This window comes from Salmo salar, chromosome ssa14 (assembly GCF_905237065.1).
Source record: "Salmo salar chromosome ssa14, Ssal_v3.1, whole genome shotgun sequence".
Taxonomy (NCBI): domain Eukaryota; kingdom Metazoa; phylum Chordata; class Actinopteri; order Salmoniformes; family Salmonidae; genus Salmo; species Salmo salar.
In genome coordinates this window covers 35,061,684-35,133,772 of record NC_059455.1, presented here as the reverse complement: position 1 = coordinate 35,133,772, position 72,089 = coordinate 35,061,684, and the positions used below count along the sequence as shown (strand labels likewise).

Genomic DNA, 72,089 nt, shown 5'->3' with positions numbered 1-72,089 from the left:
GTGCACTCAACAGTGTGTGTTATGTTAGTGCACTCAACAGTGTGTGTTATGTTAGTGCACTCAACAGTGTGTGTTATGTTAGTGCACTCAACAGTGTGTTGATGTTAGTGCACTCAACAGTGTGTGTTATGTTAGTGCACTCAACAGTGTGTGTTATGTTAGTGCACTCAACAGTGTGTTATGTTAGTGCACTCAACAGTGTGTTATGTTAGTGCACTCAACAGTGTGTGTTATGTTAGTGCACTCAACAGTGTGTGTTATGTTAGTGCACTCAACAGTGTGTGTTATGTTAGTGCACTCAACAGTGTGTTTATGTTAGTGCACTCAACAGTGTGTGTTATGTTAGTGCACTCAACAGTGTGTGTTATGTTAGTGCACTCAACAGTGTGTGTTATGTTAGTGCACTCAACAGTGTGTTATGTTAGTGCACTCAACAGTGTGTTATGTTAGTGCACTCAACAGTGTGTTATGTTAGTGCACTCAACAGTGTGTTTATGTTAGTGCACTCAACAGTGTGTTTATGTTAGTGCACTCAACAGTGTGTTTATGTTAGTGCACTCAACAGTGTGTGTTATGTTAGTGCACTCAACAGTGTGTTGATGTTAGTGCACTCAACAGTGTGTGTTATGTTAGTGCACTCAACAGTGTGTTTATGTTAGTGCACTCAACAGTGTGTTATGTTAGTGCACTCAACAGTGTGTGTTATGTTAGTGCACTCAACAGTGTGTGTTATGTTAGTGCACTCAACAGTGTGTTATGTTAGTGCACTCAACAGTGTGTGTTATGTTAGTGCACTCAACAGTGTGTTATGTTAGTGCACTCAACAGTGTGTGTTATGTTAGTGCACTCAACAGTGTGTGTTATGTTAGTGCACTCAACAGTGTGTGTTATGTTAGTGCACTCAACAGTGTGTGTTATGTTAGTGCACTCAACAGTGTGTTGATGTTAGTGCACTCAACAGTGTGTGTTATGTTAGTGCACTCAACAGTGTGTGTTATGTTAGTGCACTCAACAGTGTGTTGATGTTAGTGCACTCAACAGTGTGTTATGTTAGTGCACTCAACAGTGTGTGTTATGTTAGTGCACTCAACAGTGTGTTGATGTTAGTGCACTCAACAGTGTGTGTTATGTTAGTGCACTCAACAGTGTGTTATGTTAGTGCACTCAACAGTGTGTGTTATGTTAGTGCACTCAACAGTGTGTTATGTTAGTGCACTCAACAGTGTGTGTTATGTTAGTGCACTCAACAGTGTGTTATGTTAGTGCACTCAACAGTGTGTGTTATGTTAGTGCACTCAACAGTGTGTTTATGTTAGTGCACTCAACAGTGTGTGTTATGTTAGTGCACTCAACAGTGTGTTATGTTAGTGCACTCAACAGTGTGTGTTATGTTAGTGCACTCAACAGTGTGTTATGTTAGTGCACTCAACAGTGTGTGTTATGTTAGTGCACTCAACAGTGTGTTATGTTAGTGCACTCAACAGTGTGTGTTATGTTAGTGCACTCAACAGTGTGTTGATGTTAGTGCACTCAACAATGTGTGTTAAGTTAGTGCACTCAACAGTGTGTGTTATGTTAGTGCACTCAACAGTGTGTTATGTTAGTGCACTCAACAGTGTGTTATGTTAGTGCACTCAACAGTGTGTGTTATGTTAGTGCACTCAACAGTGTGTTATGTTAGTGCACTCAACAGTGTGTGTTATGTTAGTGCACTCAACAGTGTGTTATGTTAGTGCACTCAACAGTGTGTGTTATGTTAGTGCACTCAACAGTGTGTTGATGTTAGTGCACTCAACAGTGTGTGTTATGTTAGTGCACTCAACAGTGTGTGTTATGTTAGTGCACTCAACAGTGTGTGTTATGTTAGTGCACTCAACAGTGTGTGTTATGTTAGTGCACTCAACAGTGTGTTGATGTTAGTGCACTCAACAATGTGTGTTATGTTAGTGCACTCAACAATGTGTTATGTTAGTGCACTCAACAGTGTGTGTTATGTTAGTGCACTCAACAGTGTGTTGATGTTAGTGCACTCAACAATGTGTGTTAAGTTAGTGCACTCAACAGTGTGTGTTATGTTAGTGCACTCAACAGTGTGTTGATGTTAGTGCACTCAACAATGTGTGTTATGTTAGTGCACTCAACAGTGTGTGTTATGTTAGTGCACTCAACAGTGTGTTATGTTAGTGCACTCAACAGTGTGTGTTATGTTAGTGCACTCAACAGTGTGTTATGTTAGTGCACTCAACAGTGTGTGTTATGTTAGTGCACTCAACAGTGTGTTATGTTAGTGCACTCAACAGTGTGTGTTATGTTAGTGCACTCAACAGTGTGTGTTATGTTAGTGCACTCAACAGTGTGTTGATGTTAGTGCACTCAACAATGTGTGTTAAGTTAGTGCACTCAACAGTGTGTGTTATGTTAGTGCACTCAACAGTGTGTTATGTTAGTGCACTCAACAGTGTGTTATGTTAGTGCACTCAACAGTGTGTTATGTTAGTGCACTCAACAGTGTGTGTTATGTTAGTGCACTCAACAGTGTGTTATGTTAGTGCACTCAACAGTGTGTGTTATGTTAGTGCACTCAACAGTGTGTGTTATGTTAGTGCACTCAACAGTGTGTGTTATGTTAGTGCACTCAACAGTGTGTGTTATGTTAGTGCACTCAACAGTGTGTTATGTTAGTGCACTCAACAGTGTGTGTTATGTTAGTGCACTCAACAGTGTGTGTTATGTTAGTGCACTCAACAGTGTGTGTTATGTTAGTGCACTCAACAGTGTGTTTATGTTAGTGCACTCAACAGTGTGTGTTATGTTAGTGCACTCAACAGTGTGTTATGTTAGTGCACTCAACAGTGTGTGTTATGTTAGTGCACTCAACAGTGTGTGTTATGTTAGTGCACTCAACAGTGTGTGTTATGTTAGTGCACTCAACAGTGTGTGTTATGTTAGTGCACTCAACAGTGTGTGTTATGTTAGTGCACTCAACAGTGTGTGTTATGTTAGTGCACTCAACAGTGTGTGTTATGTTAGTGCACTCAACAGTGTGTGTTATGTTAGTGCACTCAACAGTGTGTGTTATGTTAGTGCACTCAACAGTGTGTTATGTTAGTGCACTCAACAGTGTGTTATGTTAGTGCACTCAACAGTGTGTGTTATGTTAGTGCACTCAACAGTGTGTTATGTTAGTGCACTCAACAGTGTGTGTTATGTTAGTGCACTCAACAGTGTGTTATGTTAGTGCACTCAACAGTGTGTGTTATGTTAGTGCACTCAACAGTGTGTTATGTTAGTGCACTCAACAGTGTGTGTTATGTTAGTGCACTCAACAGTGTGTGTTATGTTAGTGCACTCAACAGTGTGTTGATGTTAGTGCACTCAACAATGTGTGTTAAGTTAGTGCACTCAACAGTGTGTGTTATGTTAGTGCACTCAACAGTGTGTTATGTTAGTGCACTCAACAGTGTGTTATGTTAGTGCACTCAACAGTGTGTGTTATGTTAGTGCACTCAACAGTGTGTTATGTTAGTGCACTCAACAGTGTGTGTTATGTTAGTGCACTCAACAGTGTGTGTTATGTTAGTGCACTCAACAGTGTGTGTTATGTTAGTGCACTCAACAGTGTGTTATGTTAGTGCACTCAACAGTGTGTGTTATGTTAGTGCACTCAACAGTGTGTTATGTTAGTGCACTCAACAGTGTGTTATGTTAGTGCACTCAACAGTGTGTTATGTTAGTGCACTCAACAGTGTGTTATGTTAGTGCACTCAACAGTGTGTTTATGTTAGTGCACTCAACAGTGTGTGTTATGTTAGTGCACTCAACAGTGTGTGTTATGTTAGTGCACTCAACAGTGTGTGTTATGTTAGTGCACTCAACAGTGTGTGTTATGTTAGTGCACTCAACAGTGTGTTGATGTTAGTGCACTCAACAGTGTGTGTTATGTTAGTGCACTCAACAGTGTGTGTTATGTTAGTGCACTCAACAGTGTGTTATGTTAGTGCACTCAACAGTGTGTTATGTTAGTGCACTCAACAGTGTGTGTTATGTTAGTGCACTCAACAGTGTGTGTTATGTTAGTGCACTCAACAATGTGTGTTATGTTAGTGCACTCAACAGTGTGTGTTATGTTAGTGCACTCAACAGTGTGTTATGTTAGTGCACTCAACAGTGTGTGTTATGTTAGTGCACTCAACAGTGTGTGTTATGTTAGTGCACTCAACAGTGTGTTATGTTAGTGCACTCAACAGTGTGTGTTATGTTAGTGCACTCAACAGTGTGTTGATGTTAGTGCACTCAACAGTGTGTGTTATGTTAGTGCACTCAACAGTGTGTTGATGTTAGTGCACTCAACAGTGTGTGTTATGTTAGTGCACTCAACAGTGTGTGTTATGTTAGTGCACTCAACAGTGTGTGTTGATGTTAGTGCACTCAACAGTGTGTGTTGATGTTAGTGCACTCAACAGTGTGTGTTGATGTTAGTGCACTCAACAATGTGTTATGTTAGTGCACTCAACAGTGTGTGTTATGTTAGTGCACTCAACAGTGTGTTGATGTTAGTGCACTCAACAGTGTGTGTTATGTTAGTGCACTCAACAGTGTGTTATGTTAGTGCACTCAACAGTGTGTGTTATGTTAGTGCACTCAACAGTGTGTTATGTTAGTGCACTCAACAGTGTGTGTTATGTTAGTGCACTCAACAATGTGTTATGTTAGTGCACTCAACAGTGTGTTATGTTAGTGCACTCAACAGTGTGTTGATGTTAGTGCACTCAACAGTGTGTGTTATGTTAGTGCACTCAACAGTGTGTGTTATGTTAGTGCACTCAACAGTGTGTGTTATGTTAGTGCACTCAACAGTGTGTTATGTTAGTGCACTCAACAGTGTGTGTTATGTTAGTGCACTCAACAGTGTGTTATGTTAGTGCACTCAACAGTGTGTGTTATGTTAGTGCACTCAACAGTGTGTGTTATGTTAGTGCACTCAACAGTGTGTTGATGTTAGTGCACTCAACAATGTGTGTTAAGTTAGTGCACTCAACAGTGTGTGTTATGTTAGTGCACTCAACAGTGTGTTAAGTTAGTGCACTCAACAGTGTGTGTTATGTTAGTGCACTCAACAGTGTGTGTTATGTTAGTGCACTCAACAGTGTGTGTTATGTTAGTGCACTCAACAGTGTGTGTTATGTTAGTGCACTCAACAGTGTGTGTTATGTTAGTGCACTCAACAGTGTGTGTTATGTTAGTGCACTCAACAGTGTGTGTTATGTTAGTGCACTCAACAGTGTGTTATGTTAGTGCACTCAACAGTGTGTGTTATGTTAGTGCACTCAACAGTGTGTGTTATGTTAGTGCACTCAACAGTGTGTTATGTTAGTGCACTCAACAGTGTGTGTTATGTTAGTGCACTCAACAGTGTGTTATGTTAGTGCACTCAACAATGTGTGTTATGTTAGTGCACTCAACAGTGTGTGTTATGTTAGTGCACTCAACAGTGTGTTATGTTAGTGCACTCAACAGTGTGTGTTATGTTAGTGCACTCAACAGTGTGTGTTATGTTAGTGCACTCAACAGTGTGTTATGTTAGTGCACTCAACAGTGTGTGTTATGTTAGTGCACTCAACAGTGTGTTGATGTTAGTGCACTCAACAGTGTGTTGATGTTAGTGCACTCAACAGTGTGTTGATGTTAGTGCACTCAACAGTGTGTGTTATGTTAGTGCACTCAACAGTGTGTGTTATGTTAGTGCACTCAACAGTGTGTTGATGTTAGTGCACTCAACAGTGTGTGTTATGTTAGTGCACTCAACAGTGTGTTGATGTTAGTGCACTCAACAGTGTGTTATGTTAGTGCACTCAACAGTGTGTGTTATGTTAGTGCACTCAACAGTGTGTTGATGTTAGTGCACTCAACAGTGTGTGTTATGTTAGTGCACTCAACAGTGTGTTATGTTAGTGCACTCAACAGTGTGTGTTATGTTAGTGCACTCAACAGTGTGTTATGTTAGTGCACTCAACAGTGTGTGTTATGTTAGTGCACTCAACAGTGTGTTATGTTAGTGCACTCAACAGTGTGTTATGTTAGTGCACTCAACAGTGTGTTATGTTAGTGCACTCAACAGTGTGTGTTATGTTAGTGCACTCAACAGTGTGTTATGTTAGTGCACTCAACAGTGTGTGTTATGTTAGTGCACTCAACAGTGTGTTAAGTTAGTGCATTCAACAGTGTGTGTTATGTTAGTGCACTCAACAGTGTGTTATGTTAGTGCACTCAACAGTGTGTGTTAAGTTAGTGCACTCAACAGTGTGTGTTATGTTAGTCCACTCAACAGTGTGTTGATGTTAGTGCACTCAACAATGTGTGTTAAGTTAGTGCACTCAACAGTGTGTGTTATGTTAGTGCACTCAACAGTGTGTTATGTTAGTGCACTCAACAGTGTGTTATGTTAGTGCACTCAACAGTGTGTGTTATGTTAGTGCACTCAACAGTGTGTTATGTTAGTGCACTCAACAGTGTGTGTTATGTTAGTGCACTCAACAGTGTGTTATGTTAGTGCACTCAACAGTGTGTGTTATGTTAGTGCACTCAACAGTGTGTGTTATGTTAGTGCACTCAACAGTGTGTGTTATGTTAGTGCACTCAACAGTGTGTTATGTTAGTGCACTCAACAGTGTGTGTTATGTTAGTGCACTCAACAGTGTGTGTTATGTTAGTGCACTCAACAGTGTGTTATGTTAGTGCACTCAACAGTGTGTGTTATGTTAGTGCACTCAACAGTGTGTTATGTTAGTGCACTCAACAGTGTGTGTTATGTTAGTGCACTCAACAGTGTGTGTTATGTTAGTGCACTCAACAGTGTGTGTTATGTTAGTGCACTCAACAGTGTGTGTTATGTTAGTGCACTCAACAGTGTGTGTTATGTTAGTGCACTCAACAGTGTGTGTTATGTTAGTGCACTCAACAGTGTGTGTTATGTTAGTGCACTCAACAGTGTGTGTTATGTTAGTGCACTCAACAGTGTGTTATGTTAGTGCACTCAACAGTGTGTTGATGTTAGTGCACTCAACAGTGTGTGTTATGTTAGTGCACTCAACAGTGTGTTATGTTAGTGCACTCAACAGTGTGTTATGTTAGTGCACTCAACAGTGTGTTATGTTAGTGCACTCAACAGTGTGTTATGTTAGTGCACTCAACAGTGTGTGTTATGTTAGTGCACTCAACAGTGTGTGTTATGTTAGTGCACTCAACAGTGTGTGTTATGTTAGTGCACTCAACAGTGTGTTGATGTTAGTGCACTCAACAGTGTGTGTTATGTTAGTGCACTCAACAGTGTGTGTTATGTTAGTGCACTCAACAGTGTGTTGATGTTAGTGCACTCAACAGTGTGTGTTATGTTAGTGCACTCAACAGTGTGTGTTATGTTAGTGCACTCAACAATGTGTTATGTTAGTGCACTCAACAGTGTGTTTATGTTAGTGCACTCAACAGTGTGTTATGTTAGTGCACTCAACAGTGTGTTATGTTAGTGCACTCAACAGTGTGTGTTATGTTAGTGCACTCAACAGTGTGTTGATGTTAGTGCACTCAACAGTGTGTTATGTTAGTGCACTCAACAGTGTGTGTTATGTTAGTGCACTCAACAGTGTGTTGATGTTAGTGCACTCAACAGTGTGTGTTATGTTAGTGCACTCAACAGTGTGTTATGTTAGTGCACTCAACAGTGTGTGTTATGTTAGTGCACTCAACAGTGTGTGTTATGTTAGTGCACTCAACAGTGTGTGTTATGTTAGTGCACTCAACAATGTGTTATGTTAGTGCACTCAACAGTGTGTTATGTTAGTGCACTCAACAGTGTGTTATGTTAGTGCACTCAACAGTGTGTGTTATGTTAGTGCACTCAACAGTGTGTTATGTTAGTGCACTCAACAGTGTGTGTTATGTTAGTGCACTCAACAGTGTGTTATGTTAGTGCACTCAACAGTGTGTGTTATGTTAGTGCACTCAACAGTGTGTTATGTTAGTGCACTCAACAGTGTGTGTTATGTTAGTGCACTCAACAGTGTGTGTTATGTTAGTGCACTCAACAGTGTGTTGATGTTAGTGCACTCAACAATGTGTGTTAAGTTAGTGCACTCAACAGTGTGTGTTATGTTAGTGCACTCAACAGTGTGTTATGTTAGTGCACTCAACAGTGTGTTATGTTAGTGCACTCAACAGTGTGTGTTATGTTAGTGCACTCAACAGTGTGTTATGTTAGTGCACTCAACAGTGTGTGTTATGTTAGTGCACTCAACAATGTGTTATGTTAGTGCACTCAACAGTGTGTGTTATGTTAGTGCACTCAACAGTGTGTGTTATGTTAGTGCACTCAACAGTGTGTGTTATGTTAGTGCACTCAACAGTGTGTTATGTTAGTGCACTCAACAGTGTGTTATGTTAGTGCACTCAACAGTGTGTGTTATGTTAGTGCACTCAACAGTGTGTTATGTTAGTGCACTCAACAGTGTGTGTTATGTTAGTGCACTCAACAGTGTGTAATGTTAGTGCACTCAACAGTGTGTGTTATGTTAGTGCACTCACAAGTGTGTGTTATGTTAGTGCACTCAACAGTGTGTAATGTTAGTGCACTCAACAGTGTGTGTTATGTTAGTGCACTCACAAGTGTGTGTTATGTTAGTGCACTCAACAGTGTGTGTTATGTTAGTGCACTCAACAGTGTGTGTTATGTTAGTGCACTCAACAGTGTGTGTTATGTTAGTGCACTCAACAGTGTGTTATGTTAGTGCACTCAACAGTGTGTTTATGTTAGTGCACTCAACAGTGTGTTATGTTAGTGCACTCAACAGTGTGTGTTATGTTAGTGCACTCAACAGTGTGTTGATGTTAGTGCACTCAACAGTGTGTTATGTTAGTGCACTCAACAGTGTGTTATGTTAGTGCACTCAACAGTGTGTGTTATGTTAGTGCACTCAACAGTGTGTGTTATGTTAGTGCACTCAACAGTGTGTGTTATGTTAGTGCACTCAACAGTGTGTTGATGTTAGTGCACTCAACAGTGTGTGTTATGTTAGTGCACTCAACAGTGTGTGTTATGTTAGTGCACTCAACAGTGTGTTGATGTTAGTGCACTCAACAGTGTGTGTTATGTTAGTGCACTCAACAGTGTGTGTTATGTTAGTGCACTCAACAGTGTGTGTTATGTTAGTGCACTCAACAGTGTGTGTTATGTTAGTGCACTCAACAATGTGTTATGTTAGTGCACTCAACAGTGTGTTATGTTAGTGCACTCAACAGTGTGTGTTATGTTAGTGCACTCAACAGTGTGTGTTATGTTAGTGCACTCAACAGTGTGTTATGTTAGTGCACTCAACAGTGTGTGTTATGTTAGTGCACTCAACAGTGTGTTATGTTAGTGCACTCAACAGTGTGTGTTATGTTAGTGCACTCAACAGTGTGTTATGTTAGTGCACTCAACAGTGTGTGTTATGTTAGTGCACTCAACAGTGTGTGTTATGTTAGTGCACTCAACAGTGTGTTGATGTTAGTGCACTCAACAGTGTGTGTTATGTTAGTGCACTCAACAGTGTGTGTTATGTTAGTGCACTCAACAGTGTGTTATGTTAGTGCACTCAACAGTGTGTGTTATGTTAGTGCACTCAACAGTGTGTTATGTTAGTGCACTCAACAGTGTGTGTTATGTTAGTGCACTCAACAGTGTGTTATGTTAGTGCACTCAACAGTGTGTGTTATGTTAGTGCACTCAACAGTGTGTGTTATGTTAGTGCACTCAACAGTGTGTTATGTTAGTGCACTCAACAGTGTGTGTTATGTTAGTGCACTCAACAGTGTGTTATGTTAGTGCACTCAACAGTGTGTTATGTTAGTGCACTCAACAGTGTGTGTTATGTTAGTGCACTCAACAGTGTGTTATGTTAGTGCACTCAACAGTGTGTGTTATGTTAGTGCACTCAACAGTGTGTTATGTTAGTGCACTCAACAGTGTGTGTTATGTTAGTGCACTCAACAGTGTGTGTTATGTTAGTGCACTCAACAGTGTGTGTTATGTTAGTGCACTCAACAGTGTGTGTTATGTTAGTGCACTCAACAGTGTGTGTTATGTTAGTGCACTCAACAGTGTGTTATGTTAGTGCACTCAACAGTGTGTTATGTTAGTGCACTCAACAGTGTGTTATGTTAGTGCACTCAACAGTGTGTTATGTTAGTGCACTCAACAGTGTGTTATGTTAGTGCACTCAACAGTGTGTTATGTTAGTGCACTCAACAGTGTGTTATGTTAGTGCACTCAACAGTGTGTGTTATGTTAGTGCACTCAACAGTGTGTGTTATGTTAGTGCACTCAACAGTGTGTGTTATGTTAGTGCACTCAACAGTGTGTTGATGTTAGTGCACTCAACAGTGTGTGTTATGTTAGTGCACTCAACAATGTGTTATGTTAGTGCACTCAACAGTGTGTTATGTTAGTGCACTCAACAGTGTGTTATGTTAGTGCACTCAACAGTGTGTGTTATGTTAGTGCACTCAACAGTGTGTGTTATGTTAGTGCACTCAACAGTGTGTGTTATGTTAGTGCACTCAACAGTGTGTGTTATGTTAGTGCACTCAACAATGTGTGTTATGTTAGTGCACTCAACAGTGTGTGTTATGTTAGTGCACTCAACAGTGTGTTATGTTAGTGCACTCAACAGTGTGTGTTATGTTAGTGCACTCAACAGTGTGTGTTATGTTAGTGCACTCAACAGTGTGTTATGTTAGTGCACTCAACAGTGTGTTATGTTAGTGCACTCAACAGTGTGTTGATGTTAGTGCACTCAACAATGTGTTATGTTAGTGCACTCAACAGTGTGTTGATGTTAGTGCACTCAACAGTGTGTGTTATGTTAGTGCACTCAACAGTGTGTGTTATGTTAGTGCACTCAACAGTGTGTTGATGTTAGTGCACTCAACAGTGTGTGTTATGTTAGTGCACTCAACAGTGTGTTGATGTTAGTGCACTCAACAGTGTGTGTTATGTTAGTGCACTCAACAGTGTGTGTTATGTTAGTGCACTCAACAGTGTGTTGATGTTAGTGCACTCAACAGTGTGTGTTATGTTAGTGCACTCAACAGTGTGTGTTATGTTAGTGCACTCAGCAGTGTGTGTTATGTTAGTGCACTCAACAGTGTGTTATGTTAGTGCACTCAACAGTGTGTGTTATGTTAGTGCACTCAACAGTGTGTGTTATGTTAGTGCACTCAACAGTGTGTTATGTTAGTGCACTCAACAGTGTGTGTTATGTTAGTGCACTCAACAGTGTGTGTTATGTTAGTGCACTCAACAGTGTGTGTTATGTTAGTGCACTCAACAGTGTGTTATGTTAGTGCACTCAACAGTGTGTGTTATGTTAGTGCACTCAACAGTGTGTTATGTTAGTGCACTCAACAGTGTGTGTTATGTTAGTGCACTCAACAGTGTGTTGATGTTAGTGCACTCAACAGTGTGTGTTATGTTAGTGCACTCAACAGTGTGTGTTATGTTAGTGCACTCAACAGTGTGTTATGTTAGTGCACTCAACAGTGTGTGTTATGTTAGTGCACTCAACAGTGTGTTATGTTAGTGCACTCAACAGTGTGTGTTAAGTTAGTGCACTCAACAGTGTGTGTTATGTTAGTCCACTCAACAGTGTGTTGATGTTAGTGCACTCAACAATGTGTGTTATGTTAGTGCACTCAACAGTGTGTGTTATGTTAGTGCACTCAACAGTGTGTTATGTTAGTGCACTCAACAGTGTGTGTTATGTTAGTGCACTCAACAGTGTGTGTTATGTTAGTGCACTCAACAGTGTGTGTTATGTTAGTGCACTCAACAGTGTGTGTTATGTTAGTGCACTCAACAGTGTGTGTTATGTTAGTGCACTCAACAGTGTGTGTTATGTTAGTGCACTCAACAGTGTGTGTTATGTTAGTGCACTCAACAGTGTGTTATGTTAGTGCACTCAACAGTGTGTGTTATGTTAGTGCACTCAACAGTGTGTTATGTTAGTGCACTCAACAGTGTGTGTTATGTTAGTGCACTCAACAGTGTGTTATGTTAGTGCACTCAACAGTGTGTGTTATGTTAGTGCACTCAACAGTGTGTGTTATGTTAGTGCACTCAACAGTGTGTTATGTTAGTGCACTCAACAGTGTGTGTTATGTTAGTGCACTCAACAGTGTGTGTTATGTTAGTGCACTCAACAGTGTGTGTTATGTTAGTGCACTCAACAGTGTGTGTTATGTTAGTGCACTCAACAGTGTGTGTTATGTTAGTGCACTCAACAGTGTGTTATGTTAGTGCACTCAACAGTGTGTTATGTTAGTGCACTCAACAGTGTGTTATGTTAGTGCACTCAACAGTGTGTGATGTTAGTGCACTCAACAGTGTGTGTTATGTTAGTGCACTCAACAGTGTGTTATGTTAGTGCACTCAACAGTGTGTGTTATGTTAGTGCACTCAACAGTGTGTGTTATGTTAGTGCACTCAACAGTGTGTGTTATGTTAGTGCACTCAACAGTGTGTGTTATGTTAGTGCACTCAACAGTGTGTTATGTTAGTGCACTCAACAGTGTGTGTTATGTTAGTGCACTCAACAGTGTGTTATGTTAGTGCACTCAACAGTGTGTTATGTTAGTGCACTCAACAGTGTGTGTTATGTTAGTGCACTCAACAGTGTGTTATGTTAGTGCACTCAACAGTGTGTGTTATGTTAGTGCACTCAACAGTGTGTTATGTTAGTGCACTCAACAGTGTGTGTTATGTTAGTGCACTCAACAGTGTGTGTTATGTTAGTGCACTCAACAGTGTGTGTTATGTTAGTGCACTCAACAGTGTGTTATGTTAGTGCACTCAACAGTGTGTGTTATGTTAGTGCACTCAACAGTGTGTTATGTTAGTGCACTCAACAGTGTGTTATGTTAGTGCACTCAACAGTGTGTGTTATGTTAGTGCACTCAACAGTGTGTTATGTTAGTGCACTCAACAGTGTGTGTTATGTTAGTGCACTCAACAGTGTGTTATGTTAGTGCACTCAACAGTGTGTTATGTTAGTGCACTCAACAGTGTGTGTTATGTTAGTGCACTCAACAGTGTGTGTTATGTTAGTGCACTCAACAGTGTGTGTTATGTTAGTGCACTCAACAGTGTGTGTTATGTTAGTGCACTCAACAGTGTGTGTTATGTTAGTGCACTCAACAGTGTGTTATGTTAGTGCACTCAACAGTGTGTGTTATGTTAGTGCACTCAACAGTGTGTTATGTTAGTGCACTCAACAGTGTGTGTTATGTTAGTGCACTCAACAGTGTGTGTTATGTTAGTGCACTCAACAGTGTGTGTTATGTTAGTGCACTCAACAGTGTGTGTTATGTTAGTGCACTCAACAGTGTGTTATGTTAGTGCACTCAACAGTGTGTGTTATGTTAGTGCACTCAACAGTGTGTGTTATGTTAGTGCACTCAACAGTGTGTGTTATGTTAGTGCACTCAACAGTGTGTTGATGTTAGTGCACTCAACAGTGTGTGTTATGTTAGTGCACTCAACAATGTGTTATGTTAGTGCACTCAACAGTGTGTTATGTTAGTGCACTCAACAGTGTGTTATGTTAGTGCACTCAACAGTGTGTGTTATGTTAGTGCACTCAACAGTGTGTTATGTTAGTGCACTCAACAGTGTGTGTTATGTTAGTGCACTCAACAGTGTGTTATGTTAGTGCACTCAACAGTGTGTTATGTTAGTGCACTCAACAGTGTGTGTTATGTTAGTGCACTCAACAGTGTGTTATGTTAGTGCACTCAACAGTGTGTGTTATGTTAGTGCACTCAACAGTGTGTTTATGTTAGTGCACTCAACAGTGTGTGTTATGTTAGTGCACTCAACAGTGTGTTGATGTTAGTGCACTCAACAGTGTGTGTTATGTTAGTGCACTCAACAGTGTGTTGATGTTAGTGCACTCAACAGTGTGTTATGTTAGTGCACTCAACAGTGTGTGTTATGTTAGTGCACTCAACAGTGTGTTGATGTTAGTGCACTCAACAGTGTGTGTTATGTTAGTGCACTCAACAGTGTGTTATGTTAGTGCACTCAACAGTGTGTGTTATGTTAGTGCACTCAACAGTGTGTTATGTTAGTGCACTCAACAGTGTGTGTTATGTTAGTGCACTCAACAGTGTGTGTTATGTTAGTGCACTCAACAGTGTGTTATGTTAGTGCACTCAACAGTGTGTGTTATGTTAGTGCACTCAACAGTGTGTGTTATGTTAGTGCACTCAACAGTGTGTGTTATGTTAGTGCACTCAACAGTGTGTTATGTTAGTGCACTCAACAGTGTGTGTTATGTTAGTGCACTCAACAGTGTGTTATGTTAGTGCACTCAACAGTGTGTGTTATGTTAGTGCACTCAACAGTGTGTGTTATGTTAGTGCACTCAACAGTGTGTGTTATGTTAGTGCACTCAACAGTGTGTGTTATGTTAGTGCACTCAACAGTGTGTTATGTTAGTGCACTCAACAGTGTGTGTTATGTTAGTGCACTCAACAGTGTGTTATGTTAGTGCACTCAACAGTGTGTGTTATGTTAGTGCACTCAACAGTGTGTGTTATGTTAGTGCACTCAACAGTGTGTTGATGTTAGTGCACTCAACAGTGTGTTATGTTAGTGCACTCAACAGTGTGTGTTATGTTAGTGCACTCAACAGTGTGTTATGTTAGTGCACTCAACAGTGTGTTATGTTAGTGCACTCAACAGTGTGTGTTATGTTAGTGCACTCAACAGTGTGTTATGTTAGTGCACTCAACAGTGTGTGTTATGTTAGTGCACTCAACAGTGTGTTATGTTAGTGCACTCAACAGTGTGTGTTATGTTAGTGCACTCAACAGTGTGTGTTATGTTAGTGCACTCAACAGTGTGTTATGTTAGTGCACTCAACAGTGTGTGTTATGTTAGTGCACTCAACAGTGTGTGTTATGTTAGTGCACTCAACAGTGTGTGTTATGTTAGTGCACTCAACAGTGTGTGTTATGTTAGTGCACTCAACAGTGTGTGTTATGTTAGTGCACTCAACAGTGTGTTATGTTAGTGCACTCAACAGTGTGTGTTATGTTAGTGCACTCAACAGTGTGTTATGTTAGTGCACTCAACAGTGTGTTATGTTAGTGCACTCAACAGTGTGTTATGTTAGTGCACTCAACAGTGTGTGTTATGTTAGTGCACTCAACAGTGTGTTATGTTAGTGCACTCAACAGTGTGTGTTATGTTAGTGCACTCAACAGTGTGTGTTATGTTAGTGCACTCAACAGTGTGTGTTATGTTAGTGCACTCAACAGTGTGTTGATGTTAGTGCACTCAACAGTGTGTGTTATGTTAGTGCACTCAACAGTGTGTGTTATGTTAGTGCACTCAACAGTGTGTTATGTTAGTGCACTCAACAGTGTGTTATGTTAGTGCACTCAACAGTGTGTTATGTTAGTGCACTCAACAGTGTGTGTTATGTTAGTGCACTCAACAGTGTGTGTTATGTTAGTGCACTCAACAGTGTGTTGATGTTAGTGCACTCAACAGTGTGTGTTATGTTAGTGCACTCAACAATGTGTGTTATGTTAGTGCACTCAACAGTGTGTAATGTTAGTGCACTCAACAGTGTGTTATGTTAGTGCACTCAACAGTGTGTGTTATGTTAGTGCACTCAACAGTGTGTTATGTTAGTGCACTCAACAGTGTGTGTTATGTTAGTGCACTCAACAGTGTGTTATGTTAGTGCACTCAACAATGTGTGTTATGTTAGTGCACTCAACAGTGTGTGTTATGTTAGTGCACTCAACAGTGTGTGTTATGTTAGTGCACTCAACAGTGTGTGTTATGTTAGTGCACTCAACAGTGTGTGTTATGTTAGTGCACTCAACAGTGTGTTATGTTAGTGCACTCAACAGTGTGTGTTATGTTAGTGCACTCAACAGTGTGTTGATGTTAGTGCACTCAACAGTGTGTGTTATGTTAGTGCACTCAACAGTGTGTTGATGTTAGTGCACTCAACAGTGTGTGTTATGTTAGTGCACACAACAGTGTGTGTTATGTTAGTGCACTCAACAGTGTGTTGATGTTAGTGCACTCAACAGTGTGTGTTATGTTAGTGCACTCAACAGTGTGTTGATGTTAGTGCACTCAACAGTGTGTTATGTTAGTGCACTCAACAGTGTGTGTTATGTTAGTGCACTCAACAGTGTGTTGATGTTAGTGCACTCAACAGTGTGTGTTATGTTAGTGCACTCAACAGTGTGTTATGTTAGTGCACTCAACAGTGTGTGTTATGTTAGTGCACTCAACAGTGTGTGTTATGTTAGTGCACTCAACAGTGTGTGTTATGTTAGTGCACTCAACAGTGTGTGTTATGTTAGTGCACTCAACAGTGTGTTATGTTAGTGCACTCAACAGTGTGTTATGTTAGTGCACTCAACAGTGTGTGTTATGTTAGTGCACTCAACAGTGTGTGTTATGTTAGTGCACTCAACAGTGTGTTATGTTAGTGCACTCAACAGTGTGTGTTATGTTAGTGCACTCAACAGTGTGTTATGTTAGTGCACTCAACAGTGTGTGTTATGTTAGTGCACTCAACAGTGTGTTGATGTTAGTGCACTCAACAGTGTGTGTTATGTTAGTGCACTCAACAGTGTGTGTTATGTTAGTGCACTCAACAGTGTGTTATGTTAGTGCACTCAACAGTGTGTGTTATGTTAGTGCACTCAACAGTGTGTTATGTTAGTGCACTCAACAGTGTGTGTTATGTTAGTGCACTCAACAGTGTGTGTTATGTTAGTGCACTCAACAATGTGTTGATGTTAGTGCACTCAACAATGTGTGTTAAGTTAGTGCACTCAACAGTGTGTGTTATGTTAGTGCACTCAACAGTGTGTTATGTTAGTGCACTCAACAGTGTGTTATGTTAGTGCACTCAACAGTGTGTGTTATGTTAGTGCACTCAACAGTGTGTTATGTTAGTGCACTCAACAGTGTGTGTTATGTTAGTGCACTCAACAGTGTGTTATGTTAGTGCACTCAACAGTGTGTGTTATGTTAGTGCACTCAACAGTGTGTGTTATGTTAGTGCACTCAACAGTGTGTTATGTTAGTGCACTCAACAGTGTGTGTTATGTTAGTGCACTCAACAGTGTGTGTTATGTTAGTGCACTCAACAGTGTGTTGATGTTAGTGCACTCAACAGTGTGTGTTATGTTAGTGCACTCAACAGTGTGTGTTATGTTAGTGCACTCAACAGTGTGTGTTATGTTAGTGCACTCAACAGTGTGTGTTATGTTAGTGCACTCAACAGTGTGTGTTATGTTAGTGCACTCAACAGTGTGTTATGTTAGTGCACTCAACAGTGTGTTATGTTAGTGCACTCAACAGTGTGTTATGTTAGTGCACTCAACAGTGTGTTTATGTTAGTGCACTCAACAGTGTGTGTATGTTAGTGCACTCAACAGTGTGTGTTATGTTAGTGCACTCAACAGTGTGTTATGTTAGTGCACTCAACAGTGTGTGTTATGTTAGTGCACTCAACAGTGTGTGTTATGTTAGTGCACTCAACAGTGTGTGTTATGTTAGTGCACTCAACAGTGTGTGTTATGTTAGTGCACTCAACAGTGTGTGTTATGTTAGTGCACTCAACAGTGTGTTATGTTAGTGCACTCAACAGTGTGTGTTATGTTAGTGCACTCAACAGTGTGTTATGTTAGTGCACTCAACAGTGTGTGTTATGTTAGTGCACTCAACAGTGTGTGTTATGTTAGTGCACTCAACAGTGTGTGTTATGTTAGTGCACTCAACAGTGTGTGTTATGTTAGTGCACTCAACAGTGTGTTGATGTTAGTGCACTCAACAGTGTGTGTTATGTTAGTGCACTCAACAGTGTGTTATGTTAGTGCACTCAACAGTGTGTTGATGTTAGTGCACTCAACAGTGTGTTATGTTAGTGCACTCAACAGTGTGTGTTATGTTAGTGCACTCAACAGTGTGTTATGTTAGTGCACTCAACAGTGTGTGTTATGTTAGTGCACTCAACAGTGTGTTATGTTAGTGCACTCAACAGTGTGTGTTATGTTAGTGCACTCAACAGTGTGTTATGTTAGTGCACTCAACAGTGTGTTATGTTAGTGCACTCAACAATGTGTTATGTTAGTGCACTCAACAGTGTGTTATGTTAGTGCACTCAACAGTGTGTTATGTTAGTGCACTCAACAGTGTGTTATGTTAGTGCACTCAACAGTGTGTTGATGTTAGTGCACTCAACAATGTGTTATGTTAGTGCACTCAACAGTGTGTTGATGTTAGTGCACTCAACAGTGTGTGTTATGTTAGTGCACACAACAGTGTGTGTTATGTTAGTGCACTCAACAGTGTGTTGATGTTAGTGCACTCAACAGTGTGTGTTATGTTAGTGCACTCAACAGTGTGTGTTATGTTAGTGCACTCAACAGTGTGTGTTATGTTAGTGCACTCAACAGTGTGTTATGTTAGTGCACTCAACAGTGTGTGTTATGTTAGTGCACTCAACAGTGTGTTGATGTTAGTGCACTCAACAGTGTGTGTTATGTTAGTGCACTCAACAGTGTGTGTTATGTTAGTGCACTCAACAGTGTGTGTTATGTTAGTGCACTCAACAGTGTGTTTATGTTAGTGCACTCAACAGTGTGTTGATGTTAGTGCACTCAACAGTGTGTGTTATGTTAGTGCACTCAACAGTGTGTTATGTTAGTGCACTCCAACAGTGTGTGTTATGTTAGTGCACTCAACAGTGTGTTATGTTAGTGCACTCAACAGTGTGTTATGTTAGTGCACTCAACAGTGTGTGTTATGTTAGTGCACTCAACAGTGTGTGTTATGTTAGTGCACTCAACAGTGTGTGTTATGTTAGTGCACTCAACAGTGTGTGTTATGTTAGTGCACTCAACAGTGTGTTATGTTAGTGCACTCAACAGTGTGTGTTATGTTAGTGCACTCAACAGTGTGTGTTATGTTAGTGCACTCAACAGTGTGTGTTATGTTAGTGCACTCAACAGTGTGTGTTATGTTAGTGCACTCAACAGTGTGTGTTATGTTAGTGCACTCAACAGTGTGTGTTATGTTAGTGCACTCAACAGTGTGTTATGTTAGTGCACTCAACAGTGTGTGTTATGTTAGTGCACTCAACAGTGTGTTATGTTAGTGCACTCAACAGTGTGTGTTATGTTAGTGCACTCAACAGTGTGTTATGTTAGTGCACTCAACAGTGTGTGTTATGTTAGTGCACTCAACAGTGTGTGTTATGTTAGTGCACTCAACAGTGTGTGTTATGTTAGTGCACTCAACAGTGTGTGTTATGTTAGTGCACTCAACAGTGTGTTATGTTAGTGCACTCAACAGTGTGTTATGTTAGTGCACTCAACAGTGTGTGTTATGTTAGTGCACTCAACAGTGTGTGTTATGTTAGTGCACTCAACAGTGTGTTATGTTAGTGCACTCAACAGTGTGTGTTATGTTAGTGCACTCAACAGTGTGTTATGTTAGTGCACTCAACAGTGTGTGTTATGTTAGTGCACTCAACAGTGTGTTATGTTAGTGCACTCAACAGTGTGTGTTATGTTAGTGCACTCAACAGTGTGTGTTATGTTAGTGCACTCAACAGTGTGTTATGTTAGTGCACTCAACAGTGTGTGTTATGTTAGTGCACTCAACAGTGTGTGTTATGTTAGTGCACTCAACAGTGTGTGTTATGTTAGTGCACTCAACAGTGTGTGTTATGTTAGTGCACTCAACAGTGTGTTTATGTTAGTGCACTCAACAGTGTGTTATGTTAGTGCACTCAACAGTGTGTGTTATGTTAGTGCACTCAACAGTGTGTTTATGTTAGTGCACTCAACAGTGTGTGTTATGTTAGTGCACTCAACAGTGTGTGTTATGTTAGTGCACTCAACAGTGTGTTATGTTAGTGCACTCAACAGTGTGTGTTATGTTAGTGCACTCAACAGTGTGTTGATGTTAGTGCACTCAACAGTGTGTGTTATGTTAGTGCACTCAACAGTGTGTGTTATGTTAGTGCACTCAACAGTGTGTTATGTTAGTGCACTCAACAGTGTGTGTTATGTTAGTGCACTCAACAGTGTGTGTTATGTTAGTGCACTCAACAGTGTGTGTTATGTTAGTGCACTCAACAGTGTGTGTTATGTTAGTGCACTCAACAGTGTGTGTTATGTTAGTGCACTCAACAGTGTGTTATGTTAGTGCACTCAACAGTGTGTGTTATGTTAGTGCACTCAACAGTGTGTGTTATGTTAGTGCACTCAACAGTGTGTTATGTTAGTGCACTCAACAGTGTGTGTTATGTTAGTGCACTCAACAGTGTGTTTTATGTTAGTGCACTCAACAGTGTGTTATGTTAGTGCACTCAACAGTGTGTGTTATGTTAGTGCACTCAACAGTGTGTGTTATGTTAGTGCACTCAACAGTGTGTGTTATGTTAGTGCACTCAACAGTGTGTTGATGTTAGTGCACTCAACAGTGTGTGTTATGTTAGTGCACTCAACAGTGTGTTATGTTAGTGCACTCAACAGTGTGTTATGTTAGTGCACTCAACAGTGTGTTTATGTTAGTGCACTCAACAGTGTGTGTTATGTTAGTGCACTCAACAGTGTGTGTTATGTTAGTGCACTCAACAGTGTGTGTTATGTTAGTGCACTCAACAGTGTGTGTTATGTTAGTGCACTCAACAGTGTGTTGATGTTAGTGCACTCAACAGTGTGTGTTATGTTAGTGCACTCAACAGTGTGTTATGTTAGTGCACTCAACAGTGTGTTATGTTAGTGCACTCAACAGTGTGTTATGTTAGTGCACTCAACAGTGTGTGTTATGTTAGTGCACTCAACAGTGTGTGTTATGTTAGTGCACTCAACAGTGTGTGTTATGTTAGTGCACTCAACAGTGTGTGTTATGTTAGTGCACTCAACAATGTGTGTTATGTTAGTGCACTCAACAGTGTGTGTTATGTTAGTGCACTCAACAGTGTGTTGATGTTAGTGCACTCAACAGTGTGTGTTATGTTAGTGCACTCAACAGTGTGTGTTATGTTAGTGCACTCAACAGTGTGTTATGTTAGTGCACTCAACAGTGTGTGTTATGTTAGTGCACTCAACAGTGTGTTGATGTTAGTGCACTCAACAGTGTGTTGATGTTAGTGCACTCAACAGTGTGTTGATGTTAGTGCACTCAACAGTGTGTGTTATGTTAGTGCACTCAACAGTGTGTGTTATGTTAGTGCACTCAACAGTGTGTTGATGTTAGTGCACTCAACAGTGTGTGTTATGTTAGTGCACTCAACAGTGTGTTGATGTTAGTGCACTCAACAGTGTGTTATGTTAGTGCACTCAACAGTGTGTGTTATGTTAGTGCACTCAACAGTGTGTGTTATGTTAGTGCACTCAACAGTGTGTTGATGTTAGTGCACTCAACAGTGTGTGTTATGTTAGTGCACTCAACAGTGTGTTATGTTAGTGCACTCAACAGTGTGTGTTATGTTAGTGCACTCAACAGTGTGTTATGTTAGTGCACTCAACAGTGTGTGTTATGTTAGTGCACTCAACAGTGTGTGTTATGTTAGTGCACTCAACAGTGTGTGTTATGTTAGTGCACTCAACAGTGTGTTTATGTTAGTGCACTCAACAGTGTGTGTTATGTTAGTGCACTCAACAGTGTGTGTTATGTTAGTGCACTCAACAGTGTGTGTTATGTTAGTGCACTCAACAGTGTGTGTTATGTTAGTGCACTCAACAGTGTGTTATGTTAGTGCACTCAACAGTGTGTGTTATGTTAGTGCACTCAACAGTGTGTTGATGTTAGTGCACTCAACAGTGTGTGTTATGTTAGTGCACTCAACAGTGTGTTATGTTAGTGCACTCAACAGTGTGTGTTATGTTAGTGCACTCAACAGTGTGTTATGTTAGTGCACTCAACAGTGTGTGTTATGTTAGTGCACTCAACAGTGTGTGTTATGTTAGTGCACTCAACAGTGTGTTGATGTTAGTGCACTCAACAGTGTGTGTTATGTTAGTGCACTCAACAGTGTGTGTTATGTTAGTGCACTCAACAGTGTGTTATGTTAGTGCACTCAACAGTGTGTTATGTTAGTGCACTCAACAGTGTGTGTTATGTTAGTGCACTCAACAGTGTGTTATGTTAGTGCACTCAACAGTGTGTGTTATGTTAGTGCACTCAACAGTGTGTTATGTTAGTGCACTCAACAGTGTGTGTTATGTTAGTGCACTCAACAGTGTGTGTTATGTTAGTGCACTCAACAGTGTGTTATGTTAGTGCACTCAACAGTGTGTGTTATGTTAGTGCACTCAACAGTGTGTGTTATGTTAGTGCACTCAACAGTGTGTGTTATGTTAGTGCACTCAACAGTGTGTGTTATGTTAGTGCACTCAACAGTGTGTTATGTTAGTGCACTCAACAGTGTGTGTTATGTTAGTGCACTCAACAGTGTGTGTTATGTTAGTGCACTCAACAGTGTGTGTTATGTTAGTGCACTCAACAGTGTGTGTTATGTTAGTGCACTCAACAGTGTGTTATGTTAGTGCACTCAACAGTGTGTGTTATGTTAGTGCACTCAACAGTGTGTGTTATGTTAGTGCACTCAACAGTGTGTGTTATGTTAGTGCACTCAACAGTGTGTTATGTTAGTGCACTCAACAGTGTGTTTATGTTAGTGCACTCAACAGTGTGTGTTATGTTAGTGCACTCAACAGTGTGTTGATGTTAGTGCACTCAACAGTGTGTGTTATGTTAGTGCACTCAACAGTGTGTGTTATGTTAGTGCACTCAACAGTGTGTTGATGTTAGTGCACTCAACAGTGTGTGTTATGTTAGTGCACTCAACAGTGTGTGTTATGTTAGTGCACTCAACAGTGTGTTATGTTAGTGCACTCAACAGTGTGTGTTATGTTAGTGCACTCAACAGTGTGTTGATGTTAGTGCACTCAACAGTGTGTGTTATGTTAGTGCACTCAACAGTGTGTTATGTTAGTGCACTCAACAGTGTGTGTTATGTTAGTGCACTCAACAGTGTGTTATGTTAGTGCACTCAACAGTGTGTGTTATGTTAGTGCACTCAACAGTGTGTGTTATGTTAGTGCACTCAACAGTGTGTGTTATGTTAGTGCACTCAACAGTGTGTTATGTTAGTGCACTCAACAGTGTGTGTTATGTTAGTGCACTCAACAGTGTGTGTTATGTTAGTGCACTCAACAGTGTGTTATGTTAGTGCACTCAACAGTGTGTGTTATGTTAGTGCACTCAACAGTGTGTTATGTTAGTGCACTCAACAGTGTGTGTTATGTTAGTGCACTCAACAGTGTGTTATGTTAGTGCACTCAACAGTGTGTGTTATGTTAGTGCACTCAACAGTGTGTGTTATGTTAGTGCACTCAACAGTGTGTTATGTTAGTGCACTCAACAGTGTGTGTTATGTTAGTGCACTCAACAGTGTGTTATGTTAGTGCACTCAACAGTGTGTGTTATGTTAGTGCACTCAACAGTGTGTGTTATGTTAGTGCACTCAACAGTGTGTTGATGTTAGTGCACTCAACAGTGTGTGTTATGTTAGTGCACTCAACAGTGTGTGTTATGTTAGTGCACTCAACAGTGTGTTGATGTTAGTGCACTCAACAGTGTGTGTTATGTTAGTGCACTCAACAGTGTGTGTTATGTTAGTGCACTCAACAGTGTGTTATGTTAGTGCACTCAACAGTGTGTGTTATGTTAGTGCACTCAACAGTGTGTTATGTTAGTGCACTCAACAGTGTGTGTTATGTTAGTGCACTCAACAGTGTGTGTTATGTTAGTGCACTCAACAGTGTGTTATGTTAGTGCACTCAACAGTGTGTGTTATGTTAGTGCACTCAACAGTGTGTGTTATGTTAGTGCACTCAACAGTGTGTTATGTTAGTGCACTCAACAGTGTGTGTTATGTTAGTGCACTCAACAGTGTGTGTTATGTTAGTGCACTCAACAGTGTGTTATGTTAGTGCACTCAACAGTGTGTGTTATGTTAGTGCACTCAACAGTGTGTGTTATGTTAGTGCACTCAACAGTGTGTGTTATGTTAGTGCACTCAACAGTGTGTTGATGTTAGTGCACTCAACAGTGTGTGTTATGTTAGTGCACTCAACAGTGTGTTATGTTAGTGCACTCAACAGTGTGTTATGTTAGTGCACTCAACAGTGTGTTATGTTAGTGCACTCAACAGTGTGTTATGTTAGTGCACTCAACAGTGTGTGTTATGTTAGTGCACTCAACAGTGTGTGTTATGTTAGTGCACTCAACAGTGTGTGTTATGTTAGTGCACTCAACAGTGTGTTGATGTTAGTGCACTCAACAGTGTGTGTTATGTTAGTGCACTCAACAGTGTGTGTTATGTTAGTGCACTCAACAGTGTGTTATGTTAGTGCACTCAACAGTGTGTTTATGTTAGTGCACTCAACAGTGTGTGTTATGTTAGTGCACTCAACAGTGTGTGTTATGTTAGTGCACTCAACAGTGTGTGTTATGTTAGTGCACTCAACAGTGTGTGTTATGTTAGTGCACTCAACAGTGTGTGTTATGTTAGTGCACTCAACAGTGTGTGTTATGTTAGTGCACTCAACAGTGTGTTATGTTAGTGCACTCAACAGTGTGTGTTATGTTAGTGCACTCAACAGTGTGTTATGTTAGTGCACTCAACAGTGTGTGTTATGTTAGTGCACTCAACAGTGTGTTATGTTAGTGCACTCAACAGTGTGTGTTATGTTAGTGCACTCAACAGTGTGTGTTATGTTAGTGCACTCAACAGTGTGTTATGTTAGTGCACTCAACAGTGTGTGTTATGTTAGTGCACTCAACAGTGTGTTGATGTTAGTGCACTCAACAGTGTGTGTTATGTTAGTGCACTCAACAGTGTGTGTTATGTTAGTGCACTCAACAGTGTGTTATGTTAGTGCACTCAACAGTGTGTTATGTTAGTGCACTCAACAGTGTGTGTTATGTTAGTGCACTCAACAGTGTGTTGATGTTAGTGCACTCAACAGTGTGTTGATGTTAGTGCACTCAACAGTGTGTGTTATGTTAGTGCACTCAACAGTGTGTGTTATGTTAGTGCACTCAACAGTGTGTTGATGTTAGTGCACTCAACAGTGTGTGTTATGTTAGTGCACTCAACAGTGTGTGTTATGTTAGTGCACTCAACAGTGTGTTATGTTAGTGCACTCAACAGTGTGTGTTATGTTAGTGCACTCAACAGTGTGTGTTATGTTAGTGCACTCAACAGTGTGTGTTATGTTAGTGCACTCAACAGTGTGTGTTATGTTAGTGCACTCAACAGTGTGTTATGTTAGTGCACTCAACAGTGTGTGTTATGTTAGTGCACTCAACAGTGTGTTATGTTAGTGCACTCAACAGTGTGTGTTATGTTAGTGCACTCAACAGTGTGTGTTATGTTAGTGCACTCAACAGTGTGTTATGTTAGTGCACTCAACAGTGTGTGTTATGTTAGTGCACTCAACAGTGTGTTATGTTAGTGCACTCAACAGTGTGTGTTATGTTAGTGCACTCAACAGTGTGTTATGTTAGTGCACTCAACAGTGTGTGTTATGTTAGTGCACTCAACAGTGTGTTATGTTAGTGCACTCAACAGTGTGTGTTATGTTAGTGCACTCAACAGTGTGTTATGTTAGTGCACTCAACAGTGTGTGTTATGTTAGTGCACTCAACAGTGTGTTATGTTAGTGCACTCAACAGTGTGTGTTATGTTAGTGCACTCAACAGTGTGTGTTATGTTAGTGCACTCAACAGTGTGTTATGTTAGTGCACTCAACAGTGTGTTATGTTAGTGCACTCAACAGTGTGTGTTATGTTAGTGCACTCAACAGTGTGTGTTATGTTAGTGCACTCAACAGTGTGTTTATGTTAGTGCACTCAACAGTGTGTGTTATGTTAGTGCACTCAACAGTGTGTTATGTTAGTGCACTCAACAGTGTGTGTTATGTTAGTGCACTCAACAGTGTGTTTATGTTAGTGCACTCAACAGTGTGTGTTATGTTAGTGCACTCAACAGTGTGTGTTATGTTAGTGCACTCAACAGTGTGTTATGTTAGTGCACTCAACAGTGTGTGTTATGTTAGTGCACTCAACAGTGTGTTATGTTAGTGCACTCAACAGTGTGTGTTATGTTAGTGCACTCAACAGTGTGTGTTATGTTAGTGCACTCAACAGTGTGTTGATGTTAGTGCACTCAACAATGTGTGTTATGTTAGTGCACTCAACAGTGTGTGTTATGTTAGTGCACTCAACAGTGTGTTATGTTAGTGCACTCAACAGTGTGTTATGTTAGTGCACTCAACAGTGTGTGTTATGTTAGTGCACTCAACAGTGTGTTTATGTTAGTGCACTCAACAGTGTGTGTTATGTTAGTGCACTCAACAGTGTGTTATGTTAGTGCACTCAACAGTGTGTGTTATGTTAGTGCACTCAACAGTGTGTGTTATGTTAGTGCACTCAACAGTGTGTTATGTTAGTGCACTCAACAGTGTGTGTTATGTTAGTGCACTCAACAGTGTGTGTTATGTTAGTGCACTCAACAGTGTGTGTTATGTTAGTGCACTCAACAGTGTGTGTTATGTTAGTGCACTCAACAGTGTGTGTTATGTTAGTGCACTCAACAGTGTGTTATGTTAGTGCACTCAACAGTGTGTTATGTTAGTGCACTCAACAGTGTGTTTATGTTAGTGCACTCAACAGTGTGTTATGTTAGTGCACTCAACAGTGTGTTATGTTAGTGCACTCAACAGTGTGTTATGTTAGTGCACTCAACAGTGTGTTATGTTAGTGCACTCAACAGTGTGTGTTATGTTAGTGCACTCAACAGTGTGTGTTATGTTAGTGCACTCAACAGTGTGTGTTATGTTAGTGCACTCAACAGTGTGTTGATGTTAGTGCACTCAACAGTGTGTGTTATGTTAGTGCACTCAACAGTGTGTTATGTTAGTGCACTCAACAGTGTGTTATGTTAGTGCACTCAACAGTGTGTGTTATGTTAGTGCACTCAACAGTGTGTGTTATGTTAGTGCACTCAACAGTGTGTGTTATGTTAGTGCACTCAACAGTGTGTGTTATGTTAGTGCACTCAACAGTGTGTGTTATGTTAGTGCACTCAACAGTGTGTTGATGTTAGTGCACTCAACAGTGTGTGTTATGTTAGTGCACTCAACAATGTGTTATGTTAGTGCACTCAACAGTGTGTTATGTTAGTGCACTCAACAGTGTGTTATGTTAGTGCACTCAACAGTGTGTGTTATGTTAGTGCACTCAACAGTGTGTTATGTTAGTGCACTCAACAGTGTGTGTTATGTTAGTGCACTCAACAGTGTGTGTTGTTAGTGCACTCAACAATGTGTGTTATGTTAGTGCACTCAACAGTGTGTGTTATGTTAGTGCACTCAACAGTGTGTTGATGTTAGTGCACTCAACAGTGTGTGTTATGTTAGTGCACTCAACAGTGTGTGTTATGTTAGTGCACTCAATAGTGTGTTATGTTAGTGCACTCAACAGTGTGTTATGTTAGTGCACTCAACAGTGTGTTGATGTTAGTGCACTCAACAGTGTGTTGATGTTAGTGCACTCAACAGTGTGTTGATGTTAGTGCACTCAACAGTGTGTGTTATGTTAGTGCACTCAACAGTGTGTGTTATGTTAGTGCACTCAACAGTGTGTTGATGTTAGTGCACTCAACAGTGTGTGTTATGTTAGTGCACTCAACAGTGTGTTGATGTTAGTGCACTCAACAGTGTGTTATGTTAGTGCACTCAACAGTGTGTTATGTTAGTGCACTCAACAGTGTGTGTTATGTTAGTGCACTCAACAGTGTGTTGATGTTAGTGCACTCAACAGTGTGTGTTATGTTAGTGCACTCAACAGTGTGTTATGTTAGTGCACTCAACAGTGTGTGTTATGTTAGTGCACTCAACAGTGTGTTATGTTAGTGCACTCAACAGTGTGTGTTATGTTAGTGCACTCAACAGTGTGTGTTATGTTAGTGCACTCAACAGTGTGTTTATGTTAGTGCACTCAACAGTGTGTTATGTTAGTGCACTCAACAGTGTGTGTTATGTTAGTGCACTCAACAGTGTGTGTTATGTTAGTGCACTCAACAGTGTGTGTTATGTTAGTGCACTCAACAGTGTGTGTTATGTTAGTGCACTCAACAGTGTGTGTTATGTTAGTGCACTCAACAGTGTGTGTTATGTTAGTGCACTCAACAGTGTGTTTATGTTAGTGCACTCAACAGTGTGTGTTATGTTAGTGCACTCAACAGTGTGTTATGTTAGTGCACTCAACAGTGTGTGTTATGTTAGTGCACTCAACAGTGTGTTATGTTAGTGCACTCAACAGTGTGTGTTATGTTAGTGCACTCAACAGTGTGTGTTATGTTAGTGCACTCAACAGTGTGTTGATGTTAGTGCACTCAACAATGTGTGTTATGTTAGTGCACTCAACAGTGTGTGTTATGTTAGTGCACTCAACAGTGTGTGTTATGTTAGTGCACTCAACAGTGTGTTTATGTTAGTGCACTCAACAGTGTGTGTTATGTTAGTGCACTCAACAGTGTGTTATGTTAGTGCACTCAACAGTGTGTGTTATGTTAGTGCACTCAACAGTGTGTTATGTTAGTGCACTCAACAGTGTGTGTTATGTTAGTGCACTCAACAGTGTGTGTTATGTTAGTGCACTCAACAGTGTGTTATGTTAGTGCACTCAACAGTGTGTGTTATGTTAGTGCACTCAACAGTGTGTGTTATGTTAGTGCACTCAACAGTGTGTGTTATGTTAGTGCACTCAACAGTGTGTGTTATGTTAGTGCACTCAACAGTGTGTGTTATGTTAGTGCACTCAACAGTGTGTGTTATGTTAGTGCACTCAACAGTGTGTTGATGTTAGTGCACTCAACAGTGTGTGTTATGTTAGTGCACTCAACAGTGTGTTATGTTAGTGCACTCAACAGTGTGTTATGTTAGTGCACTCAACAGTGTGTTATGTTAGTGCACTCAACAGTGTGTTATGTTAGTGCACTCAACAGTGTGTGTTATGTTAGTGCACTCAACAGTGTGTGTTATGTTAGTGCACTCAACAGTGTGTGTTATGTTAGTGCACTCAACAGTGTGTTGATGTTAGTGCACTCAACAGTGTGTGTTATGTTAGTGCACTCAACAATGTGTTATGTTAGTGCACTCAACAGTGTGTTATGTTAGTGCACTCAACAGTGTGTTATGTTAGTGCACTCAACAGTGTGTGTTATGTTAGTGCACTCAACAGTGTGTTATGTTAGTGCACTCAACAGTGTGTGTTATGTTAGTGCACTCAACAGTGTGTGTTGTTAGTGCACTCAACAATGTGTGTTATGTTAGTGCACTCAACAGTGTGTGTTATGTTAGTGCACTCAACAGTGTGTTGATGTTAGTGCACTCAACAGTGTGTGTTATGTTAGTGCACTCAACAGTGTGTGTTATGTTAGTGCACTCAATAGTGTGTTATGTTAGTGCACTCAACAGTGTGTTATGTTAGTGCACTCAACAGTGTGTTGATGTTAGTGCACTCAACAGTGTGTTGATGTTAGTGCACTCAACAGTGTGTTGATGTTAGTGCACTCAACAGTGTGTGTTATGTTAGTGCACTCAACAGTGTGTGTTATGTTAGTGCACTCAACAGTGTGTTGATGTTAGTGCACTCAACAGTGTGTGTTATGTTAGTGCACTCAACAGTGTGTTGATGTTAGTGCACTCAACAGTGTGTTATGTTAGTGCACTCAACAGTGTGTGTTATGTTAGTGCACTCAACAGTGTGTTGATGTTAGTGCACTCAACAGTGTGTGTTATGTTAGTGCACTCAACAGTGTGTGTTATGTTAGTGCACTCAACAGTGTGTGTTATGTTAGTGCACTCAACAGTGTGTTATGTTAGTGCACTCAACAGTGTGTGTTATGTTAGTGCACTCAACAGTGTGTGTTATGTTAGTGCACTCAACAGTGTGTTATGTTAGTGCACTCAACAGTGTGTTATGTTAGTGCACTCAACAGTGTGTGTTATGTTAGTGCACTCAACAGTGTGTGTTATGTTAGTGCACTCAACAGTGTGTTATGTTAGTGCACTCAACAGTGTGTGTTATGTTAGTGCACTCAACAGTGTGTTATGATAGTGCACTCAACAGTGTGTGTTATGTTAGTGCACTCAACAGTGTGTTGATGTTAGTGCACTCAACAGTGTGTGTTATGTTAGTCCACTCAACAGTGTGTTGATGTTAGTGCACTCAACAATGTGTGTTAAGTTAGTGCACTCAACAGTGTGTGTTATGTTAGTGCACTCAACAGTGTGTTAAGTTAGTGCACTCAACAGTGTGTTATGTTAGTGCACTCAACAGTGTGTGTTATGTTAGTGCACTCAACAGTGTGTTATGTTAGTGCACTCAACAGTGTGTGTTATGTTAGTGCACTCAACAGTGTGTTAAGTTAGTGCATTCAACAGTGTGTGTTATGTTAGTGCACTCAACAGTGTGTGTTATGTTAGTGCACTCAACAGTGTGTTATGTTAGTGCACTCAACAGTGTGTGTTATGTTAGTGCACTCAACAGTGTGTGTTATGTTAGTGCACTCAACAGTGTGTGTTATGTTAGTGCACTCAACAGTGTGTGTTATGTTAGTGCACTCAACAGTGTGTGTTATGTTAGTGCACTCAACAGTGTGTTATGTTAGTGCACTCAACAGTGTGTTATGTTAGTGCACTCAACAGTGTGTTTATGTTAGTGCACTCAACAGTGTGTTGATGTTAGTGCACTCAACAGTGTGTTATGTTAGTGCACTCAACAGTGTGTTATGTTAGTGCACTCAACAGTGTGTTATGTTAGTGCACTCAACAGTGTGTGTTATGTTAGTGCACTCAACAGTGTGTGTTATGTTAGTGCACTCAACAGTGTGTGTTATGTTAGTGCACTCAACAGTGTGTTGATGTTAGTGCACTCAACAGTGTGTGTTATGTTAGTGCACTCAACAGTGTGTTATGTTAGTGCACTCAACAGTGTGTTATGTTAGTGCACTCAACAGTGTGTTATGTTAGTGCACTCAACAGTGTGTGTTATGTTAGTGCACTCAACAGTGTGTGTTATGTTAGTGCACTCAACAGTGTGTGTTATGTTAGTGCACTCAACAGTGTGTTGATGTTAGTGCACTCAACAGTGTGTGTTATGTTAGTGCACTCAACAATGTGTTATGTTAGTGCACTCAACAGTGTGTTATGTTAGTGCACTCAACAGTGTGTGTTATGTTAGTGCACTCAACAGTGTGTGTTATGTTAGTGCACTCAACAGTGTGTTATGTTAGTGCACTCAACAGTGTGTGTTATGTTAGTGCACTCAACAGTGTGTGTTATGTTAGTGCACTCAACAGTGTGTGTTATGTTAGTGCACTCAACAGTGTGTGTTATGTTAGTGCACTCAACAGTGTGTGTTATGTTAGTGCACTCAACAGTGTGTGTTATGTTAGTGCACTCAACAGTGTGTTGATGTTAGTGCACTCAACAGTGTGTGTTATGTTAGTGCACTCAACAGTGTGTTATGTTAGTGCACTCAACAGTGTGTTATGTTAGTGCACTCAACAGTGTGTTATGTTAGTGCACTCAACAGTGTGTTATGTTAGTGCACTCAACAGTGTGTGTTATGTTAGTGCACTCAACAGTGTGTGTTATGTTAGTGCACTCAACAGTGTGTGTTATGTTAGTGCACTCAACAGTGTGTTGATGTTAGTGCACTCAACAGTGTGTGTTATGTTAGTGCACTCAACAATGTGTTATGTTAGTGCACTCAACAGTGTGTTATGTTAGTGCACTCAACAGTGTGTTATGTTAGTGCACTCAACAGTGTGTGTTATGTTAGTGCACTCAACAGTGTGTTATGTTAGTGCACTCAACAGTGTGTGTTATGTTAGTGCACTCAACAGTGTGTGTTATGTTAGTGCACTCAACAATGTGTGTTATGTTAGTGCACTCAACAGTGTGTGTTATGTTAGTGCACTCAACAGTGTGTTGATGTTAGTGCACTCAACAGTGTGTGTTATGTTAGTGCACTCAACAGTGTGTGTTATGTTAGTGCACTCAACAGTGTGTTATGTTAGTGCACTCAACAGTGTGTTATGTTAGTGCACTCAACAGTGTGTTGATGTTAGTGCACTCAACAGTGTGTGTTATGTTAGTGCACTCAACAGTGTGTTGATGTTAGTGCACTCAACAGTGTGTGTTATGTTAGTGCACACAACAGTGTGTGTTATGTTAGTGCACTCAACAGTGTGTTGATGTTAGTGCACTCAACAGTGTGTGTTATGTTAGTGCACTCAACAGTGTGTTGATGTTAGTGCACTCAACAGTGTGTTATGTTAGTGCACTCAACAGTGTGTGTTATGTTAGTGCACTCAACAGTGTGTTGATGTTAGTGCACTCAACAGTGTGTGTTATGTTAGTGCACTCAACAGTGTGTTATGTTAGTGCACTCAACAGTGTGTGTTATGTTAGTGCACTCAACAGTGTGTTATGTTAGTGCACTCAACAGTGTGTGTTATGTTAGTGCACTCAACAGTGTGTTATGTTAGTGCACTCAACAGTGTGTGTTATGTTAGTGCACTCAACAGTGTGTTATGTTAGTGCACTCAACAGTGTGTGTTATGTTAGTGCACTCAACAGTGTGTGTTATGTTAGTGCACTCAACAGTGTGTTATGTTAGTGCACTCAACAGTGTGTGTTATGTTAGTGCACTCAACAGTGTGTGTTATGTTAGTGCACTCAACAGTGTGTGTTATGTTAGTGCACTCAACAGTGTGTGTTATGTTAGTGCACTCAACAGTGTGTTGATGTTAGTGCACTCAACAATGTGTGTTATGTTAGTGCACTCAACAGTGTGTGTTATGTTAGTGCACTCAACAGTGTGTTATGTTAGTGCACTCAACAGTGTGTTATGTTAGTGCACTCAACAGTGTGTGTTATGTTAGTGCACTCAACAGTGTGTTATGTTAGTGCACTCAACAGTGTGTGTTATGTTAGTGCACTCAACAGTGTGTTATGTTAGTGCACTCAACAGTGTGTGTTATGTTAGTGCACTCAACAGTGTGTGTTATGTTAGTGCACTCAACAGTGTGTTATGTTAGTGCACTCAACAGTGTGTGTTATGTTAGTGCACTCAACAGTGTGTGTTATGTTAGTGCACTCAACAGTGTGTGTTATGTTAGTGCACTCAACAGTGTGTGTTATGTTAGTGCACTCAACAGTGTGTGTTATGTTAGTGCACTCAACAGTGTGTTATGTTAGTGCACTCAACAGTGTGTTATGTTAGTGCACTCAACAGTGTGTTATGTTAGTGCACTCAACAGTGTGTGTTATGTTAGTGCACTCAACAGTGTGTTATGTTAGTGCACTCAACAGTGTGTTATGTTAGTGCACTCAACAGTGTGTTATGTTAGTGCACTCAACAGTGTGTGTTATGTTAGTGCACTCAACAGTGTGTGTTATGTTAGTGCACTCAACAGTGTGTGTTATGTTAGTGCACTCAACAGTGTGTTGATGTTAGTGCACTCAACAGTGTGTGTTATGTTAGTGCACTCAACAGTGTGTTATGTTAGTGCACTCAACAGTGTGTTATGTTAGTGCACTCAACAGTGTGTTATGTTAGTGCACTCAACAGTGTGTGTTATGTTAGTGCACTCAACAGTGTGTTGATGTTAGTGCACTCAACAGTGTGTGTTATGTTAGTGCACTCAACAATGTGTTATGTTAGTGCACTCAACAGTGTGTTATGTTAGTGCACTCAACAGTGTGTTATGTTAGTGCACTCAACAGTGTGTGTTATGTTAGTGCACTCAACAGTGTGTTATGTTAGTGCACTCAACAGTGTGTGTTATGTTAGTGCACTCAACAGTGTGTGTTATGTTAGTGCACTCAACAATGTGTGTTATGTTAGTGCACTCAACAGTGTGTGTTATGTTAGTGCACTCAACAGTGTGTTGATGTTAGTGCACTCAACAGTGTGTGTTATGTTAGTGCACTCAACAGTGTGTTATGTTAGTGCACTCAACAGTGTGTGTTATGTTAGTGCACTCAACAGTGTGTTTATGTTAGTGCACTCAACAGTGTGTTGATGTTAGTGCACTCAACAGTGTGTGTTATGTTAGTGCACTCAACAGTGTGTTGATGTTAGTGCACTCAACAGTGTGTGTTATGTTAGTGCACTCAACAGTGTGTGTTATGTTAGTGCACTCAACAGTGTGTTGATGTTAGTGCACTCAACAGTGTGTGTTATGTTAGTGCACTCAACAGTGTGTTATGTTAGTGCACTCAACAGTGTGTGTTATGTTAGTGCACTCAACAGTGTGTTATGTTAGTGCACTCAACAGTGTGTGTTATGTTAGTGCACTCAACAGTGTGTGTTATGTTAGTGCACTCAACAGTGTGTTATGTTAGTGCACTCAACAGTGTGTTATGTTAGTGCACTCAACAGTGTGTGTTATGTTAGTGCACTCAACAGTGTGTGTTATGTTAGTGCACTCAACAGTGTGTTATGTTAGTGCACTCAACAGTGTGTGTTATGTTAGTGCACTCAACAGTGTGTTATGTTAGTGCACTCAACAGTGTGTGTTATGTTAGTGCACTCAACAGTGTGTTTATGTTAGTGCACTCAACAGTGTGTGTTATGTTAGTGCACTCAACAGTGTGTGTTATGTTAGTGCACTCAACAGTGTGTTATGTTAGTGCACTCAACAGTGTGTGTTATGTTAGTGCACTCAACAGTGTGTTATGTTAGTGCACTCAACAGTGTGTGTTATGTTAGTGCACTCAACAGTGTGTGTTATGTTAGTGCACTCAACAGTGTGTTGATGTTAGTGCACTCAACAATGTGTGTTAAGTTAGTGCACTCAACAGTGTGTGTTATGTTAGTGCACTCAACAGTGTGTTAAGTTAGTGCACTCAACAGTGTGTTATGTTAGTGCACTCAACAGTGTGTGTTATGTTAGTGCACTCAACAGTGTGTTATGTTAGTGCACTCAACAGTGTGTGTTATGTTAGTGCACTCAACAGTGTGTTAAGTTAGTGCATTCAACAGTGTGTGTTATGTTAGTGCACTCAACAGTGTGTGTTATGTTAGTGCACTCAACAGTGTGTTATGTTAGTGCACTCAACAGTGTGTGTTATGTTAGTGCACTCAACAGTGTGTTTATGTTAGTGCACTCAACAGTGTGTGTTATGTTAGTGCACTCAACAGTGTGTGTTATGTTAGTGCACTCAACAGTGTGTGTTATGTTAGTGCACTCAACAGTGTGTGTTATGTTAGTGCACTCAACAGTGTGTTGATGTTAGTGCACTCAACAGTGTGTGTTATGTTAGTGCACTCAACAGTGTGTTATGTTAGTGCACTCAACAGTGTGTTATGTTAGTGCACTCAACAGTGTGTGTTATGTTAGTGCACTCAACAGTGTGTTATGTTAGTGCACTCAACAGTGTGTGTTATGTTAGTGCACTCAACAGTGTGTGTTATGTTAGTGCACTCAACAGTGTGTGTTATGTTAGTGCACTCAACAGTGTGTTGATGTTAGTGCACTCAACAGTGTGTGTTATGTTAGTGCACTCAACAATGTGTTATGTTAGTGCACTCAACAGTGTGTTATGTTAGTGCACTCAACAGTGTGTGTTATGTTAGTGCACTCAACAGTGTGTGTTATGTTAGTGCACTCAACAGTGTGTGTTATGTTAGTGCACTCAACAGTGTGTGATGTTAGTGCACTCAACAATGTGTGTTATGTTAGTGCACTCAACAGTGTGTGTTATGTTAGTGCACTCAACAGTGTGTTGATGTTAGTGCACTCAACAGTGTGTGTTATGTTAGTGCACTCAACAGTGTGTGTTATGTTAGTGCACTCAATAGTGTGTTATGTTAGTGCACTCAACAGTGTGTTATGTTAGTGCACTCAACAGTGTGTTGATGTTAGTGCACTCAACAGTGTGTTGATGTTAGTGCACTCAACAGTGTGTTGATGTTAGTGCACTCAACAGTGTGTGTTATGTTAGTGCACTCAACAGTGTGTGTTATGTTAGTGCACTCAACAGTGTGTTGATGTTAGTGCACTCAACAGTGTGTGTTATGTTAGTGCACTCAACAGTGTGTTGATGTTAGTGCACTCAACAGTGTGTTATGTTAGTGCACTCAACAGTGTGTGTTATGTTAGTGCACTCAACAGTGTGTTGATGTTAGTGCACTCAACAGTGTGTGTTATGTTAGTGCACTCAACAGTGTGTTATGTTAGTGCACTCAACAGTGTGTGTTATGTTAGTGCACTCAACAGTGTGTGTTATGTTAGTGCACTCAACAGTGTGTGTTATGTTAGTGCACTCAACAGTGTGTGTTATGTTAGTGCACTCAACAGTGTGTGTTATGTTAGTGCACTCAACAGTGTGTGTTGATGTTAGTGCACTCAACAGTGTGTGTTATGTTAGTGCACTCAACAGTGTGTTATGTTAGTGCACTCAACAGTGTGTGTTATGTTAGTGCACTCAACAGTGTGTTATGTTAGTGCACTCAACAGTGTGTGTTATGTTAGTGCACTCAACAGTGTGTTGATGTTAGTGCACTCAACAGTGTGTGTTATGTTAGTGCACTCAACAGTGTGTGTTATGTTAGTGCACTCAACAGTGTGTTGATGTTAGTGCACTCAACAGTGTGTGTTATGTTAGTGCACTCAACAGTGTGTTATGTTAGTGCACTCCAACAGTGTGTGTTATGTTAGTGCACTCAACAGTGTGTGTTATGTTAGTGCACTCAACAGTGTGTTGATGTTAGTGCACTCAACAATGTGTGTTAAGTTAGTGCACTCAACAGTGTGTGTTATGTTAGTGCACTCAACAGTGTGTTATGTTAGTGCACTCAACAGTGTGTTATGTTAGTGCACTCAACAGTGTGTGTTATGTTAGTGCACTCAACAGTGTGTTATGTTAGTGCACTCAACAGTGTGTGTTATGTTAGTGCACTCAACAGTGTGTTATGTTAGTGCACTCAACAGTGTGTGTTATGTTAGTGCACTCAACAGTGTGTGTTATGTTAGTGCACTCAACAGTGTGTGTTATGTTAGTGCACTCAACAGTGTGTGTTATGTTAGTGCACTCAACAGTGTGTGTTATGTTAGTGCACTCAACAGTGTGTGTTATGTTAGTGCACTCAACAGTGTGTTTATGTTAGTGCACTCAACAGTGTGTGTTATGTTAGTGCACTCAACAGTGTGTTATGTTAGTGCACTCAACAGTGTGTGTTATGTTAGTGCACTCAACAGTGTGTGTTATGTTAGTGCACTCAACATGTGTGTTATGTTAGTGCACTCAACAGTGTGTTGATGTTAGTGCACTCAACAGTGTGTGTTATGTTAGTGCACTCAACAGTGTGTGTTATGTTAGTGCACTCAACAGTGTGTTGATGTTAGTGCACTCAACAGTGTGTGTTATGTTAGTGCACTCAACAATGTGTTATGTTAGTGCACTCAACAGTGTGTTATGTTAGTGCACTCAACAGTGTGTGTTATGTTAGTGCACTCAACAGTGTGTTATGTTAGTGCACTCAACAGTGTGTGTTATGTTAGTGCACTCAACAGTGTGTGTTATGTTAGTGCACTCAACAGTGTGTGTTATGTTAGTGCACTCAACAGTGTGTTGATGTTAGTGCACTCAACAGTGTGTGTTATGTTAGTGCACTCAACAATGTGTTATGTTAGTGCACTCAACAGTGTGTTATGTTAGTGCACTCAACAGTGTGTTATGTTAGTGCACTCAACAGTGTGTGTTATGTTAGTGCACTCAACAGTGTGTTATGTTAGTGCACTCAACAGTGTGTGTTATGTTAGTGCACTCAACAGTGTGTGTTGTTAGTGCACTCAACAATGTGTGTTATGTTAGTGCACTCAACAGTGTGTGTTATGTTAGTGCACTCAACAGTGTGTTGATGTTAGTGCACTCAACAGTGTGTGTTATGTTAGTGCACTCAACAGTGTGTGTTATGTTAGTGCACTCAACAGTGTGTTATGTTAGTGCACTCAACAGTGTGTTGATGTTAGTGCACTCAACAGTGTGTTGATGTTAGTGCACTCAACAGTGTGTTGATGTTAGTGCACTCAACAGTGTGTGTTATGTTAGTGCACTCAACAGTGTGTGTTATGTTAGTGCACTCAACAGTGTGTTGATGTTAGTGCACTCAACAGTGTGTGTTATGTTAGTGCACTCAACAGTGTGTTGATGTTAGTGCACTCAACAGTGTGTTATGTTAGTGCACTCAACAGTGTGTGTTATGTTAGTGCACTCAACAGTGTGTTGATGTTAGTGCACTCAACAGTGTGTGTTATGTTAGTGCACTCAACAGTGTGTTATGTTAGTGCACTCAACAGTGTGTGTTATGTTAGTGCACTCAACAGTGTGTTATGTTAGTGCACTCAACAGTGTGTGTTATGTTAGTGCACTCAACAGTGTGTGTTATGTTAGTGCACTCAACAGTGTGTTATGTTAGTGCACTCAACAGTGTGTGTTATGTTAGTGCACTCAACAGTGTGTGTTATGTTAGTGCACTCAACAGTGTGTGTTATGTTAGTGCACTCAACAGTGTGTTATGTTAGTGCACTCAACAGTGTGTGTTATGTTAGTGCACTCAACAGTGTGTTATGTTAGTGCACTCAACAGTGTGTGTTATGTTAGTGCACTCAACAGTGTGTTGATGTTAGTGCACTCAACAGTGTGTGTTATGTTAGTGCACTCAACAGTGTGTGTTATGTTAGTGCACTCAACAGTGTGTTAAGTTAGTGCATTCAACAGTGTGTGTTATGTTAGTGCACTCAACAGTGTGTTATGTTAGTGCACTCAACAGTGTGTGTTAAGTTAGTGCACTCAACAGTGTGTGTTATGTTAGTCCACTCAACAGTGTGTTGATGTTAGTGCACTCAACAATGTGTGTTAAGTTAGTGCACTCAACAGTGTGTGTTATGTTAGTGCACTCAACAGTGTGTTAAGTTAGTGCACTCAACAGTGTGTTATGTTAGTGCACTCAACAGTGTGTGTTATGTTAGTGCACTCAACAGTGTGTTATGTTAGTGCACTCAACAGTGTGTGTTATGTTAGTGCACTCAACAGTGTGTTAAGTTAGTGCATTCAACAGTGTGTGTTATGTTAGTGCACTCAACAGTGTGTGTTATGTTAGTGCACTCAACAGTGTGTTATGTTAGTGCACTCAACAGTGTGTGTTATGTTAGTGCACTCAACAGTGTGTGTTAAGTTAGTGCATTCAACAGTGTGTGTTATGTTAGTGCACTCAACAGTGTGTGTTATATTAGTGCACTCAACAGTGTGTGTTATGTTAGTGCACTCAACAGTGTGTTAGGTTAGTGCACTCAACAGTGTGTTAAGTTAGTGCACTCAACAGTGTGTTATGTTAGTGCACTCAACAGTGTGTTATGTTAGTGCACTCAACAGTGTGTTATGTTAGTGCACTCAACAGTGTGTTATGTTAGTGCACTCAACAGTGTGTTATGTTAGTGCACTCAACAGTGTGTTATGTTAGTGCACTCAACAGTGTGTGTTATGTTAGTGCACTCAACAGTGTGTGTTGTTAGTGCACTCAACAATGTGTGTTATGTTAGTGCACTCAACAGTGTGTGTTATGTTAGTGCACTCAACAGTGTGTTATGTTAGTGCACTCAACAGTGTGTGTTATGTTAGTGCACTCAACAGTGTGTGTTATGTTAGTGCACTCAATAGTGTGTTATGTTAGTGCACTCAACAGTGTGTTATGTTAGTGCACTCAACAGTGTGTTGATGTTAGTGCACTCAACAGTGTGTTGATGTTAGTGCACTCAACAGTGTGTTGATGTTAGTGCACTCAACAGTGTGTGTTATGTTAGTGCACTCAACAGTGTGTGTTATGTTAGTGCACTCAACAGTGTGTTGATGTTAGTGCACTCAACAGTGTGTGTTATGTTAGTGCACTCAACAGTGTGTGTTATGTTAGTGCACTCAACAGTGTGTTGATGTTAGTGCACTCAACAGTGTGTGTTATGTTAGTGTACTCAACAGTGTGTTATGTTAGTGCACTCAACAGTGTGTGTTATGTTAGTGCACTCAACAGTGTGTTATGTTAGTGCACTCAACAGTGTGTGTTATGTTAGTGCACTCAACAGTGTGTGTTATGTTAGTGCACTCAACAGTGTTATGTTAGTGCACTCAACAGTGTGTTATGTTAGTGCACTCAACAGTGTGTGTTATGTTAGTGCACTCAACAGTGTGTGTTATGTTAGTGCACTCAACAGTGTGTTATGTTAGTGCACTCAACAGTGTGTGTTATGTTAGTGCACTCAACAGTGTGTTATGTTAGTGCACTCAACAGTGTGTGTTATGTTAGTGCACTCAACAGTGTGTTGATGTTAGTGCACTCAACAGTGTGTGTTATGTTAGTGCACTCAACAATGTGTTATGTTAGTGCACTCAACAATGTGTTATGTTAGTGCACTCAACAATGTGTTGATGTTAGTGCACTCAACAATGTGTGGATGTTAGTGCACTCAACAATGTGTTATGTTAGTGCACTCAACAGTGTGTGTTATGTTAGTGCACTCAACAGTGTGTGTTAAGTTAGTGCACTCAACAGTGTGTGTTATGAACTTGGCTGCATACTCATACCTTAGTCTCCTCTGACTATGCAAACACTGACACACTCACACTTCCACAAAAAGATAATTCCTATGCATCTCTCCCTTATCTCCCCTGTCTCCAGCGCTCCCTCCCTCTTCTTTTCATCTCCCTCTCTTTTCCACCATCCACCAGATGGCTGACCCATCTGCTCCCTCTCTCTTTCCCTCTCTCTCTACCTCCATCTCTTTTTCCCATAACTCTGTGTTTCATATGATAGAAGTCCATGATCTCCTGTACACAGGATCCTCCGTCACTGTCTGGAGTTATTTACTTTTTCCAACTTGGCTTATCTTGGTGTATGTGGGTGGGTGTGTGTACTGTGCATGTGCCTGTATTTGGCCATACCCTGGTACACCTCAGGGCTATTGTGCTGTAATCAAAAAGCAGTGGACTCCTAGCTCATCTCTGTCTTTGAGGCTCTGTCACTTTCCTTATATAGATAGCTAAAGGCCTACTGAGAGGCTTCTGACTGACAGGTGAGCAGAAGGCGCCAGATACACTCATAGACGAGCAAGTACAGACACAATTTTTTGTGATTTGATTTGACCCACACACACAAACAAACAGACACTCACACGGATACACACACGGATACAGACACACACACATTCGGATACAGCCATACACACACACACGGATAGACACACACACACACACTCGGCCCTCTGATATGACCAGAAAACTATCAATCGCCACAGGTCGGATAAGCTAGAGCAGTGAGAACATTTTGGGGGGTTGCAAGTGTGAAACTCAATGGGAGAAATATATATTTACTGTATAACTTTGCTTATGCGATCTGGTCACTAACATAGGCCAAAGGCAGGGTTCCCCAACTGGCCAAATTTGGCCAGCGGGTGGTTTTATTTGCCCCCCCAAAGTTTTCTGATCCTTTTTACAAATAATATACAGTACCAGCCAAAAGTCTCACCTACTCATTCAAGGGTTTTTCTTAATTTTTTACTATTTTCTACATTGTAGAATAATAGTGAAGACATCAAAACTATGAAATAACACATATGGAATCTTGTAGCAACCAAAAAACATGATTTAGGATAATAAATACAAACGGAGATGACTGTTTTTGCAAAATAACCCCTCAAATATGTTGTAAAGTTTAATCGGGAATCACATTTAATTGGATCTGTAATTATTAAACAATACTTACATGTTATGAAATGTGTTCTCATAAATAATAAGGTGAACACCAGGACAAATTCAGTTTAAACTGATGCCGTTTTCGATGCCTCAGTCGGGCAGATACAAGTGCACAGTTTCATATCATCACATGTTCGTTGCGCAGAACTGTCAATGTGACAATGGCCCTGTCATTGTCAGTTACAATCAGGATAATTACCACACCTGAAGGTGTTACGCAATTGGGTAGCTTTGACAATCAAATGGGTGGGTATAAAAAGGCATGCAATTACAATGTGTAATGACACACAATGGCTGCTTTGGCACTGTTGGAAGATTTGGCGAATGGAAGAATTCGGAGAGAGCGGATTTTCAGAGCGAATTTTCAGAGACCAGCAAGATTTACTGGCCAACGATGATGAGTGGCTTATGAGCCGGTTCCGAATACCAAGAGCTGTTCTCTTGGATCTCTGTGCTGTAGTGGGCCCAGCTCTACAGAGAAGCACCCGCAGAAACCAAGAAATGCCTGTCCCACTTCAACATCTTGGCAACCCCGTTAGTAGCGTTGATGGTGTCTCTTTGCATTTGCAGGACTGCATCTGTGAGAGCACGGCCGCTGGAGGGTTGTGACACAAGGTGCAGCGAAGACACCATGGCTGGGCGCACTCAGCTCCTGCTCAGCTGCAGCACCACCGACCCTGCTGGAACACGCAGCGTCTAAAAACAATAGATAAAGTCAATTGTTTGTGTAAATAAATGTTTAAACACAACTTGAATGCATTTGGTTTGCTCTTTTCAAGCGAGGGAATACTAATCAATACTATCATCCGGTGCGTCTTGCATGTCCGTGTACCCCTCCACCTCCGTCACTACTCCACTCAGGAGGGATTCCCCTATAATACCAGCAAGTCGCTCATCAAGGGGGTTGAGCTCCGGTGTCCCCTTTCCCCGGCCCGTGGCACAAACATTTTGTCTGTGTAAGGCTCCTCTGAACAGTTGATGTTGAGATGTGTCTGTTACTTGAACTCTATGAAGCATTAATTCGGGCTGCAATTTCTGAGGCTGGTAATGAACTTATCCTCCGCAGCAAAGGTAACTCTGGGTCATCCTTTCCTGTGGCGGTCCGCATGAGATCCAGCTTCATCACAGCGCTTGATGGTTTTTGCAACTTGAAGAAACTTTCAAAGTTCTTGAAATGTTCCATTTTGACTGACCTTCATGTATTAAAGTAATGATGGACTGTCATTTATCTTTGCTTATTTGAGCTGTTCTTGCCATAATATGAACCAAATAGGGCTATCTTCTGTATACCCCCCTACCTTGTCACAACACAACTGATAGGCTCAAACAAATAAACTTCTAACAAGGCACACCTGTTAATTGAAATGCATTCCAGTTGTGTCCAAACCTTTGACTGGTACTGTGTATATAAATATATGTGATGGAATGTATAGCCATTATGGAATGTATTTGGATGCTGGCCTTGTAGGCAGAGTTCCTCTGTCCAGTGTCTGTGTTCTTTTGCCCATCTTAATCTTTTCTTTTTATTGGCCAGTCTGAGATATGGCTTTTTCTTTGCAACTTCGCCTACAAGGCCAGCATCCCGGAGTTGCCTCTTTACTGTTGACGTTGAGACTGGTGTTTTGCGGGTACTATTAATGAAGCTGCCAGTTGAGGAATTGTGAGGTGTCTTTTTCTCAAACTAGACACTCTAATGTACTTGTCCTCTTGCTCAGTTCTGCACTGGGGCCTCCCACTCCTCTTTCTATTCTGGTTAGAGCCCGTTTGCGCTGTTCTGTGAAGGGAGTAGTACATAGCATTGTACAAGATCTTCAGTTCTTGGCAATTTCTCGCATGGAATAGCCTTCATTACTCAGAACAAGAATATACTGATGAGTTTCAGAAGAAAGGTCTTTGTTTCTGGCCATTTTGAGCCTGTAATCAAACCCACAAATGCTGATGCTCCAGATACTCAACTAGTCTAAAGAAAGCCAGTTGCTTCTTTGATCAGCACATCAACAGTTTTCAGCTGTGCTAACATAATTGCAAAAGGGTTTTCTAATTATCAATTAGCCTTTTAAAATGATGAACTTGGATTAGCTAACACAACATGCCATTGGAACACAGGAGTGATAGTTGTTGATAATGGGCTTCGGTACGCCTATGTATATATTCCATAAAAAATCATCAATTTCCAGCTACTATAGTCATTTACAACATTAACAATGTCTACACTGTATTTCTGATCAATTTGATGTTATTTTAATGGACAAAAAATGTGCTTTTCTTTCAAAAACAAGGACATTTCTAAGTGACCCCAAACTTTTGAACGGTAGTGTATATGTATGTACATTCTTAATCCATTCCTTACTTAGACTTACGTGTATTTTGGGTATATGTTGTGAAACTGTTAGATATTACATGTTAGATTTTACTGCACTGTCGGAGCTAGAAACACAAGCATTTCACTACAAACGCAATAACATCTGCTAAACACGTGTATGTAACCAATAACATTTGACTTGATTTGATTATTTGATTTGATAGTTGAATAGGATGGTATAGACTAGAATACAGTATATACATATGAAATGAGTAAAACAGTATGTAAACATTATTAAAGTGGCCAGTGTTCCATTATTAAAGTGACGAATAATTCCATGCCTATGTTCATATGGCAGCAGCCTCAAAGGTGCAGGGTTGAGTAACCAGGTGGTAGCCGGCTAGTGACAGTGACTAAGTTCAGGGCAGAGTACTGGGTGGAGGCCGGCTAGTGGTGAGTATTTAACAGTCTTATGGCCTTTAGATAGAAGCTGTTTTCAGTCTCTCGGACCCAGCTTTGATGCATCTGTACTGACCTCGCCTTCTGGATGATAGCGGGGTGAACAGGCCGTGGCTCAGGTGGTTGATGTACTTGATCTTTTTGGCCTCCCTGTGACATCAGGTGCTGTAGGTGTCCTGAATGGCAGGCAGTGTGCCCCCGGTGATGCGTTTGGCAGACCACTCCACCCTCTGGAGAGCCCTGCAGTGGTGGACGGTGCATTTGTAGAAGTTTGTGAGGATCTTAGTGGCCAAGCCAAATTTCTTCAGCCTCCTGAGTTTGAAAAAGGCGCTGTTGTGCCATCTTCGCCACACTGTCTGTGTGGGTGGACCATTTCAGATTGTCATCGATGTGTACGCCGAGGAACTTGAAGCTTTTCACCTTCTCCACTGTGGCCCCGTTGATGTGGATGGGGGTGTGCTCCCTCTGCTGTCTCCTGAAGTCTACAATCAGCTCCTTCATTTTGTTGACATTGAGGGAGAAGTTATTTTCCTGGCACCACTCCGCCAGGGCCCTCACCTCCTCACTGAAGGCTGTCTCATTATTGATGGTAATCAGGTCTACTACTGTTGTGTCGTCTGCAAACTTGATGATTGAGTTGGAGGTGTGCGTGGCCATGCAGTCATGGGTTAACAGGGAGTGCAGGAGGGGGCTGAGCACCCACCTTTGTGGGGCCCCTGTGTTGAGGATCTGCGTAGTGGAGGGCGGGATACAGACCCAGGGGCCCAATATTAATGATGAGCTGAAGGCTGAGCTGTAGTCAATGAACAGCATTCTAACATAGGTATTCCTCTTGTCCAGATGGGACAGGGCAGTTTGCAGTGCGATGGCGATTGCATTGTCTGTGCATCTATTGGGGTGGAATGCAAATTGAAAGGTCTAAGGTGTCAGGTAAGGTGGTGATATGATTCTTAACTAGCCTATCAAAAAACTTAATGATGACAGAAGTGAGTGCTATCGGGCGATAGTCATTTAGATCAGTTACCTTTGCTTGCTTGGGTACCGGAACAATGGTGGACATCTTGAAGCAAGTGGGGACAGCAGACTGGGATAGGGAGAGATTGAATATGTCCGTAACACTCCAGCCAGCTGGTCTGTGCATGCTCTGAGGACGCGGCTAGGGCTGCTGTCTGGGCCTGCAGCCTTGCGAGGGTTAACGTGCTTAAATGTCTTACTCACGTCAGCAATGAAGAACCAAGAGTGGCACTGTGTTATCCTCAAAGTGTGCGAAGAAAGTGTTTAGCTTGTCTGGGAGCAAGACGTCAGTGTCTGCGACGTGGCTGGTTATCCCTTTGTAATCCCTGATTGTCTGTAGACCCTGCCACATACGTCTCATGCCTGAGTTGTTGAATTGCAACTCCACTTTGTCTCTGTACTGACATTTTGCCTGTTTGATTGCCTTATGGTTTGAATTCAACCATATTCCTAGTAACCATGCTGTGGTTAAATGCGGTGGTTCGCACTTTCAGTTTTGCACGAATACTGCCATCTATCCATGGTTTTAGGTTTTGGTAGGTTTTAACCTGTTATGGCTAGGGGGCAGTATTTTCACGGCCGGATAAAAAACGTACCCAATTTAATCTGATTATTACTCCTGCCCAGAAACTAGAATATGCATATAATTATTAGCTTTGGATAGAAAACACTCCAAAGTTTCTAAAACTGTTTGAATGGTGTCTGTGAGTATAACAGAACTCATTTGGCAGGCCAAAACCTGAGAAGATTCCATGCAGGAAGTGCCCTGTCTGACAATTTCTTGCCCTTCTTGATTATCTCTATCCAATACAGGGGATCTCTGCTGTTACGTGACACTTCCTACGGCTCCCATGGGCTCTCAGAAGGCAGCAAAAAGCTGAATCGTGGCTTTGCAGGCTCTGGCTGAAAAAAAGTAGCGCGTTTGGATAGGGGCTGGTCACAGTACTGTGAGACTCAGGCTCGTGCACGAGGGGATCCCATGCTTTTATTTTCTCTCTCTTTGTACGTATACATGCTTTCCCGGTCGGAATATTATCGCTTTTTTTTGCGAGAAAAATGGCATAAAAATTGATTTTAAACAGCGGTTGACATGCTTCGAAGTACGGTAAAGGAATATTTAGAAATCTTTTGTCACGAAATGCGCCGTGCTCGTGACCCTTATTTACACTTCGGATAGTGTCTTGAACGCACGAACAAAACGCCGCTATTTGGATATAACAATGGATTATTTTGAACCAAACCAACATTTGTTATTGAAGTAGCAGTCCTGGGAGTGCATTCTGACGAAGAACACCAAAGGTAATCAAACTTTTCTAATAGTAAATCGGAGTTTGGTCAGGGCTAAACTTGGTGGGTGTCTAAATAGCTAGCCGTGATGGCTGGGCTATCTACTCAGAATATTGCAAAATGTGCTTTCTCCGAAAAGCTATTTTAAAATCGGACACCTCGATTGCACAAAGGAGTTCTGTATCTATAATTCCTAAAATAATTGTTATGCTTTTTGTGAACGTTTATCGTGAGTAATTTAGTAAATTCACCGGAGGTTTGCAGGGGGTATGCTCGTTCTGAACGTCACATGCTAATGTAAAAAGCTGTTTTTTGATATAAATATGAACTTGATTGAACAAAACATGCATGTATTGTATAACATAATGTCCTAGGTGTGTCATCTGATGAAGATCATCAAAGGTTAGTGCTGCATTTAGCTGTGGTTTTGTTTTTTGTGACATTATATGCTAGCTTAAAAAATGGGTGTCTGATTATTTCTGGCTGGGTACTCTGCTGACATGATCTAATGTTTTGCTTTCGCTGTAAAGCCTTTTTGAAATCGGACAGTGTGATTAGATAAAGGAGAGTCTTGTCTTTAAAATGCTGTAAAATAGTCATATGTTTGAAAAATGGACGTTTTTGTATTTTTGAGGAATTTGTAATTCGCGCCACGCCTATCATTTGATATTGGAGCAGGTGTTCCGCTAGCGGAACGTCTAGATGTAAGAGGTTAATAGTCACAGTGGGAACAACATCCCCTATACACTTCCTGATGAACTCAGTCACCGTGTCAGTGTATACGTCAATGTTATTCTCAGAGCCAACAAAGAACATATCCTAGTCCGCGTGATTAAAACAATCTTGAAGCATGGATTCTGATTGGTCAAACCAGCATTGAATAGACCTTAGCCCGTGTACTTCTTGTTTGAGTTTCTCCCTATAGGATCGGAGGAGCATAATGGAGTCATGATCTGATTTGACAAAGGGAGGGCGAGGGAGGGCCTTGTAGCCATCCCGGGAGGGAGAGTAACAAACTTCAAGAGTTTTTGAAGCGTGAGTACTACAGGCCATGTGTTGATAGAACTTCGGTAGCTTTTCCTCATATTTGCTTTGTTAAAGTCCCCAGCTACAATAAATGCAGCCTCAGGATATGTGGTTTCCAGTTTGTACAAAGTCCAGTGTTCCTTGAGGGCTGTCGTGGTATCAGCTTGAGGGGGAATATACACGGCTGTGACTATAGCCAAAGAGAATTTACTTGGGAGGTAATACGGTCTGCATTTGATTGTGAGGTATTCTAGATTGGGTGAACAAAAGGACTTGAGTTTCTGTACGTTATCACAGTCACACCATGAGTAGTTAATCATGAAACAAACACCTCCGCCTTTCTTCTTCCTGGAGTTCTTTATTCCTGTCTGCGCGATGTACTGAGAACCCAGATGGCTGTATGGACGGGGACAGTATATCTGGAGAGAGCCATGATTCCATGTTACAGTCCATGATGTCTCTCTGGAAGAAGATCCTTGCCCTGAGCTCGTCTACTTTATTGTCCAGGGACTGAACATTAGCGAGTAATATACTCGGAAGCGGTGGATGGCGTGTACACCTCCTGAGTCGGACTAGAAGTCCACTCCGAATATCTCTTCTCCACTGGCGGCGTCTTGGAGCAGCCTCTGGGATAAGTTCAATTGCCTTGGGGGGTACGGACAAAGGATCCAATTCGGGAAAGTAGTATGTCTGGTGAGTTACCGCCACTCTGATATCCAAAAGTTATTTCTGGCTGTATAAAATAACACAAAAAACATTATGGGCTAAAATACTGCAATCTTCCTTAGGCGCTGAAACAGAGCTGCCATGTCTATCGGCGCCATCTTGAGAGAGAGATTTTAAAGTTTTACTAAAGTGCAGCCTACTCTTAACCAGACAGTAACAAGGAGATAGAGAAATTGAAAAAAAATCGGACAGAAATGCTTTTCTGATTCTGTAGTTGTTGTTGAAACATTGAACAAAGAACAGAAAGTGGGTGTACTGTATGTTTAGAAAAATAACATACTCTGGTGCGTGTGTGTAAGCGTATGTGTGTGTGTGTAAGCGTATGTGTGTGTGTGTGTGTGTGTGTGTGTGTGTGTGTGTGTGTGTGTGTGTGTGTGTGTGTAAGCATGTGTGTGTAAGCATGTGTGTGTAAGCGTGTGTGTGTGTCACAGCTGCTACCAGAGACACACCTGGACAGAACAGCGTGGGACCTGAGACCTCAGGTGTGGCTTCAGCAGACCTATTCCCGGAGGAAGTACGGAGAGATGAAGGGATAGAGGTATGGAGAGAGATGGAGGGGTCAGAGGTCAACGTGGGTACAGGGTCGGCTGTATTTGTGTGGAATGAACAAAACCATTTAAAACCCTGTGTAACTGTGACCTAACCAAATAAAACATTACAAAAGCGATACAAGGATAACATCCTTGCACCCAAGAGCAGTCTTGCCATTACACACACACCACATCACCTCCCACCACACAACCCTCCTCCTCCCACACAACCCCCCTCCCACCCCACTCACCACCTTGCCCCCATCGCCCTGGGCGGCCCAACTCTACCTAGCTGTCTCGGAGCAGACGGACGAGGACCTCCTGCCCTGTCCTCTCATCTGCTGCTTTAACCCTTCATTAAACACACTCAGCATTTAACTCCTCGCTGGCTGAGCCCTGCCTGCCTCGCAAAATCACACAGCCCTCTGGTGGGATCCCAGCTGAGCTCAGATATGCCAATTAGTGAGATGAAAGCCAAGGCTACATCAGCCGGATCAGAGCTAGGCATTACAAGACTCAGGTGAAACAAACAAACCAATTCATTAATTAATTAATCCTACCAATCAACCAGACTGTGTATGTGTGTGAGAAGGGAGAGAGATCGAGAACAGATGAAGTGTGTGTGTGTGTGTGTGTGTGTGTGTGTGTGTGTGTGTGTGTGTGTGTGTGTGTGTGTGTGTGTGTGTGTGTATTGTGTGTGTGTGTATTGTGTCTGTGTCTAAGAGTCTTTGTGGGAGTAATACGAGAGGTCCTGGAACTGATTGCAGTAAACCGATAAACAGATGAAAGCAGCAAACGAGAACAGTGAGAAAAAGCTTTAAATGTTTCATGTTAGGGAACGACGCTGGTGAAGGACTGACAACATGGAGCCGCAGTAAAAATACCCGAGCAGAGCAGCTTTACAAGGCAGTGCTTTAGAACAATAGAGCGAGAGGGACAGCAGCTAGCCAGGCAGAGAGGCAGAGGCAGTACTCTACTCAGTAAAGATCAGAAACAAGGGACCATAATAAGGCTCACATAAGGCCAGCCATACGAGCCGTTAGATCAAGGTAACATCAGTAATGAGCAGCCATGAGGATCACAGGTAAGACACTGCAGATATTGGCAACATAAACCCCTCACACAGAGAAATGTATGGCATGACAATAAAAGGGAAACAGACGTAGAGATTAAACAGACACAAACAACATTATCATAGAGGAACAAGAAGGATCCCATGCTAATGTATTGCATGTGTTATAGTTCACATAGTTAAAAGTATTGAATATGGTTGAAGGCGGATAGGTAGCAATGCTTACTAGGGTTAATGGTCAAGTGGTATGTGGTGCCAACGTTTGATCCACAGGGCAGAGGGGCAGAGGACCAGGCGCCATGCTGCCACTGTGCCCTTGAAGAGAAAAGGGCTACATGAGCAGACTGCTGAAAAAGGCCTTGGAGAGGCGCTGGGGAGAGAAGAGAACAGAGAGCCAGTGAACTGAATCATCACCACCATCAATGTAATGAGAGGAGATCTGTCCTGAGAGAGGAGATGGGGGGGTGAGAGAGAGGAGAGGGGGAAAAGGTTGAGAAAGGGAGGGGGAGAGACAGGGGAAAGGGAAGGGGAGAGAGAGGGGGAGGAAGGGACACAGGGGCAGAGAGAACAGGAGGGGAGAGGGATTGAGAGAGGCATGGGCAAGGGAAATAGAGAGGGACGGAAAGGGAGATTGGGATTCAGAGAGGGCATGGGAGAGAGAAAAAAGAGAGAGAAAGAGCTGAGAGAGGGGATAGAGAATAAGAGGGATATGGGGACTGTGACAGAAATGGAAAGTGAGAGAGGGGGGAGACACAGCGGATAAATATTTGTTCGGCTTTCTGCTGCAGTGCTGACGAGGGAGCTTAACATCAGAGACTGAATACCATCGAAGGGCCAGACTGCTGGTTGTTTGAGGTTGTGGCACTCCAGCTGTCAAAAGGAAGAGACGAGACAAGAAGAGAGAGCAAAGGCCTAGGAAAGGGCAAGAAGAGAGAGAGAGAGAGAGGTGAGATAAAGACTGAGAATTAGAGGACAGAGAGAAAGGGGCCAGAAAAGGGCAAGAGAGAGAGAGAGAGAGAGAGAGAGAGATAAAGACTGAGAATTTGAGGACAGAGAGAGAGAGAGAGAGAGAGAGAGAGAGAGAGAGAGAGAGAGAGAGAGAGAGAGAGAGAGAGAGAGAGAGAGAGAGAGAGAGAGAGAGAGAGAGAGAGATAGATAGATAGATAGAGTGAAAAAGCAAGAAGGGCAGAGAGCTGTGGAAGGCAAAGACAGAGTTAGATCAGAAAAGGATTCTGAAAGAATGTATACACCACCACACTTTTATTTTGTCTGTTATAAACAACATAAACACCTCTCCATAACACTGTTCACTCATACCATTGAAACTCTGATTTCCATAACCTTCTTAACTTATTACATTGTAATTGAAACTTTATTCTCAGGTTACTACAATCACACATTGTAAATTACCATAAATGAGCATATTCATTATACAATCCATTCAATACCCACTCAGTCTCATAATCTATATCACCCTATACAATAATTTCCATAATAGTCTTCGTAGTAACTGTCATTATTCCTATCATTACAGTGTCCAGACACAGAGTCGATGTGACTCATACTGCAATCTAAGCTCCCATGATCTGCTGACCTGGTTCTTCTATAAGTTTCCTCCTGTCCATGACGGAGAACAGTCATAGACCTTCGCAAATGGAACCATATTCCTATATAGTGCACTACTTTTGACCAGTAGTGCACTATATAAGGAATAGGGTGCCATACATTACCATGCATGTGTTTCTGTGTGAGTGGGGACTTAAACAGAAACCATTAGAACAGGGGAAGGTAACTAGATACAGCTGCGGGACGATTTTTGTCGGAGCTGATGGTCGGGGGGGGCGGAACATAATTATAATAATTTGCACACTGAAAATTGACTACAACTAAGCCCAAAAATAGATTATACTTGAAAATAACAATAATTTCATATCTTGATTACATTGAGACATATGCGATCGTCTCTTTAGTCATGGGAATACTTGAACAGATTTCCTTTATGAAACAAATGTTTTGCTGAATTCCTGGTGATTTTTTTTTACTTTGGGAGGGGGGGGTCATTTACAGGCCGGTTTTGGCTGATGGGCCACCTGTTGCTGACCCCTGCACTAGAACCTCTGTCAATCAGGATGTCTGAGCAACTACAGCCATCCCTTCGGATCATCTGTCAATGGTGTCCTCCCCTCCCCTCATCTCCGTATCCTCTCTCATTACCCTCACATCCACTTCCAGCCTGAATTACAATTGCAGACTCAGTAAAAAGGCAGGAAGCCGAGGGGCTGGACCTGAGTAACGAGCTCTGGGATGTTTAATTAATACCTCCCCTTCCCACGACGTACCAGGTGGGCATTCAGGCCAGGGGGAAGATGGCATTGATCGGACTGGGCCTGGATGGGCCTGGGGAGGTAAAGGGGAAGGTGGACGATGGGCCGAGGTCGTCCCGGGGGAGATTCAGTGGAAATCTAGGAGAAGAAAGACGACATCACGCCTCGGTGCAGAGTCTGGCCCTGGCTGAGTTGGGCCTGCAGAGGCCTGCCGATGAATGTCAAAAACCCTGCTGTGCTCTGAGACACTTCAAACCTCCAAAAACACTGTACTTTACTTCCCCCTTCCGTTCCCACAGGCAGACAGGCAGACAGGAAGGCAGAGAGATAGCCTATTTCCATAAGTACTGCCGATAATGTGATTAATCTAAATTGAACTCCATTTAATTGTGTATGTCATAAACTGGTCGTTTGATGTTGGATACATGAATATTATCAGCGTTTGCTCCCTCCACCACACTGCCATGTACAAAATTACAAAAAGAGTTTTGCATTTGTTAGTTTTGCTAATATTAGTTCATACAAACAATACCAAACACTAAAACCAGCAGGCACTCAAAATCCTTTTGATACCCTGAAAAAACAAGAATCAAGGAGGAGCAATCCACTCCCAGTCCTACACCATATAATCAAGGTTGTCACTAGTTACCACAGCCACAAAGTATAATAGGCTATATTGTAAAAAAAATTATGAAAACAAACATTTTATTTTTGGTCTTAATTTAACGTTAGGGTTAGGCATAAGGTTAGGAGTGTGGTTAAGGTTAGGTTAAAAATCGGATTATTAAAAGATAAATAGTAGAAAAAGGCGGGGTTTAAGCCATAATTATGACTTTGTAGCTGTGGTAACTAGTGACCACCCATAAAGAACGCGGCAGTAGACCATCGCTTTTACTGCCATGTCTTTAGCGCTGCTCTTGACCCCGTGTCTGTTTGCCTGAGAGGCCAGGAACCTCTGCTGCTGACGATGAAACAAACAGACATGCCACATTTATACAGTCAGGTGTCATGACGAGGTTTAAACTGCCCTGAGCACCAGGGTTCCTCTGGGACACAATGTGCTATTAGTGGGGCTATCATTGTCACATCACCATCATCAGAACAACACGCACAGCAGTGGGGGAGCAGCACACTAAAAGTGCCTACAAACCTGCCTCTGAAAATGACAAGGACTGACTCGGAATGGACCAGACCTGTTAGACCACACTTAAAGGCTGGCAATGTTTTCTCAGTGAGGAGTTATTCATTCTTGCCGCTGAATTATTTCACGGAAAAGCCATTGTCAAAAACAATGTTGTGGAGAGGAAAAACAGGCTCGAGGAGACCAGCAGCACGTGACAGGAATGACAAGAGCGCTGCCTCAGAGCCGCAGAGAAATGAAAAACGGCACCTCTCAAATGAGGCGAGGGAGAAGCAGCCTCTTGCACGACCGAGGATAGGGATGCGCAAGAAGCACAAACGCAATTATCCCTCGCGCCAGCTCTGCTGTTTGTCAGAAACTGGCGCGCGTTTAAGGGCTCGAGCATGCTGATTAGGCTTACCAGATGCCCGGAGAGCCTTCAGGGTGGACACAAGACAGCGCGCCCAGAGTCATTACCTCAGCCAAATAGACTTCTCATTTGTTTTGCCGATCCTGGTACAGCATCAAGGATGAGAGAAAAATAAATAATAACATGTTTTTCTCTGGTACACTAAATCATCACCAAAGGCACACATGCTTATCATTGTTTTTCTCTTTGATCTCTGAGCTCCTACCTTCACATGGAATAAGTGTTTTAGATCGACCTGCAGTTATTTAATAATAATAATACAGTGCCTTCAGAAAGTATTCATACCCCTTGACTTATTCCACATTTTGTTGTTATAGCCTGAATTCAAAATTGATTACATTGCTTTTTTCATTTCAATACCGAATAATGACAAAGTGAATCAATGTTTTTAGACATTTTTGCTAATCTACTGAAAATGAAATACAGAAATATCTAATTTACTTACATAAGTATTCACACCCCTGAGTCAATACATGTTTGGCAGTAAATACAGCTTTGAGTCTTTCTGGGTAAGTCTCAGAGCTTTGCACACCTGGATTGTACAATATTTGCACATAGTAAAAAAAATGTTATTCTTCAAGCTCTGTCAAGTTGGTTGTTGATCAATGCTATACAGCCATTTTCATGTCTTGCCATAGCTTTCCAAGCCGATTTAAGTCAAAACTGTAACTAGGCCACTCAAGGACATTCAATGTCGTCTTGGTAAGCAACTCCAGTGTATATTTGGCCTTGTGCTTTCGGTTATTGTCCTGCTGAAAGGTGAATTTGTCTCCGAGTGTCTGTTGAAAAGCAGACTGAACCAGACTGAACCAGGTTTCCCTCTAGGATTTTGCATGTGCTTAGCTCTGTTCCGTTTTTTCTTATCCCAAAAAACTCCCTAGTCCTTGTTGATGAAAAGCATTCCCATAACATTATGCAGTCACCAACATGCTTGACAATATGAAGAGTGGTACTCAGTTATGTGTTGTGTTGTATTTGGCCCAAACATAACGCTTTGTATTCAGGACATAAAGTAAATTTCTTTGCCACATTTCTTGCAGTTTTACTTCAGTGCCTTATTACGAACAAGACGCATGGTTTGGAATATATTTGATCTGTACAAGCGTCCTTCTTTTCACTGTCATTTAGGTTAGAATTATGGAGTAACTACAATGTTGTTGATCCATCCTCAGTTTTCTCCTATCACAGCCATTAAACTATGTAACTGTTTTAAAGTGACCATTGCCTCATGGTGAAACGCCTGTGAGGTTTCTTTCCTCTCCTGCAACTGACACCTGTATCTTATTAGTGACTGGGTGTACTGATATACCATCCAAAGTGTAATTCATAACTTCACCATGCTCAAAGGGATATTCAATGTCTGATAAACAATAAAATACAAATGTAACTACTAATAGGTGTCCTTCTTTGCGAGGCATTGGAAAACCTCCCTGGTCTTTGTGATGGAATCTGTGTTTGAAATTCACTGCTCGACTGAGGGACCTTACAGATAATTGTATGTGTGTGGTACAGAGATGAGGTAGTGATTAAAAAATCATGTTAAACACTATTATTGCACACAGAGTCCATGCAACCTATTATATGACTTAAGGTAATTTTTTACTCCTGAACTTATTTAGGCTTGCCATAACAAAGGGGTTGAATACTGATTGACTCAAGAAATGTCAGATTTTCATTTGTAATTAATTTGTAAATACTTCAAAAAAATATAATTCCACTTTGATATTATGGGGTATTGTGTGACACTAAATCTCAATTTAATCTATACATTCAAGCAAGCTGTAACACAACAAAATTTGGAAAAAGTCAAGGGGTGTGAATACTTTCTGAAGGCAATGTATATGCCATTTTAGTACTTTCTCCAAAACGGCTTACAGTCCTGCGTGCATACATTTTACATATGGGTGGCCCCAGCAGAAATCGAACCCACGACCCTTGGCGTTGCAAGCGCCATGCTCTACCGACTGAGCTACACAGGACCATCCACAGGAGCTATCCAGTTTGAAGTGGATCTGTGTTCATCTAACAGACTGGCCTCCCCCAGGAGCCTCGCCCCTAATCAGATCTGGTAGCTGAGACCATAATCACATAGGACCACCTGACAGATGGCATAACGTGGGCATAGAGGTTATTTTCTGACACTGTAAAAATCATTGTGCTGGCACCTTCCTATATTGCCATTCACCAGCTGGTCTTTTTCAAAATGCACTGTTATTTAGGTTCAAACACAATGTTATTTTTACCATTTGTCACACCGTCCCCGTGTCACCATCCAATAGTCGATTTTAAAGCATTATGAGAGTGGAGAGAGCAAATCATGAGATGGTGAAACTGAAAAATGTCCCTCATTTTGACAGCTAAATGGCCCTATACCACGGGTGGAGACCAGTGGCAGTCCGTGCCGTTTAAGATGAGGGAAGACGATACATTTTTTATGAGAATGGCTCATTTCTATTACAGCATATTGGATGACTGTCATTCATATTCCATTCACCCAGCTCAATGTAACATCAATAGGTTTCGGCTACTACATAACTCACATTTTCCCTATACCCATCATGAGGTTGTAACAACCTAGCCTATGAATGAAAGTTCACAACGTAGTTTGAGACAAATTTTATTAATCAAGGTGACAGTGACATTGACTACCGCCTTGCACACTCTTCCCTGCATCTAGCAGATCTAGGATATAATCATTAGTCCAACAGTTGCAAACAAGAGTTTCAAATTCAGGTAGTATGTTTATCAACATTTCGTTCCATTTAAGAAAAGTTTTTCAACAGAATCGGCGGAATGAATACATCCTTGATCACACACAAACATTTCACTTTCATAGCAGCCAAATACAAAAAGCATGATCATTTGTTCGTTGTATAATTCCTTCTCGCATCGAAGAGCTCTCCTCTTCTCATCTTTTCCTCTCACTTGTGAACTTCAGTGCACAACACATCTGTCTGTGACCAGGCAAAAAAAACTTTCCAAGCCAAACCTTCATATCATAACTGCTAACCGCTAAGCACAGCCTACATCGCTGTCAACCTAATAGCTAACGTCACAGTCAACATAGTAACTAGAACTAACGCGTTAATAAACCCGCTACAATCATGCAGTACAGTGTACAGTCAGCAAGCAGTTTAGCAGTTACATCATAGGGTGCCTCTGTTTGATCAATTTTTTCGAGAGGCTAGACTAGCTAGCTGCATTCACTGACTACGTGAATGTGAAAAATTACAAAATATAACTAGCTCTCTCTATTGGTTCTTCAGTTCTAAAGAAATAACTATTATCTTTCTCTTTCTATGAGTCAACTACTCACCACATTTTAAGCACTGCAGTGTTAGCTAGCTGTAGCTTATGCTTTCAGTACCAGATTCATTCTCTGATCCTTTGATTGGGTGGACATGTCATTTCATGTTCCAAGAGCTCTGATAGGTTGGAGGACGTCCTCTGGACGTTGTCATAATTACTGTGTAAGTTCATGGAAAGGGGTGAGAACCATGAGACTCCTAGGTTTTGTATTGAAGTCAGTGTACCTAGAGGACGGAAACAAGCTGTCCTCCGTGCTACCCTACAGAGTGCTGTTGAGACTATAGACCTACCTTGCAAAACAGTATTTGAATGAATTATTTGGTGACGTGAATATATTTAGTATAGTTTTATATTAAAAGGTTAACTTTGTTTCATTATTTAAATTAGGAAATTCACTGAGGACGTTCCAACCGTTCCTCCTCCACCGGTGGAAACCTTCAGTCATGACTGGCCACAGGCCCCTCATGTTGTACAAGCTTTTGTTCCATTCCAGTTCTTCTACACACTCAAGTTCATCATGTTGGAAAGAGAAGACCAAGATAAGTTTAATATTTGAATTATGAATCTTGTGCTTATCCTTAAAATAGTCTTTGCTCACTCATATGAACTTCCCATGTCATCTCATCGGTGGTCCACTAACCAGTAAGTTAAATGCTCTGTATGAATCCAGCTCGACACACAGTGCCATTGTGAGGTTGCAATTTGCATCTCTTCATTTTACTCAGAGCAGAGCGCTGGAAAGAAAGGCTCGTTTACATTTATTGAAATCCCATTTATTTATTTTTCCATCTGCCAACTATCCACCTGTGAAACTAGATTCTTACCCTGGCTGAAAGGTGCAGGGGCTTAAACGTCTACCCATTGCCATTGTTTCCTGCCCATAAAACCGCTGAAGGGCCTCACAGCCCAACGCAGATCGTTACATTGTAAAGCACAGTGACAGAGCGGCACATAACATTAGTATTGAGAAGCTAAGCGTGTCAGAGAAATTAAACAATACATTTCCCTTCCAATTAAAGAAATAAATTGTTGCTAAACCAGTGGAGGGGAAGTTACACTGTATTCCACACAGGAAACACAATTACTGATAGATATGTAATTAGTAACTCCTATGGTTTAAATGGTAAACACTGCAGCTACTCTCCAATGCATCACAGAGCAGGGTTAGAAGGGTCGCTGTCGTAGAGGAACAGAATACATCAGGATCTCAGATGCCAAAATGTCAACAGAAAATGAACATTTTGGAGAAAGGAGCAATGTCAAGGAAAAATATGAAATGACAGAGGTGAGAATGTGTTGTGTACATGAATAACATGCACAGCTACAGTAAACACAGGAGGAAAAACAAGAGGAGACAAATTAAAAGAAACACATTCCAAGCTGAAAAAACATCTCAGGATTTATTGAGAAAAGATTTGCTTTCCCAATTGTGGTTACAAAGTAGAGCTATAACAAGGTAAGAGAGACTACTCCAAGACTGAGTGAGCCGTATATTGAGACCCCATATCAAACACCATGTGGGGGAACTGCAGCCCATTGTTTGGGAAAAATGTTCAAACATTTAAATTAGCTAGGAACATATCTGAAAGTAAACCATAACGGACGTGTAAGTGAAAGTAATCCAAAACAGAAGAAAATGATTGCTATATCCTTATCAACCATCCCTAATTTTTATAATTCTCAAACTCTTGACAGAGAAACTACAACGCCCTCCCTCCATCTCCTTCAACCATTCCTCCCTCCCTTCTCTATTTCTTTGGTTCTTGGTACTGGTGGTGCAGCTTCAATACGTCTTCCTGGGACACTCTGGTCCAGCCCTCACTGTGGACGTGGTAAAGGTTGACCTGTCCTCCGCTGTAGGCATCTCGGTACGTGGCCTGGTAGATAGCCCTGCGGCCCAGCTCACACGCCTCTTCCACAGATAGATCCTGTCTCAGCCCACTGTCCACCACACCGTACGCATACATGGACCCAGAGCCCACTGCAAACAGGTCCCCGCACACACGGTTCCCCTCCGAGTCCACGTAGTACAACCCTGAGGAGGCAGAGAGACAGGAGTCAGTCTGTACCATCTGACATTCAGGGAGGGGTAGGAGGAGAGCAAGGTAAAGCAGGTTAATTTAACAGACTTTCGGAATCAGGTGTTGAACTGTGTCAGGGAAATTGTAAATAAGGCATTTATTTTTTATAAGTCTGCAAATTCTTAACCTGTTTTCACTTTGTTATTATGGGGTATTGTGTGTAGTTATATTGATTTGATGGTAAAAATGTATTTAATACATTTTAGAATAAGGAAAGTCAAGGAGCCTGAATACTTTCCGAATTGGGGGGGGGGTTATTTATTTATTTATTTTCCCACTGCTAGTCTAAAAAAATTCTCGGCTGACCAACAGCCTGTCCACTAAATGGGGTCAGCCCTAGTGTGTAGCCTACACCTCATAAGGTCCCACAGTTGACAGTGCATGTCAGAGCAAAAACCAAGCCATGAGGTCCAAGGAATTGTTCGTAGAACTCAGAGACAGGATTGTGTCGAGGCACAGATCTGGGGAAGGGTACCAAAACATTTCTGCTGCATTGAAGGTCCCCAAGAACACAGTGGCCTCCATCATTCTTAAAATGGAAGAAGTTTGGAACCACCAAGACTCTTCCTAGAGCTGGCCGGCCTGTCAAACTGAGCAATCGGAGGAGAAGGGCCTTGGTCAGGGAGGTGTCCAAGAACCCAATGGTCACTGACAGATTTCCAGAGTTCCTCTGGGGCGATGGGAGAACCTTCCAGAAGGACAATCATCTCTGCAGCACTTCACCAATCAGTTATTTATGGTAGTGGCCAGATGGAAGCCACTCCTCAGTAAAAAAGCACATAACAGCCTGCTTGGAGTTTTCCAAAAGGCACCTAAAGGACTCTCAGATCATAAGAAACAAGTTTATCTTGTCTGATGAAACCAAGAGGCCAAGCGTCACATCTGGAGGAAAACTGGCACCATCCCTATGGTGAAGCATGGTGGTAGCAGCATCATGCTGTGGGGATGTTTTTCAGCGGCAGGGGCTAGGAGACTAGTCAGGTTCGAGGGAAAAATGAACGGCGCAAAGCGCAGAGAGATCCTTGATGAAAACCTGCTCCAGAGCGCTCAAAACTTCAGACTGGGGCGAAGGTTCACTTCCAACAGGACAACGACCCTAAGCACACAGCCAAGACAACGCAGGAGCGGCTTTGGGACAAGTCTCTGAATGGGCCACTCAATGACAAACTTGAACCAGATTTATTTTGAGATATATAGACTACTATAAATTAAATGAAACTGTTCCACGAAAATGTGCACATAAATCATAACTTGCATGCAGATCAGTAGAAATTGTACGATAACTTGGCACTCCAAACCGCTGGTGTAGGCTGTTAACGGCAACTTCATGAGCATAATGGCAGAATCTGCGAAGGCCAGCAGCAGCGGAAGAGGAGGGTCGGGAACAGGTTTTTTTTCATCTGGTTAGGCGATGTTGATCTCGGACTCTTAGTCATTTGTTTTACTTCATTTTTAAATAACAGTGCTTAAAGCATCAGGCAAGCTCAGTAGCCCACATATAGATGATTTTTATAAAAACATAGGATGTGTCAAATATATATTTAAAAATACACTTTTTAAAATGTTTACCAATCGCTTGGTTGAAAGAACAGACAACTCTCGGTCGACCAAGATAAAAAAAAAAATTGTTAGGGACAGCCCTACCATCCACACACACACTTCTCTCACACACACAAACACGTAATAGATCCAAGTGCACACACCATGCGGTGCCCTCCAGAGGGAATGTGAACAGCTGCATCCTCTCAGAGTAAACCAAGCCCAGCAGAACCTGCTGACGAGGCACATCCCGACACACTGCCTGCCTGTCTACCCCGGGGCGCTGCTCTAGGCCTTATTGATCCCTCCCAACACACCCAAATTAACTATCGACCCATACCGGGCCAAGCAGGTGACCCGAACTCAGAGGAAATATGGAAAAACGAAAGAACAAAATCACAACCATATTTACACACTCGCACATGCTACACTTGATAATGCAAGCACACATACACACACAACATTCAGGCTGGTGTATTTGCAAGGATGACTTGTGAGACAGTTTGTTCCCCAATGTGACACACGCAGAGGGCTTGATCACAGTGACGCAGCAGCAGTGACTAGCCCCACCAGCCTGTGTTGTTCCACTAGAGAGCCAACCTACAGATGATGAATCAGGGAGGGAAAAGGCCTGTTCTCTCAACACCGTCAAAATGTGAACCTATGATAATTGTGAATCACACACACACACCCTCCCAGTGATAGGCTACAGAGTACAGCTCCCAGGCCAGTTAAGGACAGCCTATTAAAGCACACGTCTTTAAGACATTGCTCTAAGAAGTCACAATTGCTTTCAACTGGCAAATTGCACCTTCTATACGCGTCGTTAGCTCCCTCTGATAATCACTAAGCTCCTGCCTATGCGCCAGGATAATTTGCCATTTTGGAGCTGCGACTGAAGACTGAGGAGGACTGGTTAAAAATGTAATAGAAGAGACTTTTCTAAAGGCAGCCACTCATGCAAAGAGGCAAGGAGGAGGGTGGCTCTTCAGGGCCAGGCAGGGATAAAAGCACCAACACCTCCACATCCATAACACACCTGGGATCTATGTAGAGAACGCAGGAATGAAGATTGGGATGACGGAGGGGGAGGGAGAATGCGTCACTGAGAAGCGGCACAGAAGATGAGGGAAGAGGGGGACGCTCATCATGGCAGAACAAAAGGGCTTAAATTCATGAGCCCACATAAACCTGCAGGAAGGCGGCGGGCTGCGAGCGGCGGAACGTTCCGGCATAGCGCCTCCACCAGTTAGGTGACAGGCGGTTAAGCTCTAGCTCTTTTTCATGTCAGCGATGAGGAACATCAGAGTGACAGCATTCAGAAGAGCAGGGGCTGGCATCAGATGGACGAGCAGAGTGTCTGTCTGAATGTGTCTGTCTCACTTAAACACATCACTGGCTCCGCTCTAAGGGAAAGGAGGCCAGGGGCTTCAAAAACAGATGCTCAGCCTCACACTCACTAGGGAACAGCAGCTTACCTATACTGTGCAGCTCCTGCTACCTGTGCAAATCCACTGACTCACTCACTTCAGGAGCCTACGTGGTTTGGTATTACAGTGCATTAACTTGGCCGTCAATGTATCATCTAGTCTCTCTCCATTTTATGACGCTTACCCTTTTAATAGTAACTGTTCAATGTTCCCAGATTTCTTTGAAATATAATTACGAGTGAAAGTTTTCCTTCCCCCAAAAATTGTAATTAAGTATGTTAATTGTGTTGGAATGGTGTGGGCGTACAGAATGTGTGTCATTAAAAATATTCTTGCTTTTGAAGTGGTTCTCTTTCACCAAGTTATGCTTTAGCCACAAATAGGAGTATAGTACGAGTCAACAACATCATTTGGATACGAGTTAACAGAATATGAACTTTTAAAAGTGAGCTTTTCACTGGACAGTTACTTTAAGTCCACTGATCACAAAACATGAGACGATTTGTGTCCTAGAAGCCAGAGACAGAGGTGACAGAACACGACCACGAGAGGAGTGCGTTAACTCACACCATCTAGCAGCCAGGCACTAAGCCTGTTGACCATATGAGAGTCATGGCATTGAATGTTATTACAGTCATATTAGTCAAGATCTTAACATACTTTATTAGATATATTTCTTGTGCCACTTAAGACACTTAATCACCAGAATAACAGTGCTTGACATCATTGTAGCCGCTAATGAGCTTTCTCTTAATCGAGATTGATTTAATTTAGATGACATTTACCTCTCCATTCAATCACTGGCATTGTAGCTGCCGCCATTCCTATTGCACTTATAGTGGGATCATTATTCACGCAATTGATTGCAGGATTTAATACGAGTCACCTAGGTCCCAGGCAGTCTGGAAGTCCACACATACTCCCCACTCTGAACAAAGCTCATCGATCAAGCAGAACCACTTTATGCATGCGAACCAATTGTCCGGGCCAAGACCTTGCGTCAATCACCACGCCGGCTCTCCCTGGCCCACAGTCCCAGCCCTATCAATCTCCCATCACAGCGTCACGGTGCAGCCTTCTTTAAGCACACCTCATGTACTGTAATGTTGACTACTGACTCTTACCTCACAGCATCTAAAAACACAAGTCAAATCCACAAAAGTAAGCAAGTGTGACACCAATGCCATCTAGTGGGAGACAACCAAAATGCACTCAATCCAGTACTTAGCCTACTTTCTGAACTGTGTTGGTAACTGTTGACAGCTGATGTGTTGTAAACATTTTCACAAGCAGCAGAGACAGGAGAAGTTCGCTCAATCCCTACTAACTATTATGAACCACAACAACAAAAAAAGGTGTGTGTGTGATATATACACACACACACACACACACACACACACACACACACACACACACACACACACACACACACACACACACACACACACACACACACACACACACACACACACACACACACACACACACACACACACACCTCATACTCTGAGCAGCTACTAACTCATGCTGTATGTTGCCTACCTTTGGTATGAGTATGGGAAAACAGTGTTTACATAGTTGGCTAGTTCACCGGATCATAGTGTAAATAAATACATGTACAGGTATGACTGGGGTTCCACTGTAACATAGCTACGTCAATTGTGGTAACACGTGTGCTCAGAGTGTAGGAGTTTTAATTACCTGGCCCCCTCTTGTCCCAACCACACACCATGGTGCCCATGCTGAGGCCCATGCCTTTATACTGGTACACCATATTGGCCAGAAGCTTGGAGGCAGCTGCCACAGAGATGCGCTCCTTGTTGCGAAGCTCATAGACGCGACACTGGCGGGCCAGCAGGCGCTCCCAGAAGCTGCAGTCAGCTGCACCTCCAGCCATGGTGCCCAGCAGGTACGGGTTAATCTCTATAACCTTCTTTACAGTCTGAGAGGCGATGTAGGCGCCAGCTGTGGCCCGAGAGTCCACCGCCACGATGACACCATGTTGGAACTGTGGAATAATGACAAATGGGATTTCAGGTTAGTTAGGGAGGGCCAGCTGCACTTGACTTGAGAGATTGGTGGCCTTACTGGCTGTCCGTTGATAGTTTATTTCTGCTACAGAGAGGTTGATCCATCACTTTTAGAAGGATACAAATTCTCATGAACAAAGTTTAGGCCAGTATGTAATATATACTTAGCAAGTAACTTTTGCCCTGGATAGGACTACGTAACTAACTAAGTGCAATTAAAAGTACTGACAAATGCCAAGCAAATACACTACTGTGGCTACTAGCTAGTATGTGACACATTTGGATAAAGCAAACTTGTAATCTAGCTGAAGAACTGTCAGTGTTGTCAAGCTACTGTAAGCAGTTATTTAAATAGCTAGCTTGCAAGCTTGGCTAGCGTTGGCAATGATAAAGCACAATTAGCACGCTAACTGGCTGGCTAACATAAGCTAGCTAACCATCAAGAAAACTGAAAACAGACACAGCAAGAAACTCAACACTTCACCAATATATCTAGATATAGGTGATATCAAATACAATATCACGGATATCATTTTAGTTAATGTGTGAGTTATTTTACATTTAAAAAAAATAGGCTTTAACTAGCAATCTCAATTTACTTTGAAAGCCAAGGTGGTAGTCCCATGGAGAAATTCTATTTTCCTCTCCGGGCCGTCCTTGTCGTCAGGGCCGAGTGAAGCTTTTATGGCAAAATTAAGTCTGTCGCCCGGTGCAGCCCCAAATCCCAAGTCGGTCTGACCGAACCCACAACCAAATGAAAAAGCCCGGTCATTACTAAATGAAAAATCCGCAGACTCACCCTGCAAAACACTAGACAACGCCATCTTTGAAAGTGTTTTGGAGCTCAACCGACACGCACGTCTTCTTCTTCTATGGTATTTTTGCGATTGCACAATTGAATGTGCATCCCGCCATCTACTGTACGGGATGAAAAGAGGATAACACTTTCTAACTTTTGAACGGTACTACCGAGTCTGGGATTTATATATACCATTCAAAAGTTTGGGGTCAATTAGAAATGTCCTTGTTTTTGAAAGAAAAGCTAATTTTTTGTCCATTAAAATAACATCAAATTGATCAGAAATACAGTGTAGACATTGCTAATATTGTAAATGACTATTGTAGCTGGAAACGGCTGACTTTTTATGGAATATCTACATAGGCGTACAGAGCCCCATTATCTTGTTCTAAGAAATGAAGGCTATTCCATGCGAGAAATCCCGGAGTCGCTTCTTCACTGTTGATGTTGAGACTGGTGTTGTGAGTGTACTATTTAATTAAGCTGCCAGTTGAGGACTTGTGAGGCGTCTGTTTCTCAAACTCCTCTTTCTATTCGGGTTAGAGCCAGTTTGCACTGTTCTGTAAAGAGAGTAGTACACAGCATTGTACGAGATCTTCAGTTTCTTGGCAATTTCTCTCATGGAAAAGCCTTCATTTCTCAGAACAAGAATAGACTGACGAGTTTCAGAAGAAAGGTCTCTGTTTCTGGTCATTTTGAGCCTGTAATCGAACCCACAAATGCTGATACTCCAGATACTGAACTAGTCTAAAGAAGGCCAGTTTTATTGCTTATTTAATCAGAACAACAGTTTTCAGCTGTGCTAACATAATTTCAAAAGTGTTTTCTAATGATCAATTAGCCTTTAAAATGATCAACTTGGATTAGCTAACACAGTGTGCCATTGGAACACATGAGTGATAGTTGCTGATAATGGGCCTCTGTACACCTATGTAGATATTCCATTAAAAACCATCCGTTTCCAGCTACAATAGTCATTTACAACATTAGCAATATCTACACTGCATTTTGGATGAATTTTATGTTATTTTAATGGACAAAAAAAATGTGCTTTTCTTTCAAAAACAAGGACATTTCTAAGTGACCCCAAACTTTTGAATGGTAGTGTGTACCTAAAATTGTATTAAATCAAACAACTTTACTGTTAAAAAAAATGTATAGATCTGATCCCTACACAGGCTCAAGGGGAGCCTCGGAGGGCCGGCCTTCTTCTGGCACCAGTACCCCTTGCATGTCTTCAGATGTAAAATCCTTATGTCCCAAAAACTTTCCTGCCGCAGCCACAATGTCCAGTTTTATAGACTTCTTTGAGACTTGAGTCGTACAGTTTATAACTGTGGCCATGAACTCTACCTTTTTAACACACAGGGTATTGTTTGTCTGGCAGCAAACTTTTACTACAGGCTGTGGTGCATCCACTACCCTAAGTTCACTAGCATCACTTGTTTTCTAAATTATTTTAAATCGCCTCCGCATTGGAGATTCGATTGATTACTCTAACTTTTGCCAACTCAATCTCCTTCACTCCAGGAACTCGGGATCATGAACCCCACCACAATTGCAACACCGTCGTCCTTCTACACATCGTTCTTCAGTATACTCTGTCCGTCTGCACACACTTGAAACAACAATCCAGTTCTTACACTGCAGTGGTTTGGGAACGAAAGCTCTAACACTATCTTACATAATCAAGCTTCACATGCGTAGGTAGATGCTCTTTGTAAAAAAGAAAAAACAATAGGACCAACAGACTTTCTTCTTTTCTCCATTCACCCAGCAAGTCAGAAGCCGGGCACCAACCACACCAGGAATTCTCCTTAGGTATTCAACATGAACATCCATCGTCACCCTTGAGGTGACTCCTTTGACGGGTGCTCTACTCTGAAGTTCAAAGCACGAAACTTCTGTTGTCCGGATTCTTTTGAGGCCCACTGCAATCTTCCTCTGTTCTTAAGAAATACAACAAATCAAAATAAGACCCCCCCCAAAAAAGAAGCAAATCACTATCATTCATAGACGTATCCTTCACTCCAATTTTAGACAATTTCCTTTTTGTTCCAGTTTGACATTCAGGACTTTCATCTTCACCAACTTTGCTTGACGCTCTGCGCGAATCAAACTCAGCTTTCGCTCCACTCCACACCATTTTACTCCACCTCTCTGTATTTTCTCTCGCTCTACTGATCTCCACTTCCCCACACCTAGAGTCAAGACCAAAGATGTTGCATGACTCCCGGCATCTTTCTTTTCTGTCTTCTTTGAATCGAAGACGCCAAATGCTAAGAGCGGCCACTATTGCACTGGCAGGATGCCAACCGCTGTTAAACTTAATCCAAGAAGAAGTAGTATCTCACTGGCAGACTGTGGCAGCCCTCATCTAATTTATACCTTGCTTGTTGCCAACCTTTCCTCTTCATTCTCTTCCTCTCCACCGACACCCTGTATCTGCCCCACCATCTCTGCATACATTTCCCTTACTTTCTGTAAAAAGCGGCCAATGATTCTATTTACTTTATATTTTCCTTAAATCTACCCTAGCCCAAGAATGAACTAAAGGAGCATAAAATTACTCCCTATAGTACAAGGAACTGACATGTTCTGTTTCTAGGTGAATTGGCTCTGGCAGTCCAAACATCCAAATACTCCATCTAAACGTGAATTAATTCTCAATTGCGGTACAGTTCTAGAAACATAAAGCCCTCTGCCTTCCTATCACATCAAAATAATTTCACAAATGCTAAATATAGGCTACATTTACTGTACACTATTTAACCGGTTTTAACAGAGTTGCCGCCGACAGTATTTTTTAGTGACAACATGATTACGGCGTCCGTCTTCCGTTTACACACAGGTGTTCGGAGACGCAGATAGCTAATTAGCAGAGGTAGTCGCCTCTGTCTTCCATCTGTTTTCTGTAAACAAGAGCTGCAACATGGAAATATGGCTGATATAAAAGATACGTTCCTTATGTTTCCAAAACCGTACTGCAAGCGATGAATGTTAATGTTCAGCACGAGCGTCGGTGCTCTTAACAAAACTCCCCCAGCCAAAAGATATACGTTCATGAATAGACGCTAAAGGTAATTAGCAGCTATGAATGGGCTAAATCTACCCCTACCCTCTAACCCCAACCCTAATCATCCCCCTTCCCTATTTATCAATCCCTATTTCTTATCTTCCGCACTCTCTTCTTTTCCCCTGTTCAGCACCCTCTCCCTCTCTCTGTGGTACTCCTCTCTCAGATCCTCCCTGTCTCTTCGGCAATATCCTTGGGCAGTGATGTGGAAAACGTCCACACAGTTCCCTGAATATGCATCCCTGTGTGTGGCCCTGTACACAGCTTCTCTGGCCAATGAGATAGCCTCCTCCTCATTCAGGCTCCACCGCATCTCTCCATCCAGCACTCCGTAAGCATAAGGCGAACCTGAGCCAACCGAGAAGAGCTCTCCCTGCAGCCGGGTGCCATCACTGCACACATAGAACAGCTTTGGGCCACAACGATCCCTGACAGGGGATCTTGTCAGGTCCACGTCAGTTACTGCATGTCTTGTTCTCTCACAGGCACTGTCAGTCAAGTCATCTTGACTACAAGCATCACTAGTTGACATTCCTGTCTCTTCAAGGGGCCGTTTTACTGGAGAGATGCTGTCGTCTCTGCCCGATCCCATCCTATCAACTCTTTGTCCCTTGAATTCCTCCATCCTAACCTCCTCTACATCCCAGCCACAAAGAGTGGCTGCCACACACACATCAGTCCCCTTAAAGGGGTGCAGCATATGAGAGAGGAGCTTGGCAGAGCCAGTGATTGACAAGCGGCGGCCGTGGCGTAGCTGGTAAAGGCGGATCTCTCTGGCCAGGATTCTCTCCCATAGCATGCAGTCTGCACCACTGCCTGAAGTGGTGACCAGTAAATGGGAGTGGATGGGCAGGATCTTCTGGGCAGAGGGACAGGCGACAAGCCCTGAGCAGCTGGCACGTGTGTCTGCCGCTGCTATAACACCTCCTTGGAACACAAAGGCCAGGGTAGTGGTTCCATGAGACAAAGGGAATGGGCGGCGGGTGGGCGGTGATGAGGTGGACAGGGAAGAAAGGGACGTGTGTCTGTTGTCACAGCGGAAAGGAACAGAGCTCTGAGTAGGTATGAAAAAGCGCAGAGGGACCCCTCCATCTCTCTCAGGTGATTTAAACCTTCCCCAACCAAGGATCCTCTCATCAGCCATGTCCAGGAGAGGAGTGGTATCTCCCATAGGCCCAGATAGTGAGGCAGGAGTGTTCCACCTGTGAGACATAGGGGTGTCCTGAAAGCCACTTACGTCTTGTAAAGCCATTGTGATTGTCTATGGCTGACGGATTGTGGTAGATATCAATGCAATAAAGATCACAAAACAGACTCAATCTCCCTACAAAAACAGATTTACTGTCCCTTGAATTTGAGTAAAAGGTTGATGCTCAGTGTAATCTCTCAATAAGGAGAGGCAATAACATTTAACAGCTCAGAGCAATCCATAATTCAGAGAAACTGTCCTTAGGCTTGTCCAATTTCTCCCAGTGAAATCCATTTTTACAGCCTTGTATATGACAGTCCTGCTTGGTATCAACTCTCTCCCCAAATACAATGACACTGAACTTTAAGTGTTTTTATATAGCAGTCTGACACACACATGCGCAACCGCACACAAACACACACACTAATATTTCTCACAAGCATTTAGCTTGACTTAGCGATATATGATAGTGCTTCTGTTGTGATGGTGATACGATATAGAGAAGCGACTCTACAAACACTACAGGGTCAATTCTGAGGCAGCTTGTCAATAGGCCACATTAGTGAAGCGACACTTGTACTTGCATAAACATGTCCTCTTGTTACATTTTTTGTTTCACATTTAATGTCATTTTATATCTGTGAGTTATATTTGAAGGTAAATCCAATTATTATTATTCTTCACAAAAGGGTCGTTACCCTTCAAAAAGAAGATTTCGACACCCACCATCTCAGATTGTTCTGAAATCATTTCTGTTGTTAGAAACAGATAAGATTAGCATTCATGCAACATTATTGTTGAAATATATTTTGATCTCTGAGAAATTAAGCTAATTAATTGCACCAAAATTGGCCATTTTAATTTATAGGACTCATAATATTAAATAAATGTTGTACCTAACATTCGATTTGGACTAAACTTTTTTCTAACTCTAACCAGTTTACCATCCAACCTTTTTATGCGAGTAAATACATGTTGCATAAAAAAATGTCACGACAGGCCTTGTCGGTAAACGTTCCAAATGTCGATAAAACAAAATACGCTAGACAATTAATTATGTGAGAAATACCGGTGCAAATGCTCTTATGCTCAAATATTGATATATTAACCATCATATCGAAGTCAACTTGGAGTCAGGCGATGACTAGTGGTGTGGTCCTCCCACTACAGCTCAGGAAAGCATGCAGGTTATTAGGCTACAGATTAAATAAATTATGATGAACTTCACAGGGTGGTGAAAGTGCACGGTGATGAACTTGATGCTCCTTTCCAATAAATACAGTGCCTTCAGAAAGTATTCAAGCCCCTTTACTTATTCCACATTTTGTTGCGTTGCAGCATGAATTCAAAATGGTTTAAATGTTTTTTTTCTTACCTATCTACACACAATAACCCATAGGGAAAGGGGGATATATACAAGATGGCGTCGGAGGGGAGGGCTGCCATCTTATCGGTTCTTAACCAACCATGCTATTTTTTTTAAAAATGTTGTGTTGTTCGTAACTTTTTTTGTACATAATGTTGCTGCTACCGTCTCTTATGACCGAAAAGAGCTTCTGGACATCAGAACTGGGATTACTCACCTCAAATTGGACGAGGAGTTCTTCTTCAATGAGTCGGACGCGGGGGATATACTACAGACACCGGACCAGGCCCAGATCCCCGTGATTCGCTGGAAAAGGAAACGTAGGTTTTGCGGAAAGAGATCAGGATGCCTTGTGAGGATCAGGAGATGAATGGCTAATCTGCCCTTGCCTTCCGTTCTTATAGCTAACGTTCAATCGCTGGAAAATGAATGAAATGAACTGAAAGCACGTATATCCTATCAATGGGACATGAAAAACTGTAATATCTTATGTTTCACCGAGTCGTGGCTGAACATCGACATTAAGAACATACAGCTGTTGGGTTATACACTCTATCGGCAGGACAGAACAGCAGCCTCTGGTAAGACACGGGGCAGGAGCCTATGCATATTTGCAAATAATAGCTGGTGCACGATATCTAAGGAAGTCTCAAGGTTTTGCTCGCCTGAGGTAGAGTATCTCATGATAAGCTGTAGACCACACTATCTACCTAGAGAGTTTTCGTCTGTATTTTTCGTAGCTACATACCACCACAGACTTAGGCTGGCACTAAAACCACACTCAATGAGCTGTATTCCGCCATAAGCAAACAGGGAAATGCTCATCCAGAGGTGGCGCTCCTAGTGGCCAGGGACTTTAATGCGGGGAAACTTAAATCAGTTTTACCTAATTTCTATCAGCATGTTAAATGTGCAACCAGAGGAAAAACTATTTGAGACCACTTTTGAGACCAAATCTGACCATAACTCTAACCTTCTGATTCCTGCTTACAAGCAAAAATTAA

General features: G+C 41.8%; 2 protein-coding genes across 2 annotated transcripts; both read right to left on the bottom strand.

Annotated features, from left to right (window-relative positions):
• Window positions 1-58,956: 58,956 nt before the first annotated feature.
• Window positions 58,957-65,543, bottom strand: LOC106569426 (proteasome subunit beta type-5-like). Its single transcript, XM_014140774.2, has 3 exons — window positions 65,255-65,543; window positions 64,327-64,633; window positions 58,957-59,610 (listed from the first exon to the last, which is right to left on the bottom strand). The coding sequence occupies exons 1-3, from the start codon at window positions 65,477-65,479 to the stop codon at window positions 59,324-59,326; spliced, it is 819 nt and encodes a 272-aa protein (XP_013996249.1). The 5' UTR covers window positions 65,480-65,543; the 3' UTR covers window positions 58,957-59,323.
• A 1,013-nt stretch (window positions 65,544-66,556) lies between these two features.
• LOC106569425 (proteasome subunit beta type-11) lies at window positions 66,557-69,782 on the bottom strand. The gene has a single exon (XM_045693668.1). The coding sequence runs from the start codon at window positions 69,780-69,782 to the stop codon at window positions 68,619-68,621; it is 1,164 nt and encodes a 387-aa protein (XP_045549624.1). The 3' UTR covers window positions 66,557-68,618.
• Between the last annotated feature and the right edge of the window lie 2,307 nt (window positions 69,783-72,089).

Excerpts from the sequence above, each read along its gene's own strand:
- LOC106569425 (XM_045693668.1), bottom strand. The coding sequence starts at position 69,782 with ATGGCTTTACAAGACGTAAGTGGCTTTCAGGACACCCCTATGTCTCAC.
- LOC106569426 (XM_014140774.2), bottom strand. The coding sequence starts at position 65,479 with ATGGCGTTGTCTAGTGTTTTGCAGGGTGAGTCTGCGGATTTTTCATTT. Across the intron at positions 64,634-65,254 it reads CTACCACCTTGGCTTTCAAA|TTCCAACATGGTGTCATCGT; the intron begins GTAAATTGAGAT and ends ATTATTCCACAG. Across the intron at positions 59,611-64,326 it reads TTGGGACAAGAGGGGGCCAG|GGTTGTACTACGTGGACTCG; the intron begins GTAATTAAAACT and ends CTGCCTCCTCAG.